We start from the raw sequence: 70305 nt of genomic DNA, 5'->3' as shown, positions 1-70305 counted from the left end.
CCCTGGAATGTCCTGAGATTGTAAGAGCAATGGGAACATCTTTTATTATGTTTGGTTTCTTAGTCTCAGTTCCTGAAATTGCTTCAGAGCCACAAAGCTGAAACAGGTGTCTTGTAATTCATACAAACCGCTTTCCCACCACAATTTATGTTAATGAAGGTCACTTCCAGAAAATACCTAAGGATGGGGGCTATTGACAGGGGAACAAATCATGTCTAGAGGGCTGGAACTCTCAGTTCTACCCCCTGATTTCTAGGGAGGTAGAATGGCTAGAGGCTGAATCAGTCACCAAGAGCCAATGAGTTACTCAATCAGATAACAAAGACTTCATAAAAACCCAAGAAGAGAATTCAGAGAGATTCCAGGTTGGGGAACCAGAATTCTCAGACCCTGCTGGTATCAGAATTGCTTGTTGGTATTGGAAGCCTACACACACACACACACACACAGGAATTGGGTCCAGGAACCCAAAGAGCAACATTTTACCAATAAGAAAAATACCAAAATAACTGGACAGTTCTAGTATGTAATAGGTAAGTGATAGACCATTGGGAATGACTTGGTGAAGATACTAATCCCAGGAGGAAACTGCTTATTTGCAATTTCCTAAAGGCAGTTTATTCTTTTTAATAGTCTCAAACAAAACAAAGCAGAACAAAACCACAAATTCTTGGTCTGAATCTGGCCTGGAATAGGCATCATCCAAAATTGTGGAACCTTGATAAGAGGATAAGGCTACTTGACTCAGTGACTGAATGAGTGAGCCTACTAGAGTAAGGTATGGGGGGGGGGATTTTGACAATGTAAAGCATAAAAGTTGTAATATTTTGGCTTAAAAGTCATCTAATAATATTTAGTTCAAAAGCAGAATTATGTAGTGTGTTGGAGTTCTCCAGAGAAACAGAATGAATATAGAAGTAAAGCCAAAATAAATAGATGAATAGAGATAGAGAGATTGATTTGTTATAAGAAATTGGCTCATGTGATTACAGAAGCTGAGACATCTCACAATTGCCGTATGCAAGCTGGAGACCCAGAAGAGCCGGTGGTGTGATTCCAGGCCTAGTCTGAAGGCCAAAGAGCCAGAGGCGCCAGTGATGTAAATTCTAGTATAAGGGCAGGGGAAGACTGATGTCACAGCCGAGCAGGCAGAAAGGAAGAAAAGAAATCCTTCCTTCCTCTGCTTTTTGCTCCTCAAGACCTCGAAGAATGGGACGCTGCCCGCCCACGTGGGGGGAAGGCCCCCTACTTCCCACGTCCACCTCATCTCATCCGGAAACATCCTCCCAGACACACCTAGAAATGGTGTTTACTCTGGGCTCCTCATGACCCAGTCAAATTAACACATAAAATTAACCATCACAAGTAGGACTTTACAGGTTTAAAGAGCACATTGTGTTCTTTCTCCTGAGAGATAAACAATCCTAAAACCCAAAGAGAACAATTCTGAAAATAGATATCACTGCCTTTTCGTATTACAGAAGAGAAAAACATTCAGAAAGTTTGTCTTCGTGCTCTTGTGTCTTAACTGTACCTTGCAATTACAACTTGTTCTAGCAGTGACCCCCCTCCAAACTGGAAGACTGGAAACAAAATACCTTTTTCAGAGGAACTGTATACTGCTCAATAAGATGCAAAACTTTCATGAAACATGCAATCTTAAGCTTTTCCTCTGAGTTTGCTCTGGAGGGAGGCTGTGAAGAGATCTGTGTAAACCTCGGGCTGTAATTTCACGTCCTAATCATTCCAGAACCACGAATCTCGGGCTCCCACATCTATACCAAGAAACCAGACGTACGTCAGGACTCTTCTGTAATGCTACATGGTTCTCCCTTAGCAGAGCTCCTAACCCTGAAACCAGAACAAGGTAGATGTACTTGTTTCCTAGGGCTTCCACAACAAATTGCTATGAGCTCTGTAACAAAACAGAAATGAGTTCTTCCACTGTTCTGGAGGCCAGAAGTCCAAGGTCAAGGTATTGCTCTCTATGAAGCCTCTAAACAGAAAACTTCTTGGTCTCTTCCAACTTCTGGTGGCTCCAGGCCCTCCTAGCTTGTGAGTGCGTAATGCCAGTCTCGACCTCTGTCTTTGGCCCTTCTCCTCATCTTCTGCCACGCCTCTCTTCTGTGTGTCTCTCATGAAGGTATTTGTCAATGGATTAAGAGGCTATTGAGGGAATGTAGGATGATCTCATCTTAAAATCCTTAACTTAATTACATCTGTAAAGCCTTTTTTCCAAACAACATCACATTCTCAGATTCTAGGGACTAGAATGTGGACATATCTTTTGGAGAGTGGCAGCGTGCAACCCATCACAGTTCACTTTTGGCCCCTAAAACTCACGTCTGTCTCACATATTCACTCTATCCCAATATCCTCATGCAAACTCACTTCCTTACAGCATCAGCTCTGAGTCCCAAACCTCATCTAATTATCATCAGCTCAAAAGTGCCAAATCTCATCACCTACATCAAGTATGGGCTAGATTCTGAGTGTGTTCTGCACTGAAACAAAAGAGTTCTTTCTGTGGACACATAAAACAAGAAAACAAATTATTTGAATTTTAAAATACAATGATGAGATAGGTATAACATTAGACATAAACAGGATAGACCTTCCCATTCCCAAAGAGAGTAACGGGAGGCAGTGGAAAGAATAAAGGGGTCACCAGTCCCAGGTAAGTTTGAAATACATACTGAAAAGTTCTCTTAGGTCTCAAGACCTGGGAGTAATACTGTGTGTCTTAATGCTCTGTCCCCGAGACTCCAGAGGCTTCTATACAACCTGCAGGGGCTCTACCCTTGGAATCATTATTACTTTTTCCTGAAGGGTAGCATATGTTTGCAGTTGTAATTTCCTGCTTGAGTAATTTTGGAAGCTCAACAGCTTTCTCTCATTATGTCCTGTTTCTGTCCCTTTCAGTCCAAGTTAGCAGTGTTCCTGCTGAAATAACATTCTCAAAAACCATGTGGGTCTCTCGTGTATGTCACGAGAGTCCACAGCCTTAGATATTTTCTGGAAAACCCCATCACTTCTGCCATCTCCTGAGATGACTGAGTACATCCTAATTGTTTGAGCAAAAGCTTATCCAGCCCTACACTTGGACTTCTCTCCAGAACACACTTCCTCAATCGTGAATTTCTTAATGTCCGCATCCTTTGAAATCTGGAGAAGCCAACAACTTCCGAAATCATCAAGTGTTGGCTCCTTTTTGCTTCACAGTTTCTTCCTTAATTTGTCTCTTTCCCTTTACGTTTTACTAAGCAGAAAGAAAATAGCAGGCTGCGTCTCCAGTACTTTGCTTGGAAATCTCTTCAGCAACATATTCAATGCCATCATTTACAGTTTGTTTTCTCCACAACTGCAGAACACAATGCAGCCAAGTTTTATGCCACTATATAACAATTCCTCCAGTTTTATATAAAATTCCTTCAGTTTCCCATAATCTGTTCCTCTTTTCCTTCTGAGTCCTTACCAGAATCGCCTTTACTATCCATATTTCCACCAACAGTCTCCTCAAGGCAATCTAGACGTTTTCTAGTATGTGCTCAAATTTCTTCGAGCCACAACCCGTTATCCAATTGTTACATACATGAGCCAGCGATGGCCTCCATATACTGTCTTCTATGTTGTTTACTTCTTAACAGCAGGCTGAGACTCATTAGTCCAAAATCCCACCCCTGTCAAACTCACATTTTTACACAACCAATTGTTTTTTGCTTTTAAAGATTTTACTTCTTTGAGAGAGCGAGCAGAGAGGGAGAAGCAGACTACCCCTGAGCAGGGAGCCCGACGTGGGGCTCAATCCCAGGACTGCGGGATCATGACCCAAGCTGAAGGCAGACGCTTATCCCACTGAGCCACCCAGGTGCCCACACCACCAAGGTGCCTTCTTTGTTACCCCATAATCTTGCTCACGTATTAGCCATAGATAAGATAATGACCCTAAACTGTGGCTGCTTTTCAGAACTCTCTGACCTAGAGAATCCTGTTGGGCTGCCGTGTGACATCACGTCTCCCAGCTCCTGACCCTTAGAAGTCCCCTTGCACTCCCCTCTTTTGAATGGTGGCCCCCCACTGTGGCCTCTGGACAGTCTCATGCTCAAACCCACCAAAATGTTGCCCAAAATAAAGGCCGTTAGTTAAGTCCGAGTTATTTTTTTTCTTTTATCAATCATCTTTTGACATTATGGTTAAGAACTCTCTGCTTAATGCCAGCTCATGAGGATGTGCTTGTTTTCTTCTCAGTTTTCTAGATTTTGGCCTTACATTTAGAGCTGATCCATTTTGCATTAATATTCGTTGGTATATAAAATGTGAAATTTAGTTGCTTTCTTTTGGAGTTCCTTTTGGATATGAATATCCAATTTTTCCAACACTATATGTTGAAGAAACTACTCTTTCTCTATTTAAGAATTTTTGTACTATTGCCAAAAATCAAATGGTTGCATTTGTGCGGATATATTTCTGTATCTCTGTCCTGTTCCATGGACCTACTTGCCTATTCTTTTGCCAATACCACACTGTCTTGATTACTGTAGTTTCACAGTAAGTCTAAAATTCAGGTACCATAAATTCTCTAAATGTATTCTTCTTTTTCAAAGTTGCTTTAGCTACTCTATTTCCTTTGTCTTTCCATAAATGCTTTACAAAATATCCCTCTGTAACTTTGATAATTGTCTTAGATCTATACATTAATTTAAAAAAATTGATAATTTTCCTATAGTGAGTATTCTAATTCATAAATAAGACCTATTATTTAAATTGTGTTTCATTTCTTTTGTCAACATTTTTATTTTCAGCATGCAGATAATGCACAGTTCAGTTAGAATTATTCATAGGTATTTTCCTTTTTTGTCAGAAACTTCTTTAATTTTTAAAAAATTTTGATACCTAATTGCTCATTGCTAGTATGCCATAGTTGTTTTGTGTGCTGACCTTTCAAAGATGTATCTAGTGACCTTGATTAGCTCATATATTTGCCCTAAAATTTTACTCTTTTTTAAAAAAAAAATTATTTATTTATTTGAGAGAATGAGACAGATCACAGAGGGAGAGGGAAAAGCAGGCTTGCCGCTGAGTGGAGAGCCCAATGCAGGGCTCCATCCCAGGACTCTGAGATCATGACTGAGCCAAAGGCAGACAGTTAACCAACTGAGCCACTCAGACGTCCCTTTCCTAAAATTTTAAAAACAAATTCCTGGAAATTACTTGTGTTGGAAAAAATGTTATCTATGAACAGGGATAGTTTATTTCTTCCTTTCCACCCCATACATCTTTAATTTCTTTTCCTTGCCCTACTGAAATGGCTAGGACTGTCAGAATGGTATTCAATAGTAATGAGGAAAGTGAACTTCCTTCCTTTTTCCAATCACCTAAATATTTGAGTGCAGCTCTTTCTGCCCATGGGTCCTATCCCCATACTTTAATAAAACTATCTTTTTTGCACCAAAAACATCTCAAGAATTCTTTCTTGACGGTTCACTCCAGGACCCCACCCCACATCAAATCATATAATTTTGGTGCCCAGCCCGCTGGCTGAGTCTTCTCGTCTGGACTCCGAGATTCTGCAAATTCGGAAGCCAGTATGCCCTCTAACATGGCTTCTTTGTCCCGTGAACCTGTGGAAGACCTCCAACTTCTCTTCAAATGACAACGAAGGACTGGAGGATGTCATTTGGCACGTGGAAGCTCTTAATAATACACAATCAAAGCCCTAAATGACACTCAAAATAGCATTTCCCTATTAAACACTGAAGTAACGCAAATAGGTAAAGCAGTTTTACAAAATAAAATGGCATTAGACGTTTTCATTGCTGCACAAGGTGGAACTTGTGCTATCATAAAAGCAGGACATTGTGTATATATTCCAGATCATCACAGAAATGTAGCAAGATTGCTAAAAGATAAATACTTGAACTGGTGCATTACATGATCTCTCTCTCTCTCCCTATCCTTTAGTGATTGGTTAAACTCCTGGGCTGGAAGAAAATTTTGATCAACTATCAAAGGCTTTTTTAATTGGGCTTCTTTTCTCATATAAACCTTATTTTGTTGTTTTTTCCAGTGTCTGGCACTCGTCTCGTGCCAAGACTCCTTTACTGCATTTGGTAGCTCCTATATATACATATCTATATTCACAAATCCTATATATAGAAAAAAATATATATATATGAATTTATATGCATATCTACAAGTTCTGCAACTGATCAATGTTGACCCATAAGAAGGGACATCTTTATGCCCCTATTCAGCAGGAAGAAGTTACAGAAGATAAGACCTTCCACCTTCAACAACCTTAAAGATTGTTCAAGTGCGAATTATGTAGAGAACAAAGACAAAAGGAAATGTAGATAGAATTAAGTTTCCATACAACTTGTCGCCCATTGACAAATACTTGAGACAGGCAGAAGATGACATTCCTCCAGGAGCTCCCAACTGTCTTAAGGTTAATGCTTTGTTAAAGGCGGAAAAACAACCTTAACTTGACAATAATCAGGCCTCCAGGATTCCATAAATCTTCATTAGCATATGAAAATCCTTTTGGACACTTCCTTTATTTCTATCCTTCCCAACTTAAAAATATGTAACCAATTACTCTTCACAATTCCAGTGCAGCAGTTTCTGCCCACAGATCCTGTCCCTGTGCTTTAATAAAACCATCTTCTTTTATTTGCACTGAAAAAAAAAATCATAGGAAACATGCATTTTATCACCAGCAAGTGCAATGTCACTGCAGATTATTTGTAGTTGTTCTTTATGAAAAGTTCTCCCCTACTCCCAGTTTGCAGAGCATTTTTAACAAGAATGTATGTTGAATTTTATCAGATACTCTTTCAGGATCGATTGATAAAATCATGTGGGTTTTCCTTTGTGAGATTGTTAATATGGTAGATTAAACTGATTAGTTTTCAAATACTGAAACAGCCTTGCATTCTTTGGATAAACTCCATTTTTCTTTAGTGTCATTTTCATTTTATATATTGCTGGATTCAATTTATTGATATTTTACTGGGGACTTTATGTCTATGTTCATGAGGGATATTGATCTGTGAGATTTTTTCTGTATTGCCTTTGTCTTGGTTTCGTATTTTGGTCTCATAAAATGAACTGTGATATATTTCCCTCTTGTCCATTTTCTGGAAGAAATTGCATAGAATTTCTCTTATGTCTTCTTTAAACATTTGGTATATTCACCAGTTAAGCCATATAAGCATAGAAATTTTTCCAAATGACTTTTTGTTCTACACTTGATCTTAGCCAAAAGGCCAAGAAGCAATGACTTTTTTGTTCTTATTGTTGATTGCTATGAATTCAGCTTCTTTAGTAGTTATAGGACCTCTGGGCATCTGTTCCATCTTGGGTGAGCTTTGGTAGTTTATGGTTGTCATTGAATTGGCATTTCATCTAATCTCATGGATTTGTCAATTTTTTTACAGTATTAGCTTAGTAACCTTTTATCGTCTAGAGTCTGTAGTTATATCTCTTCTTCCATTCATGATATTAGCAATTTGTGTCTTCTCTTATCTTCGTCAGTCTTGCTAGATCCTTCTCAATTTTATCAACCTTTTCAAAGAACCAGCTTGTGTTTCATTGATTATATTTTATATTTTTAACTTCTTTTATTTCTATTCTTATCTTCATTACTTTCTTCTGCTTCTTTTGGGTTTATTTTTCCTTTTCTAGTTCAAAATGGAAGCTTAGATTATTGATTTGAGATCTCTCTTCTTTTTTAATATAAGCATCTAAAGTTATAAATTTCAACCTAAGTACTACCTTAGCTACATTCCACAAATTCTATTTTTATTTTCTTTCATTTCAAGTATTTTCTATTTCTCCTAAAATTCCCTATTTGAATGTATAGGCTGTTTAGACATGCATTTAAATTCTAAGTGTCTGGAAATTTTCCTGTTAACTTTCTAATGTTTGTTTCTGGCTTACTATCTTTCTGATATCTGGTTTTTGCTTGGTATGGTCAGAGAACATACTTAAGATAATTCTGATTATCTTAAATTTGTCAACTGTATGTTCCAGGATATGATGTATTTTAGTGAGTGTTCATGTGCATGTGGGAAGAAATATTTCTACTCTTGTTTGGTTAAATGTTCCATAAGTTAAAATTAAATCTAGCTGTTTGATGATGATGTTCTATTACTCTACAACTATGTTGATTTTCTTTCTACTCATTCTACTATTAGTATTAGAGGAGGTTTTAGGTCTCCAATGAAACTATAGTAACTATCTATTTGTCCTTTCAATTCTGTCAGTTTTATGTAATGTAAAGCAACATTATTAGGTGCATACAGACTTAAGATTATTATGAATTATTGGTAATGTGTCCTTTTGATCGTTATGATAAATAATCATTTTTTTATCCCTGGCTCTGTTTTTAGCTATGAAATCTATGTGAGCTACTCATGTAGCCATTAAGCTTTCTATTGATTAATGCTTGCAGACATTATTTTTTATCTTTTTAATCTATATATATCATTATATTTGCAATGATTGTTTTGTAGACAGCAAAAATTTGGTTCATGGTTTCTTCTTTTTTCCTTAATCCATTCTGGCCATCTCTGTATTTTCTACTGATATGTTTAGACCATTTACATTTAATGTACTGAATAATATGTTTGCATTTAGGTCTACCATTTTATTATTTCTTTTTTGTTCATTTATCTGGCTTGTGTTCCTCTGTTTTACCTTTCCTGGCTTATTTTGGGTTGTGTTAACATTTTTGGGTATTCATTTCAATTTATCTGCTATGTTTTTCGCTATGTTTCTCTTTGCATAGCTTTTTAGCAACTGCTCTAAGGATTGTAACATAATCAGTCATCTTTTCACAGAATGAGTATTTCACTAGCTGAAGCTGAATGTAGGTATATTACCATCACAAGTGTCTCTTCACTCTCTTCCACAATGGAAACCCCATCTGAAAAATTTCCTCACTTTCAGTGTGTTGAGTTGTGGTAAAATATACATAACATAAAATTTGCCATTTCAACAGTTTTTAAGTGTACCATTCTGTGGAATTAAGTTCCTTCACATTGTTGTGCAATCTTTATCAACAGAAATTTTCATCATCCCTACATGGAACTCTGTACCCATTAAACTGTAACTTCCCTACCTCCCCCACCCCTACTTTCTTCAAGAATTTGACTGCTCTAATTACTTAGATAGAGTCACAGAATATTTGTTCTTTTAGGTCTGGCTTATTTCCCTGGCGTAAGTTTTCAAGATTTACCCGTGTGGTGGCTTGTATCAGTACATCATTACTTTTTAAGGCTAAATGTCATTCTACTCTGTGAATATAAAATAATCTGTCTATCCACTCATTAGTTCATGAACATTTGGGTTGTTCCCACTTTTTAGCTGCGATGAATAATTCTGCTTTGAATATGTGTACACAAGTTTATGTGTGGATATATGTTTTCAACACTCTTGAACGTATATCTAAGAATAGAATTGCTGGATGACCTTTGTAACTCTATTTAACTTTCTGAAACACTGTCACATATTTGCCAACACTTGTTATTGTCTGCCTTTTTTACTATAGTCACACTAGTGTGTATGATGTGTGTTTCGTTACAGCTTTCATTCGCATTTCCCTAATGCGTAATAATGCTGAGCATCTTCTCATGTGTCTGTTGACAACTTTTCTTTTTTAGAAAAATATCTATTCAGATCAATTGGCCAATCTTTTATTGGGTAATTTAACTTTTTGCTACTATGCAGTAAGAGTTCTTTCTATATTTGAGATACAGGACCATTCCTTACCAGATAGACGGTTAACAAATTCTCAATTAATTTTTTTTCTTTAATTGTGTTTTGTTTTTTGTTTTTTTTTTTTAAAAAGTCACTGTTCAAATTTTATTTGGCATTTTAATTGGTATGACAGTTGGTTGCATGGTCTTTTTACATTATATGGCAATGTACACAATGTACATATTCTGACATATATGGTACACAAAATAAGATCCTTCGGAACAGTTATGAACAATACATGCAATAATGAATTTACACATTGAATCCAAGGATGTGACTGACTGGAAAAGATGGACTAGGCACGCTGGGTGTTGAGTGAAGGAACCAGAAGTCATAGAACACACAGGAAATACGCATCTGGTTTGCAGAGCAACTGCAGCATATGCAACATTGGCAGTGGTGCCTCTGAGATGAACCCATTTAGGATTACAAATACAGGTATCATCCAGCATTAGGATATAGCTTCAGGGTTTGATGAACATTCCTATTTAGAACTTCAGGAAACTGATGTTTTTTCTTAGGCTACTTAATATTCCTTGAGTAACAGATCAGATAATAAAGACAATGTACACAACCTCCAACGAAAATCCTGTTGTAGGACAGACAGTGAAGGGGTACAGCAGAAAACTTTAAAACTGCAGCTCCTTTTGGATCCCCTGGAGTGTATCTTCTTCAAATGGGCCTCTTCCTCAGGAGTTAGAGTCACCTTCACAACATCTGAAATTCCATTCTGTCCCAAGATGTAAGGAACACTAAGGAAAAATCATCTTTTATTCCAAAGAGACCCTTAATCATGGTGGAAATTGGATGCACCCGCCTAAGATTCTTCATTATGCTTTCTGCCAAAACTGCCACAGTCCAATGGTCCAGGAAATGTAGCCTCTCAGTTTGATCACCTCATAGGCACTGTTGACCACCTGTTTGTGACCTCCTTTCCACTGTTCCTTATGTGCATCAGTGCCAAAGTCAGGGGGCAGATTCTTCAGAGAGACACCAGCCTTCTGGTGGTAAACCAACGTTTACTCTATTCCATACAGGCACACTGGAGTCTCCGTACTCCCCAAGGATCCACCCATGACAGCTTAATGGGTGAATTCCCAGCCTTCCCCCATTAGGTAACAGAACTGGGCTGAATCCAGATTGCAACCACTTCCAATAATATGGTTTTTGGGAAAGCCACTTATCTTCCAAGCCTCATAGGTCAAGATATCCACTGGATTGGAAACAACAAGCAAATTGAAGTTTGGGCTGTATTTTACGATATTAGGAATGACGACTTAAAGAGGTTCATGTTATGCTGGACCAAATTAAGATGGCTTTCACCCTCTTGCTGACATGACCCAGCTGTGATAATAACCAACTTGGAATTTGCAGTCACATTATAGTCTTTGCCAGAGACAATTTTTGGTGTTCTAAGGAAAAGGCTGCCATGCTGGAGATCCATCATCTTCCCTTTTGTCTCCCATGACATCAACAAGAGCAACTTCATCTGCCAGGTCCTTCATTAAGATACTGATGGCACAAGCCATGCCAACAACAGCAACCCCAACAACTATAACCTTATTTTGGGGAGTATGTTCTTCCTTAAGATTTTGAATCAGCTGATCTTTGAGAGTTGCCATTTTGGACTTAGAACTAAAAGAAATCGGGAGTGCACGTTGGGCGGGCCAGGGTCAGTGGTGCATGAGACTAGACCCCAACTTGGCAGCAGCAGCTCTGACTTGGTTGTTTGTGATTCTGGACTCATGTCATAGAATCCTTTGCCAAATTGAAGGTCATAAAGATTTTTTTTTTTTTTTTTTTGGTCATAAAGATTTTAACCCTCTATTTTCTTCTAAAAGCTTTCCAGGTTTTGCTCTTACATTTACGTCTCTGATCCATTTTTAGTTAAATTTAGCATATGGTGTTATATTGTAAGGAATAATTATGTAACTTAAAATGTTTTGAGATTTGGAGGAGTTTTTGTTTTTGTTTTAGAGAGGGAATAAGAGTGAGAGAGAGGCAGAGGGTGAGAGAGAATCTCAAGTAGGCTCCAGGCCCGATACAGAGTCCAACATGGGACTCGATCCCACAACCCCAAGATCATAACCTGAGCCAAAATCAGTTGGATGCTCAACTGACTGAGCCACCTGGGTGTCCCAAGATATGTATATCTGATGATCAATCAGGTACAGACAGAAAATAACACCATGGAGAGGTGTATAAACTTGAAAAAGATTTCTTACACTCATAAAACCTAGAAGAAGACAGGGCACACCACTCAGGCGGCTATATAGAATTAGCTCGCACGGAACTGGCTTACCCAAGCAGGTTTTTATTTTTCTTCAAACACAAGGAATGTGGTATCCCATAGCCTTCTGGCCTCCACTTTTTCTGCTGAGAAATCAGCTGTTATTCTTATTGGAGTTCTCTGATAAGTGAGTGACGAGTCATTTTTCTCTTTCTGCCTTTAAGATTTTCTGCTTTCCTTTGACTTTTAACATATTTACTAGGATGTATCTACTTACTGGTCTCTTTTCATCTATTCTACTCTTCTCATTTATTCATTGAGCTTCCTGGATGTGTAGGTTATTAATTCTCAATAAATTGGGGGATTTTTCAGCTATTATTTCTATTTTTTCTTCCCCTTTCTCCTTCCTTCTGGTACTACTACTACTACACACACGTTAGTACACTTCATGCTGTCCAATACTTCTCTGAGGCTCTGTTGATTTCTCTTCTTTCTTTTTTCTCACTGTTCATCAGCTTGTATAGACCATAAATTCATATTCAAGTCCACTAATCATTTCTTCTGCCAGCTCAAATCTATAGCTAAGCCTCTCCAAAGGATTTTTTACCTTAGTTATTTCACTTCACTTTTGAACTCCAAAGTTTCCAACTTTTTTCTATCTCTAATAAATCTCTCTCTCTCTTTCTCTTTATATTCTCTATTTCGTGTAACATTGGCATTATACTTTACCTCAGTCATAGTTTCCTTCAGTTCTGTGAACTAGTTATAATGGTTATTTTAAATATTTTTCTGCTAAATCTGACATCTGGTCATTTTCACAGGTATTTTCAGGTGCCTGTCTTCTTTCCAGTATGTAGGTCATACTTTCCTGTTCCTTTTCAGGCCCCATAGTTTTTTACTGGGAACTAAACAGTTTACGTACTATACTGTAGCAATTCTCAGAATTAGTCTCCTGCCTCAGGTTTGTTATCATTATCCCACCCACATACACATACACACTATTAAGTCTCTGGTGCTCTGTGATCAGGGAGGCACAGCCTATAGTCACTCTAGGATGACAATGGTACTAGTAAAATTATCTTCCACCCTTTTCTGACAACAGCTGTTGAACTCTAATAATTCCCAGTATATTGTCCTAATGTTTTCAATAGTGCCCTCATATTTTCCATAAAAACTGAAAAAACAATCCTAAAATTTGTATGGAACTACAAAAGACCTTGAATAGCCAAAGCACTTTGAGAAAGAGAACAAAGCTGGAGACATCACACTTCCTCATTTCAAACTATGTTACAAAGATACAATAATCAAAACAGTATGGCAACGGCATAGAAACAGACATATAAACCAAGAGACCTGGAATGAAGAGCCCAGATGTAACCAATTAATCTCTGATGAAGCTGCCAAGAACACACAGTGAAGAGAGGACAGTCTCGCCAATAAATGGTGTTGGCAAAACTAGATAAATAAGAGAGTGAAATGGACCACTAACTTACACCACTCACAAATATTAACTCAAAATGTATTAAAAATTATATGTAAGGGGAACCTGGGTGGCTCAGTGGGTTGGGCCTCTGCCTTCGGCTCAGGTCACGATCTCAGGGTCCTGGGATCAAGCCCTGCATCAGGCTCTCTGCTCAGCGCGGACCCTGCTTCCCCCTCTCTCTGTCTGCCTACTTGTGATCTTTCTCTCTCTCTTTCTCTCTGTAAAATAAATAAATAAAATCTTTTAAAAAATTATATGTAAGATCTGAAACCCTAGACTGTCTAGAAGAAAACATAATGAAAAATCTTCCTGATGTTAGTCTTGGCAACAATTTTTTGGACATGACATCAAGAGCAGAGGCAAGAAAAGCAAAAAATAAATAAGGGGGAACTACCTCAAACTAAAATCTCTGCACAGCAAAGAAAATAAACAAAAACATAAAAAGGCATCTTATGTAATCAGAGAAAATATTTGCAAACCATCTATCTGATATGTGATCAACATCCAAAAAGATAAGGAACTTCTAAAATCGAATAGCAAAAGAATAAACAACCTGATTTAAAAATGAAGAAAAGACCTGAGTAGACAGGTACACAAAAAGATGCTGAAAGACAAACATGAAAAGATGCTCAACATCACTAATCATCAGAGAAATGCAAATCAAAACCACAATGAGATACCACCTCACACTTGTTAGGATGGCCATTATCCAAAGAGAAGAGATAACAAGTATTGGCAAGGATCTGAAGAAAAGGCAACCCTTGTACGTTGTTGGTGGAAATGTAAATTGTATAGCCATTGTGGGAAACAGTATGGAGGATCCTCAAAAAATTAAAAATAGAACTACCGTAACATCCAGCAATCCCACTTCCAGATATATATCCGGAGAAAACAGAATCAGTATCTTGGAAGATAATATGCACTCCCATGTTCACTGCAGTATTACTCACAATAGCTAACATATGGAAACAGCTAGAGTCTCCATCAATGAGTAAACTGATCAAGAAAATGTGGTACACAGACACGCACTCAGACACACACACACACACGCAACCAGAATATTATTCAGCCATAAAAAGAAGGAAACACTGCCATTTTTGAAACGATGAACCTAGAGGATATTATGCTAAGTGAAATAAACCAGAAGGGAAAGACAAATACTACATAATTTTACATAGATCATTTAAAAATGTAATCAGAGAAAATATTTGCGAACCATCTATCTGATCTCAATTATCAGGGCACTCTACATTGGGTGTAGAAATTACTTAAAAATAAAATCTTTAAAAAAATATAAAGAAGGGGTTCCTGGGTAACTCAGTCAGTTATGTGTCTGAACTTTGGCTCAGGTCATGATCTAAGGGTCCTGGGATGGGGCCCCACGTTGGGCTCCCTGCTCACCGGGCACTTTGCTTGTCCCTCACCCTCTGCCTCTTCCCATCCCCACTCATGCTCACTCTGTAATAAATAAAATCTTTTTTTAAAAATTAAATAAATAAATAAAAATTAAATAAATTAAAAAGGTCAAACTAATGGAGACAGAATGGAATGGGGGTCGCCAGGGGCTAGGGTGGGGAGGCAGGGAGGTGGGAATAGGGAGATGTTGGTCCAAGAATACAAACGCAACAGTTATAAGATGAATACTTTGAGAATCTCCTGCACAGCCTGGTGAGTATAGTTAATAATACTGTATGGTATACCTGAAATTTGCAAAGAGAGTAGATCTTAAGTGTTCTCACCGGTATAAGAGATAATAAATGTATTAATTAACTTGATTGTGGTAATCATTTCACAATGTACATGTTTATCATGTCATCATATGATATAAATATATACAATTTCATGTGTCAATTATAACTCAATAAAGCTGGAAAAAAGGAAAACAAAAGAGTTCCCAGGAGCAGAATTCCTCCATAAACTTATCCAATCATATTGTGGCTCCTTGGAAAGAACTGTTTCTGAGATCAGTATTTGATATTTGCACTAATCCGGGAAGGACTCCTCCCAAAGCTTTCACTGGGCAGCTCATTCACACGAACTAGCTGGCTTACAGTCTCAGCTATACTAAACATCCTTCCAGTCGCCTCTCATCACAACTCACACAACAGACACTTTGTCTGTCTGTTTGCTTGTTTGCAATGATCTCTGTACCTACCATGTGGCTGGAGCTCACAGCCCCGAAATCAAGGGTCCCACACTCCACCAACTGAGCCAGCCAGGTGTACCCATAGCTATACTGCTCTCAAAAGCAGCCCTTAGGTTTAAACTTCCACCACTTCATGACCTGCTTCTCCCCCCTCCACCCGCAGGCAGAATTTCTGAGCCAGGGCTCTGGGGGTAGGAACAATGACAAGCATCTGAATGACACTGGTACTAGGAGATGAGTGCTTGGTGGGGGTTGGAGGGCAGCACTCCTCTCAGCTTCCTCTCCTGGTATGGAATCTCTGCCTCGAAGACTGAGGGAAGGGCTCTCCCGGCCCCAGGATTCCCAATACACCACACCCAAACCAAAGTAATCGTCTCTTCCCCAAGAAAGGGTTAGGCGTAAGAAGGAAGCTCTGACCTCCCACCACCCTCATCTGAGCTAGCCTCAGCAACCGACAGCGAGGGGCGGGATAAGAAAAGCAGCCATCTTGCTCCTGTTGCAAAGAAAATCCTCCTGTTGGGGGCTGCAAGATAAAGCACGCCCAGCTCTAGGCTGCAGCAGTCTGAGTTGAATCTAGGCCCCAGTGAGCCGGGAAGAGGCAGCAGGGAAGCGGTCTTGGTTCACATGTCACGTTTCATCCATCTTATCAAATTTTTATGGAGTTTCTTGCATAGACCTTTCTTAATTTGCTGTTTGCCTTTAGGACGATTCTAGAGGCTTTAAAAGACCTTTTTTTTTTCTTTTTAAATATTTTATTTATTTGTCAGAGAGCACACAAGTCAGGGAAGGAGCAGGCAGAGAGAGAGAAGCAGGCTCCCCACTGAGCAAGGAGCCTGATGCGGGGCTCGATCCCAGAACCCTGAGATCACGACCTGAGCCAAAGGCAGACCTTTAAGTGACTGAGCCACCCAGGTATCCCTAAATGACCCCTTTTTTTTGTATACATATAATTTTCACTAGTTTCACTGGGGGCTGGTTCAGCAGAGCTCCCCAAGCTATCATGCCGGAAGTTGGCCTGTTTTGGTTAACTGTACTGTTCGGTTATATACAGTAATATACAAGTTATATACAATCATTCACCCTTGCTTCTCACTAACTTTTCTAGAGTTAGCTTGTTTCTCTCCATTAAAACAGTGACTGCCAATTTTATATCAGTACTCTCAACTTCCCAAAGTCCTCATTTCTAGAAATTCAGAAATGAGGCTTTTGTTTATGTTAATATCTGGACTGAACACTCAAGATTCGGATACTAGTTATGATAATTATCTAAAATGAGGAAAGAACACGTTTCTCCACCACGGTCCTTGTTCGTCATTTTATCTATGGGATTATTAAGGTTTAGGAGGAAAGGACTGGGACGGCAAAGTTGAAAGGAGGAAGTTACTTCAATTTGAAGCCCACATAGATGTTGAACTCTAGGGAAGGCATTAGAATGACTTCCTGTTGCTGTGGGATTAATTTGTTGGGAGGCAGTCACCTTTTGCTGAAGTCTGGCTGGCTTCCTTGAAAATAACAGTCAGCAAGTGACTAACCAGGCCTAGCAAGACTGATCCTGACACAGGAAGCCACAACATGATGAAAGACCTGGGGATGCCCAGAGGAAGTTAATAGGGCGTACTCTCAAATTCTTCCCGGTCTTGGTTTACAAAGCCTGCCAAGACCTCTGGAAATCTCTCATGAGTGCTGGTCAGCACCTTTCAGCCAAAGAGCTCTGAGAGATGATTCTTCAAAACTTGGATGCTTAGGTTTACAAAGCCTGCTAGGTGTTTTTTTGTTTTGTTTTAAGATTTTGTTTATTTATTTGAGAGATAGACAGAGCATGAGCATATGGAGGAGGCAGAGGGAGAGGGAGACTCCCTCTGTGAGCAGGGAGCCTGAAGCAGGGCTCCATCCCAGTACCCTGGGATCATGAATTGAGCTGAAGGCAAACGCATAACTGACTGAGCCACCCACACGCCCCTAAAGCCTGAAAGTAAGTTTTTACTTTCAGCTGGAATTGTGAATTGAAGAGCTGTTTGCAGAGAGGGTTCTTGAAGAGTCTAATTTATGAGTAATAATAGTTGTATGCTAGTTATACTCCATCGTCTCCCTGAGATCCATTCTCCATCCTTCCAGGCCTAGTTCTAAGTCCTCAGAAGCTGACCCAGGCAGGTTCAGCACCATTCCAACACCTGATCGCCTAGTTTCCAGATGGGTTTAGCCGATGTTAGATAGCAACAGGAAACTGGGAAGCTGGAGAAGAGAGAGGTCAGCATTCTTCCCTGCCTCGGCCTTGTCCTGCAGCTGCCTCTCCCGCATCAGCTGGATTTCTGTGGCTCTCACCGAGCCCCTCCTTCCAGGTCCCAGGTCCTACTGAGCTCCAGAAACACTAACCGCTTTCCCAAGAGCTTCTTGCTAAACTGCTTCTGTGTGCTTCATGTCTCATTTATTCCCACTACCATGCCCATGTCTTTGTAAAGAGTCCCTTCATTTGGACTGAATTCTGTTTCCTTCTGAGTCCCCATTAATTACTACATTTAAAAATCTACGTGTGGTCTTATTTCTAAGCCTCACCACAACCCTGCCAGACTTTACTAACATTATTACACATTTACAGGTAAGGACACTTGATTCAGACAAGTAAAATGCCAAAGTCACACATCTAGTAAACCAGAGTTCGGATTAAAATGCTAGTCCTAATAAAAGCTACTTTCCTTATTTCATTTAAATTGGTAAACAGGGGCACCGGGCTGGCCCAGTCAGTTAAAGCCTCCGACTCTTGGCTTCCACTGGTCTGATGGCAGCATCATGAGATGGAAACCTCGCTGGGCTCCGTGCTCAGTGCAGCCGGTTTGAGTTTCTCTGTTCCTCTCCCTCAGCCCTTCCCCTCCTCTGCCACCCGCTTGCACTCTCTATCTCTCTCTCAAGGAAGTAAATCTTTATCTTTTTAAAATATTCTATTTATTTGTCAGAGAGTACACAAGCAGGGGGAACAGCAGGCAGAGGGAGAAGCAGGCTCCCTGCTAAGCAAGGAGCCTGATGCGGGGCTTGACCCCAGCACTCTGGGATCATGAACCGAGCCAAAGTCAGATGCTTAACCGCTTAACTGACTGAGCCACCCAGGTGCCCTAAATAAATTTTTAAGTAAGTAAATAAATAAATAATTGTAAACAAATTCTACTTCCATTTTTCCAGAGTTTATTTAAATAAAAGTCAGATTTTATGTCACCTATTTCATGACTACGTTAAGCTTGAGCCCTTATTCTGAAATAGAATTTGATGAAATTCACAAAGAAACTGTTAAATTCAAGCACAGTATCCCTAACTGATAAGTTTCAATGACTATAGTGAGAAGAAAAGACTCTTACTTAAAACAATGATAAAACTTGAGAATCTGCTCTGGCCTGGTGCTAACATTAAGTCTTCTTCACCTTCAGTTTTTTGGCAGACACCCCAGGCTACAAGTCAATAACTATTCCTAATTCCCTTACCCTATCTTTTTGCACTTTGAGAACCAGTTCCCCCAGAGTGCTTTGTAGCTATCTGTGGCCAGGTGACTCAGGTCACCTGAAAAATGTTTCCAGGTCACCTGGAAAATGTTAAGTTTTTCTTTTACTAATAAAAGGAAAGAATTGTTTTTCTTTGTCCCTGTCCCCTACTTCATGCTTAGAACAACAGTGTGATGTCTGGAGTTACAGCAGTCATCTTGTGCCCATGAGCCAGTATTAAGAATGCCCCAAATATTTCATAGCATGTACTTATACCAGAAAGAGTATTATCATGTTATACATTATATATGAGTACACATTCAATAAAGAGCTGTTAAACTGAACTTAAAAACTTCATTCTGCAAACCCTCAAACCTGAGTTTTGTTATTGCTTTATTAAATATTGAATGGATAAAAAGAATATTTTTAAAATATATGCATGACATAAAGAAAAAAAATACACTGACCAGCTAGGTAATCATCACCCGGCCTAAGAAAAAGGACAACCTCAGAGGCAAGCTTTATCCTAGATTTTACGTTTATCCATCTTTTGCCATTTTAATAATTCCCTTTGCTTTTTGTTCATCTTTATCCCCTTTGAAAGGCTAGAAATTAAGACCTTTAGCTTTTTTTTTTTTCCGTGCATGTTGCTAATGTATAAAACACTGTGGTCCCAACACACTTTGTGTTTTCAAATCCAGGAGGCAGCCTCACGGCCTCTCTCTCTTCTCAAATGACAAGGCAAGGAGAGTGGTGCAGCGTTAGACCCGCAGGTTTAAAGGTCATCAAAAGACTTGAGGAGGGTCACGGTTCACCTTCTCTGAGCTAGTTAGAACAGGTACACACGGGATACCTGGGGGGGGGGTCTTACCGTTGGGGTGTGCGGGGGTGGTGGCCTCTGCATTCAGGGACAAACTTTGGGGTTTCCAGAGGGGTTCCCCGCCTCTCCCTCCGCTCAGTCCTAGGCAGGCGGACCCCGGCCCAAGCCTCCCTCCGGATCCCGCATACGCTTTCTTGCTAGACGACTCTCCGCGCCGCCATCTGCTCCCGGGGTGCACCTTCGGGGCGCCCCGCATCCCCAGCCCCGCTTCCAGCCCTTCCTGTCGCAGCACAGCGTCTCCCCCGGCCCCGCACCAGGGTGCAGGAGCCGTCCGCGGGCGCGCGCGGGGCGGGCAGCGGGCACCCGGCAGGGCTGCGCACGCGGCGGACCGGGCCCCGCGCCCACGAACGCCGTCCGCACCCGCCAGATGCGCCGCGGGGGACGCGCCAGGTCTCCCGCACGACGCCCGCTGCCGCACGCGCGCCGCGGGGGAGGGGAGCGGCTCTCCTGCGGGGGGTGCGGCGGGTCTGGCTACGTCTCGGATCTCCCGCCCCCGCCCGCACCCCCGTCGGCCCCACAGCCGGCCGGGACCGCGGCCCAGGTGCGTCACGCCGTCCCCTTCCCCCGCGCCTGCCCCTCCCCCTCCCCCGGCTCCGGACGCGGTTTTCCCCAATTCGAGAACTGACCGCACGGGCGGGGCCTGCGACGAGACGGGGAGGGGAACCGCACTCGCTACCCCCGTGTCTCGTCCCGGCGCTGCACGTGCCTGTCGCCTCCCCCTCCCCCCAGCACCCCTGCAAACGGCGCTGTTGCCCCCGGGGGGACCGTCAGCGCCCGCCCCGCCGGCCGAGCGCTGTCTTGGCGCCGGGAGCCCCCGCGGGAGGGGACGGCTCGCTCAAGGGGGACGGCCGAGGACGGGGACGGGGACGGAGAACCCGTGCGACCGCGGCCCGGCGGCCCCCACGGCCCTCCACGGCGCGTCCCGGGAGGCGGGGGGAGTCGCCCCGTCGGTGCCCGCGCTTCCCGCACTGCGCGCCGCCCCCGCGGCGAAATCCCGCGGCTTGACCCGGCCGACCTCCGCGGCCCCCGGGCCGGCCCCGCCCTCTCCGCACACACGCCCGCGTCCCCGCTCCCGCCCCCGCGCCACAGGCCCGTCCCCCGCCGCCCCCCCCCCGCCGCTGCCTGCAGCCGAGGCTCCAGATGGCCGCGCTCGAGGCCCCCGACGCCGCCCGCGACCGCCTCCCTCCCGGCTGCTGCGGCAGGGACCGGCCGGACCGCCGTGCGCCGAGGGCGGCTCGTCTACAGGCCCGGGCCAGGGCAGCAGCGCGGCCGCCGGGGGCCCTCAGGAGCGGGGCGCGGGGACGGAGACGCGGCCGCAGGCGAGCAGACCGGTCGGCGGCTGCCGGGAAGGCCGGACCCTCCGCCCGCTCACCCCGCTCGCTGTCCCCGCCCGAGCTCCCCGCACCCGCTCCCCGGGCCCCGAGCACCGCGCGGCCGCCAGCAGGGGGCGCCCCTCCGATCCGCGCCTCCCCTGGAGGCCGCGACGCCCCGCGCCGTCCGCAGCGGCCCCGGCTCGGGATGGGCGCCCCCTGCTGGCGTACAGCGGTAGTGCCCGGGCCGTGACCTCCCCCGTCCCGGACTCCCCTCTTCCTCCCGCCTTCCTCCCTTCATTTCCTATTTGTTTCTCCGTTTTCCTGGCGTGCGGGCTCCCGCCCTCCCCGCCTTCCCCTTCCTTCCGCCCTGGAACCGTCCTCTCCTCCCGGCCCCCTCCCTGGCTCGGGACGGGTCCGTCGCCCACGGGTGCCGCCCCGGCCCCGGTCCTCCCGCGGACGCCGCTCTTGGCGCCCGAGGACGCGACCCTGAGACCCGAGGCCGGCGGGCGGCGCTCCTTGTCTCCCGGTGCGGGACGGCGACTCTGCGGGCCGGTGAGTGCGGCGGTCGGGAGCGGCTTCCCCGCGCACGGAGTTCGGAATGAGTGCGTCTTGGAGGACGTGGGTGCGGGGCAGAGGCTGGAGCAGAACAGAGGCTGGAGCCGAGCCCCTTCTTCCACCCAGAGTCAGGCCACTCGATGGCCTCTTCCCCTCACACACCCTGAAAATCACGTCTGCCTCCCGGACAGTTCTCGCTGCTTTCTCCTCCGAGCCGTCTTGCTGGGTGCGGGGACGTGGGGGATGGGGTGCGGGGGGGTGCGGGGGAGGCCTGGCGTCGGCGCCCACCCGAGGTTCTCGCTAACCCCCGAGCCCCGCCCCCCACCCCCCCACCCCACCCCCCGCGCCGCGGCCCTGCGCACCAGACCCCGCGAGCGTCCCTAAGCTCCCGCACAAATCCCCTCGGAGACACTAATCAGAGCCGCCAGCGAGTGCAGCACGTGTGCCGCCGCGTCTGCTCTGTAATCCCGCGCGTAATTCTGGAAAGCAGCCTCAGAAGGGGGCGTCGTTAATCCCTTACACGGACCAATGCAATCTGGGACCTACTAGACTCCTTCTCCTGCAGTTTCTCGAGAGCCTCCCCAGAGGAATGTTCCGAGACAGACGCGCGGTGCGCCCGTGCCGTCCCGGGACGCGGCCAGCCACAAGGCTCTCCGCTGGGAGGGGAATCCCCGGCCGGGGGTCCCGATACTCCGCAGGGGCAGCGGCAGAATGGGAGGAGGGCAGTGAGAAGGGCAAGGGAGAGTGAGCTGGCGGCGGGCACCTATCAGGGTTGGGAGACTGCGAGGAAACCCAGTTCCCTCTCCTCTGCAAGCTTGGGACCCAAGGGACCTCATCTGGGGGGCTGCGTCCTTATGAAGGCCCTGGACGAGGCAGCGGGGCCCACCCACAGCACGCAGGGGTCAGGGTGTGACCGCCCCACCCCCAGGCCTGTTCCTCCCACTTGAGCCTTCTCTCTCATGTGCAATTAATCCTATTTCCTGTCTCCCATTTTGTTCAAAACCATCTTCTAGTCCTTCATAATCGTAATTTGCACCATTGCCTTTTATCTGTGATTAATTGAGAAATCGACAAAGATAATGGAGGGTCACGCCCATAAATTAGCTTTAGGGACAGACACACAGACAGACAGACGGAACCGTGTGGGTGGGCACTGCCAGTGGCCAGTGGAGCCTGGTGGGGGCCACCGCTGGCCTCGAAGGAAGCGGTTGACAAGAGGCGCCGCTGCGCGCCCCGTGGAGCATCTGCGCTGAAATGACCGCAGTGGGCGCAAGCAAGGACTTCTCGCCGTACTAACTGGAGAGTCTCCTGTGATTTTTAGCTTTTCCCGTCTGAATCTAGAAAAAAAAGAGAGGAAAGGATTTGGGTGGGGTGAGGATGGGACTCCTATTTCTGTCCAAGAGGCCTCCCTCCCGGCAGATGAACAGATTTGAAGTCGGGTGTTTTTAGGCTGGGGTCTATTTCTTCCCGGGTTGGAGAGTTAAATTTACTTTTGCATCCTTTCCTTCCCTCTCCACTTGCCTACCAGTCTGAGGAGAGCGAGAGGAAGAGAAGGAGGGAGGGAGGGGGAGAGAGGAAGAAAAAGATTGAGAGACTCTGTTGTTGCGATCACACCGTAATTCCCTGGCCTCAGAGAAGTACCCATCACACAGAGTCCCTCTCTGCTCTCCGCAGAGGCGCAGGCCCGGTCTGGATTCTTTTCTCCTCCATGAAACCGACCCCGCCTCCCAGACGGCTGGAGGAGGGCACTCTGCCACTCTCCACAGCTTCGCCCCAGCCCCTTTAGCTTTCAATTGAAAACCAATTAAAGGTTTCTATAAATCTGTTAGCTCCCCTTTTATCTGGGGGCCCCTGATGCGTGCGATGCTGCCCTTTCGATGCCTCTTCCGTGTTTTGTTTTACAATTGTTGTATCACTATAATGCGGCCTTTCTTCTCCTGTCTCTATAGATACAGATACACAAGGAAAACCAAAGCTATTCAGTCTCCTATTTGTCCGGCAGCCGAACAGTGGTGCCCTTTCTCTGCTGCTGCTTTGCCCGCTTCGGGAGCAGCAGTTATGGTAGAAGCAGATGGCTACTGATTGGGGGAGCTTTGTGGCTCTAATACTGAATACTTTATGGAAAAGGGCTTTATCATGCTTCGCTGGGCAGAGGAACAAGGGGGTGAGATTTATAGCCAGGAAAAATAAATCTTTTCCAAGTTGTGGCTCCTTCTCACCACTTGTCTCTTTTGCTGGTGGTGGGGGGGGGGACTCTGAGGAATTGGTTTTATTTTATTTTATTCTCTTATCTGCTAACAGCACTTTTTAGTCAGAGTCTGAGAGGAGAGCAGACTAAACCAGAAGTTTGTGGAGTACCTGAGGTGAGCACTGCAGCATCCGCCTTCTCTGACCTCAGGGAAAAAGCAGAAGGGTATGGTCTCCAAGACTGTCTGGGGCCATGTTTTCCCAGATGTCCTGTTAGTTCCTGGGTAAAACATCATCCTCTATTATCCTATTATCTATAGAGAACAAAAAGGGATGTAAGTGCTCCCATCCGAAAAGTCAGGGAAGGCCACCGGTATTGAAGGAGCAGGCCCTGGTGGGGCGCGTGGGATGGAGGTGGGCTCCCGCACTCTGAACGGGACTGATCCGCAAGAGTGATTCAGGGATGTCTGGGAGTGTCGGTTTGGGGACTCCTATTGAATTTTCAAGCTTTGGAGACTGTACAGACTCCAACACTCCACTGAGGGTCTAATGCACCCCAAGGTAATTGACCTTACTTATGTCTTTTCTCGCTTCTTCCCCTCATCTAAGCGTTACTTCTCTTGAGTCTCATACGCCCCGTGTCTGTTGCAGGAATGTGTCCCTTCTACAGAGGCAGAGGCCGCACCCCCTGCTCCTGCTACTCCCCAGACCTGTTCCCTAGAGCAGTGCCGCACCCTCTTCCATCTCTTCCCTGAGCTCTTCTCCTCGCAGGAGCGGTGACTAGATGCAGAAGTGCCCCCAGCATTGCGAGCCGGGCCCTGGCGGCCAGGCGCAGAGACGTGGAAGCCAGCTCCAGGCCTGGGCCTCCCATCCCACTTCAGACGGACTCCTTGTCTTTCATCTTAATGTTTGAAGTGACTTTTTTTTTTTTTTTTTTTTTTAGTAAAGAAACATTTGTTCAGAATCTTTCATGTTCTAAGCTGGGTTTCCCTACCTTTCTCACTTCCTGCCTCGTCCCTAGGGGAAAGGCTCGCTAGAGGGGCGGCTGGGTGGCAGGACAAGCGCGCAGCCGTCGAAGTGTCGTCTAACTTCCTGCTGCAGCCCGTGCTTCCCCGTCCTGCGGCACCGTCGGTCCACACGGCCGCGCGCACCGTCGCGCACGGCGTCTCTGAAGGGGAGGAGAAGGGGGGCAGGAAAAACAAGACTTAGAACTCGCATTTGCCTGAATTTGCAGGTGGCAGGACCTGAGAGGCCTTCAGTGACTAAGTCTGGGCTCGCCCTGCGCGCAGGGCGGGCGGAGGCTCGGCCAGGCTCGTGTCACTCAAACCGACCCTCCGAGCCCCGCGGGCCCCTCCGGTCCAGCGACGCCCCCTGTGTGGGGAAACGGACGCACGAGAAGCTCAGCCGCCGGGCGCGGCCCCGCTGAGACGCGACCCGGCTTGCCCCCGCCGCAGCTGCGCCGCGAAGCGGACGCCGGTTCCGCGGTTTCGCGCGCGGAGGCGGCGGTTCAGGGACGCGGGTGGTTCGCTCGGAGGCGCGGGGCCGACCGCAGGCCCGGGGCACGCGCGTCCGCAGTTCCGGGCGCTCTCGCACGGCCTGCCGGTCCCGCATGAGAGAGCGACGAGGAGGACGGCGGGGCCCCGCGTCCGACCCCGCGGAGCCCGAAGCTGGGCGGCGGCTGCGCGCCGGCGGGGGCGCTCCGGGCGGGAAGCGCGGCCCCGGGCCGGGCCCCCACAGGCCTGCGTCGGCCGCGCGGCCCACAATGCTCCGCGCGCAGCCGCGTGCGGCGTCGGGGGCGGGGCCGGAAGGCGGTCGCGGGGGAAGCTCGAGGCCGGGGCGGGTCCCGCCGCCGGCCGCGTCGCTCTCGGGCCGCTGGGGTGTCGGGGAGGGGGTCGCTCGGCCCGAGGCCTGCTGCGGGGGAGTGCGGGGAGGGGCGGCGCGCGGCCCGGAGGCTCCCGGCCGGGACTTCGGCCTTCCGGCTGCGGCGCTGAACCAGCCGGCGGGGCGTCCCCGGCTCCGCGTCCCGCGGGCGGTCGCGCTCCCGCGGCCCGCGCTGTCCTCACCAGCCTCGTTGCCAGGAGCGCGCGGTCGGCTCCGACGGGGGAGGAGGGGCGGACGCGGTGCGGGGCGCGGAGGGCTGCCGCTTCTGCGGCGTCGCGGGGGAAGGCGTGGGGCGCCCCTGCGCTCGGACACTCGGGCCTCGGCGAGCAGGCGCGGGGGTCCTGGAGCCTGAGCGGGTTCCCCCTCCGCCCGTTGTCACCCAGCACCTCCTGGTTTCCCCGGAAGCTTCGAGAAGCCCTTCGGCCTCCGGGGCTCCGAGCGGCTCCCAGGACAGCCCAGCCCGTCGGAAGGAGCGCGAGGGCCGGACTGACGCGGGTGTTCGCCCCGCACCGCGCCTTGTCGTCGGCACGTGCCGCCGGTCACCTCGCCCCACGCGACGGCGTCAGGAGGATTCCGTCCGCCCGCGCCGGTTGTCGCATGCAGGCCGGCGAGGTCACAGCGGCGGGCCCGGGACGCGCACCCGGGCAGTCGCAGGGCCGGGCCGGAGCCTGACTCGCGGGCCCCTCCGTCCTCCAGACCTCCGGAGGCACAGGAAGGCCCCGAAGGCAGGCGCTGACCCCTGTCTGAGCTGACCCGGCGCTCGGGCGCGCGCCCTCGCCGTCTGCCCGGGAACTGGCTTTGCAGACGAGCTCGCCTTCGTGCGCACCTGACCGGCGCGGGAGGCAGCTCCTTCCTGCCCTCGTGCTCGGGGAGGCAGCCGCGGCCGAAGAGGACTCTGGCAGCGCAGCCCGGGACAGGGAGGGCAGAGGAGCCCGCCCCTGGAGAGGCGCGCGGAGGCCCGCGGTGGGAGGACTCGTGTCGTGTGGGGAGGAGGGTGGCAGCTCCCGCTCGCCCCGCCGTCAGGACGCCGCTCTGGCCCGGGCGCCCGGCGGGAGACGGCAGCTGCACAGCCCCGGGGAGGGCAGGAGCCCGGAGAACGTGGGAAGCGTGGAGCCTCCTCCCGGCTTCGTGCGTCCAGGCTTTGCGTGGCCGCGTCTGAGACACCCCCAGTGAAGGTGGCAGGTCCCGTCCTGACCCGTCGCACCCGGCGTCGGGGGCTCCATCCTTTGTCTGACTCGTCCCCAACGGAGTGGAGCCCGCCCTTCGCCATACTGCGGGGTAGTGAACGCCCAGGCCTCTCCGGGACGCCTCGTGGACCCGCGTCGAAGCCCCTTGTCATTCGCTGTCCTCCGCGCTCCTAGCGTCGTGGCAGAGCATTTAACCGAGACATCAACAGCGGGGGGTGCCGACGTCGGAAACCACCTGCCTGGGCAGACGTAGAATGGAGCCACCACCTTGGTACTTGGACGTCCCCGACACGCTTTCACGCTTTCAGAGACTCCCCTTGTCTGGAAACGCGGGCTTCCTAGGCCTCGGGCGGACCGAGTCGGGAAAGTAGCCCACTCTGTGAGGCATCTGACCCACGTGCACCGTAGTGGGTGCTCAGGTGGTGGCAAACAGGCTCTTGAGAACTCGGTCCAGTTCCGCTCGTCCAGGAACAGTTGCTCCTCGGTAGGACTCCCACAGGCCATTTTCTCGAAACCATCCCACCTGAAAACATGCCACGAGGAGCCCTGACCCTGAAGTCAAGAAAAATGACAGTCCTGAAAGTTTCTTTAAAATTGCTATCCTCAACATACTCAGCCCCAACCTGCTTAAACGCACGCGCGTGTGCGCACACACACTGAAGGACCATACCTGATTAGGTATAAAAATTGTTCAGACCTTAACTGAATTTTAGGCCTTCAGGAAGTCTCACCATCCAGGTCGTATTCAAAATGTTTCTTTTTCTTGGGACATTGTGAGTCATTTGATACTTCCAGATATTATTTATTTATTACAATATTAATTTTCCTCAGAACTTTAGAGGACATTATGAATTATATCTTGGTCACCTTTATATTAAATTACCAGAAGACTATCAAATCAATCTGGGAACTGCTTTTTCAATCAGCAAGTTCAAGAGAAGAAGTGTAACTTTCAATTTCTTTATCTGTTATTTCTGATGTTTCATAATGCATATGCGGTAGTACACTCCATAGTAGTGGTGCCGTTCCTGTTCTTTGTGACAAGTTGATCTGTGAGTTCTCTGAGCAACCACATTTTCAAGTATTAGAATTTGAAGAAAGAATTACAGTGGTAGTTCTTAAGTGCTTATGAAAATCTACTAAAAGCTGTAGGCTTTCCATATGATGCTTGGGAGACATTCCCTCATTGATGCTAGATTAATATGCCTGGATTAAATCGTGAAGCACCTGCAGTCCATTTGAACTGAAATCATGAAAGATGGTTTCACTCAGAGTCCAATATGTCATATGACCAGGGGAGCAGTTTAGGTATGAGAGCATGGTTTGTGAAGAAATCAGACTGTATTTTCAAGGCTCTAACAAAGCAGTATGAATCACTGCTGTTGTGGTTACTGATTGGTGTCTATTCCCCAAATCCTTTTCTTTTCTTTTTTTTTTTTTTCCCTCCCCTTTCCTTAGAGAAAGTCAGATGTCTGTCTCTCTCTTCAGCCTTCAGGAAAGTATGTCATGGACACATTCCAAGCTAGAAAGTCCTGGGCATGTGTGCATTCTGCCTAGACTCCCTTCCCAGGAGAGGAATGCTTTATGCAGCTCATCCTTCAGCAACCCATTTTAAAATGAAAGTCCATACCGCAGAGAACTGGCTGGGATCTGATGCTAAGTAATCTTCCTATTACAAATCCCATGTATGCTGATCAGCACCTGGCTTTTTAACTCAGAAATTATACGCAGCCTAAAACAGAGAGAAAAGGTGGTGGAACTCAAGTACCATTGGGATAATGTCCCTTCTCTGTGGAAAGAGATTTCACCTAGAACTTCTCAACCTAGTGACATTCCCAAGGCCTAGACAGTCTTCTTAAAATCTGATGCTCTCTCTGAGGCTGCTGGATAGCCCTTGGTCCCCAGTTTGCCTGGAAAGCCTGGCCCAGGGGGTGAGGAAGCTCTGGGTGGCTGACCATGGTCCTGCTTACATGTCCTTCTGTTCACCTTACTCCTCCTGCTGAGACCTATTCAAGGGCTGTGGTGTCTGAGTCTGGAAAGGACATCATAACCCACACTTTTGACAAAACCGGATATTCCCTGCTAGCTCTCTAGATGCTGTATGGGGTGTGATATCAAAGCTGGGACAATCTAAGGGGTCAAGGTGCTGGATAGTGCATCTGGTTCACAAGTCACACTCACACAGTGAGCATGAGGCACTGATTTCAGATTTGTGGTAGTTGTCTTCAGTGTCACCTTAGTTTTCCAGCCCTGCTAGAAGTCATACTCAAAAGCCATTAGGCCCGTTAACAATTCAGATCCAGGAGAGGAAATAAATTACACAAAGTCCTCAAAGACTATCCAGCTCACAGCTGAACTCCCAAGAGAAGGGTGAGTGGAACTTGAGATCCCTCACGGACAAGCTTATAAACTTGAGAAAGGGAGGTTATAAGCGTAATAACAACAGTTGTAGAATAGCAGCAGCTGTTAAAAACAACAATACCATTTATTGAGAAACAGGAAAAGCTGAAGTCAGAACAATGTGAGTCAGGAGTATTGATCCCTGAACTTAGGAGACTGGAGTCCCTTCCCAAGCTACAGAATTATCCATCCTTTGAGAGTCTGGCCATCCCAGGACCAGCCTGGGACACATTCACTTCATTTATCACCTGCTGAACCAACTGAAATACTTAGGCAAGGAACAGACCTAAACTGAAATTACCATGTACACGTCTAAAAAACAAAGTGCCCCCATCCTGTGCACTTTTATCCAGCTCAGCAGTCTGCCTCTTCTTGTCTCTCGGTCATCCCTTAGAAAGTTTCTTATTCTCCAAGGTGAGATTGGGCAATGCAATACCCCTCTGTGAAGGTCCATTCTTACCTCCCCCAACCCTCACAGCCCTGTCCAGAGACCTCCCGAAGCGACATTAATAAGCTTAGGAGAAAGTCTCCACACACTGTCTCACTGGCCATCCTCTTGTCCTCAGTGCATTCTCCCTTTACCATGAATTGTTACTTTGTTAAAAAATTGGACTACTGAGGCTTTGCTGGCTTACTGCTCTGGAGGTGGGATTAGAGGAGGATGAACCAGGACCTGGAAAGGAAGAGAGAAGAAAAACAATGTGTTTTCATTCTTAAAGGGTAATAATTCTTCTAAGTGAGTTATTCTCAGAGGCTACACTAGCCTCCTATCACAGAAGCTGAAGCATTTTGGGCCCCACTTCTCTACCCTGGGAGGAAAAAGGGCATTTTCATTCTAATACTCACTAAATCAGATTTCCTTTCTTACCCTTTCTCCACCCTCTCACTTAGTTCATAAAAGGCACCACCTCGGGAATCATTCATCAACCTCTCTCCAGCCTTCTCTTCCAAAACAATACTGCAGTTGTCTACGTGTGTCTTTTTTACCATAACTGCAGGAAGCCTTGCTAAGGGGAGCAAGGTGAACAGACCTTCGCTCTTCACTGTTATCTCTCTAATCATTTAATTGGAAATAAAATCCCAGGGGAGAGTGCTTCAACTATAAACCCATTGTTCCATGTGAATAAGATAAAACTATTGACTGAGATGCGTTTTTATAGTACTGCTTGAAACTGAATAAATGCTTCAATCCTTCATTTAGTATCAGTGAATTCCAGTAAGTAATAACGCAGAGTGATTTCAAAGTAGTTTATACACCAATTTAGCCCATAAATTTCTAGGGAAATAAAAGTAATTTATTGATTTTTCTTTACAACCTATTAATAATTAAGACCATTTATATTACCAAGCAAAATGTGCATCACTTAAAATACTAGAGAACCCTCAAAGTAGGAATGTCAGGCTTAGTCTTACCCATATTTGTTTTTTGTTATAGCAGTCATTGAATCCATAAGACGAAGAGTCGGTAGGATTCATAGAATGTTAGAAATTCTTTTATTTGGGAATTTTTGCCTGAAATCAGTAGGGGAACTCTTAATTAGAGGGCAGAAAAGAGAAAGAGAGTAAATATCTGATGGTCAGATTCTCCATACATGTTTCCCCTCGTTGATGTTTGAATCTTAGCTATTTTCTGTCTTGTGTTTTGGAAGGTCAAACTCCCCCACCCCCAGCTTAAGTATCAGAAGCAATTTTTATTTTATATAAACTGGAATCTAGGTCTCAGAACCTCAAAGGAGATATAGTCTACATGTCCTGTATAATTAAGAAAAGAAAGGCCAAGGGAAAGAGAAAATGTGTTCCATTGAGCGTTGAAGGTTATCTAAATGCCCACACCCTGAAGTGGGTGCTTTTATATTTACAATATGTAGGAGGATTGTTTTAAGTGCAATGGACAGATGACTTATTCTGGGGAAGGCAAACTTTCTATTTTCTAAATAACACAGAGGAAGACTAAGGATTGCTGTGTTCAACAGTTTAATGGAATTAGGGTCATGGGCATGGCGCGCGCGCAGGCGCGTGTGCGCACGCACACACACACACACACACACACACACACACCCTAGCTTGATTAGGCTGCAGTTTCTGAAGGACCACAACTCTCTTATGGCTTAATTCTTTATCTTAACTTGCTGGTGTTTACACCTGTGCTGCTTCTGCCCTTTCTTTTTCCTTTTCTTCTCTTAATTCACTTGAGTAACCACTATTCTTCATCCCTGCTTGTTATTTTCCAGATGTTTGGGCACTTCTTTGGGGGACATTTCTAATTATCCCCCTTTTCTTTTAACAAGTGATGGGGGGATGCTTTCTCGTGTGTGAGAAAGTAGGGAGGTATGAATGAAACACCCAGTCATAAGACAATTCGTGGCTTAAACACTGGAAGACTCTTATACACAGACATGGGAGAGTTCTCAGCATTGAGCTCTGGTCGAGTTGCCCTTTGCCAAACTGCTTGAAAGTGTTCACACATGCATAAGAGAAATGATAGATAAAGATGAAAGAAAACTGCAGGGTAAGAAGCTTTGAAAAAGTTAGTAGCTAACCTGGAAAGGAAGAGGATATTCCAGCCTTCCTCGCTAATATACAGGGATTTTGCAACCCTTCTTTGCCGAGTCCCGGTTTAAACCGACGCAGCAGCTCCGTCTGATCGGAAAAAGTTGGAACTTAGGTGGGGAGGGGAGCTAACCAAGACCGGGTGAGAATGGAGGGAGGGAAGAAGGGAGAGAGAGGAGAGAAGGGAGGGAGACCCAGAAGAGAACTCGCGTAGTGGGAAATTACTCCCCCGCTTCATTTCTGCTCAGCAGAGCCCCTCCCTGGCCGCCCCGGACTGCGGGGTGCGGAGCAAGGGCGCTCGTCCCTGCCCCACTGGGTCCCGGAGGGAAGCTCCCGGTTGCGAGCGGGTCAAGCCCACACTCTCCGCACCCGTTCCTTTAAGCTGCTCTTCGCCAACCCCCAAACCACTTACCTCCTTTCAACACTGGATGGAAACGAGCCCGTCTCCGCCTTCGTGGCGGTTCTGCTCGGTCCAGTCCCGCCGGCCGCGCGCTCCGAGCCCTGCGGGAGCGGACAGACCGTCCTCCTCGGAGCGGCGGTGCGGCGCGTGGGGCGAGAGCGCAGCCGCCCGTGCGCTCGAAGGTCTTTCTTCCCGCAGGAGCTGAGAGTTGGAGGCGAAGAAGAACCCAGAGACCCCCCCCCGCGAAACTGTGCCGCGGCCCCCGCTGAAGTCAACTTTCAGGCTGTCGAGTCCTCGGGTCATTAGCGGCGGCCCTGGAGGGGCAAGTCGGCGCCCCTAAGTGGCTCAGCGCGCGAACGAGGCTCCCGAGGAGACCGCGACGGCCCCCTGCGCTCTTCCGCCACGGCTGGATGTGCATTGCTCTCCGGAGCCCATCTTGGTAATAATTTCTACTTTCACTACCCCTCCGAGGTCTCAGAATACGGGCCGCCCCCAACATGGGACCCCCGCGGGGAGGCGAAGAAGGCGCCAGGGGAGAGGGGAGGGGCGGGAACATCTTGGGTCTAGGAACCGGGGAGCTTCCCGGCAGGGCCCCCTCCCCCTTCCCTGGCGCAGGTACTCGAGTTCTCCGACCGGACGACCCCAGTAAACCCCCTGAGGTGGGCTGGCGGCGTCCTCGCTCCGTCCTCCTCACCCCTTCAGTGGGTCCCGGGGAAGACCGAATCGAGTTCTCACCCGAGCGCATCCTGCCTGCGTCTTGCTCGGAAGGGCGGGGTAGGGTGAGCGCTCCGAGAGGGAGCCGGCGCCGGGGCATCACCCTCGGGCAACTCGCTGCGCAAAGCAGCGGTGGCTCCGCGGCCGGGGAATCCCTGGGGGCTCGTCCGCACCCCCCCGCCCATCGCGGAACTCAGACTCGGGAAGTGCGCGCGGGCCCGGGGCGCGCAATGGGTGGCCAGCTCTCTGCCGGAGGCTCTTCGAGTGCCCGGAGAAACGGAGGAAGGGCCGCTCCCGTCCGTTCGGGGCTCTCCTTCCCGACCCCGACACTGATCGCTCCCTCCTCACAGTCCCGGAGGGCCGCAGCTTTAGCCGGACGCGGGCCCGGCCGCGCTCAGAGACGCTTTGCCACTTGGGGAAGGTGCTCAGGACCTGCGGGGCACCGGCAGGCCGGAGAGACCGCGGCGAGGCAGGCGGCGCCGGAGGGAGCGCCCAGCCCAGCAAAGAGTTAAAGGGAGGGGACGTGGGCTGTCACGCGTCATTGGGCAGATTATGTGCAGCAAACAAAAAGTGTGTGTCTGCGTGCCAGTCAGTCACTGCATCGGGTCCATCTGTACAACTCTCCGCGCGCTCGCGCCGTCTCGCTCTCCCTCTCGCTCGCTGTCTCCGCACCCTGTCTCCGTCTCTCCCGCGCGCGCCCTCTCCTCCCTTTAGGCGCAGCCTGCGGGGCAGCAACACCAGCACCTCTCGACATGGAAATGCACTGATTCCGCGGGCAAAGGAGACACTCGACTGCGTCCCCGGGTTCCAGGTGGCCTCTCGGGGCGGTTCGTTCCCGACCTTCTTCGCGGTGAGTCTCGGGGCTCCGTTGCGGGAGGGGGCGGGGAGGAAGGCGGGTTGGGTGGGGAGAGCGGAAAACCTCGTCCGGCTCGTCGCCCACCAGGAGACAGGGGGACGGCCGTGTGGAGGGGACCGCTACGGGCGACACGGTGATACAAAGGGAGGAGCGGGCGGGGATGCCTTCGCGGGAGAAGCCGGCGGCTGGGGCGCGCGCGGCCGCCAGACAATGCCTGCCCGCGGGGAGGGCAGCGGCCGGCGGCAGCGACGCGCTCTCGGCGAGCCCCGCGCGCTCTGGGGAGGATGCCCGGCCCCGGGAGCCGGGGCGCAGCGGCCGCGGAGCTCGGAGGGGCCGGGGGCGGCGGCGACCGCACGCCGGCGGGGAGCCCAGGCTGTCGCCCGGCGCGGATTGTGGCCGCTCGAGGCTCGTGGCGGCCGCGGCGGCGACGCGAACCCCGCGGAGCGCGGCGGAGCGAGGGGCTTTCGCCGTATTGTTCGGTAGAACTGCATGTTAATGACTGCGTCCCTGCTGTCGCCGAAGTGACGGGCGACCTCCCGCACAATGAAACGCCTGTGTGAAAGAGACTTTTAAAGGGGAGAAAAAATTGAGGCATAAAACCCTGAATTGAGGAAACTGAAAAGGAGAGAATAGGATTCCGCTGAAAAGGAGATGAGAGATTCTGAAGGGTTTTTTTTTAACGTATTTAAATGTGCAATTAGAGATCAGAAAGGCTACCTTGTGTGGGGTAAAAATACCCAGATATATAATAAAGTAAGTTTCTATTTTATGGATATTTTCTCTTATTTCTGTCTGGCAGAAACAGCCCAGTACTTGACATTTGGAGGATGTAGCAGAGTGAATGGAAAAAGAGGCTGACCAAAGTTTCATGCTCTGTTAACTGAAAAGGAAAAAAAAAACACAACTCTATCTTGTAATCACATTTACAAGATTAATTGGTTAATAGACATTATGATAAAAATGGACATTACTAATATTATTCCATAATGAACAGCTTCTTGGGAAAAGAATTAGGTCTACTCTTTCTTGCGACTTAAATTATACAAAGTATACATAAATTACCGCCTATCACGACGTTATTAGGGAAAAACCAACTTGAGGGAATCTTTTAATCAGTCAGGGTTAACAATGCAGTTAGTTCAAAGCCAGTTTAAATTTTAAACACCTGTTTTGTTTTGTTTTGTTTTAAGTCACAAGTTTTGTAAGGGTGTCCAGTGGCATAGGAAGGAAAATGTCTCTTTATGACAGCTTAATAGAGCCCTCCATCAGGGTATTAAACTTTGTAAATTGCTGTGGATTAAACAGACAGAGAGCCCACAGAGGTCTACCCAAGTGGGGCTGCCCCCTCTTGCCCAAACCAGGTCCTATCCGGGGGAGAGAGAATTCACCAGTCACTACACATGCAGTATTTCAATCAGGGGACGTTTCAGGCCTGCCGGGTACCTGCTCACTCCATGAGGCACATGCAACTCAATCCACCCCCTTGTATAACAAGGTAACTGGGATTCACTCTCATCCATAAATAAGCATGTTGAGAAAAAAATAATTACCTCTGCTTGCTGCTTTTAATTAAAGCCTCGGAGGGACAGTATTGGATTATGGTAATGAACAGACATACGTCCCCTCTTGTAGGCTGCAGAGGAAGGTTAGCTGACACAGACTCAGTGGCCCTGACACTCTCCTGGAAATCCATTCGCCATGCTCCGCTGTCTCTGCGTGCTCGCTAAGGCCACTCCCCTCTTTGGAAGAAAAAAATCAATTCCTGGGCACCCAGTTCAATACATTAGAAGGGAGGAGAGGAGCTTTCTCCCAAGGGTTGGAAGTTTCTTTCAGTCGGGGACAGTCTGTAGACTAGGAAAAACAAAACAAAACAAAAATCCTATTGTTCTCCCCACCCTTATCCCCCAAATCCTGGCCCATCCTCCCCCAAGATAATGCAAAAAGCTGATCTGTCTTTCCCAGACCTGTTTTCCTTCTCAAAAGCGGTCCCCCCTGAGATCCCATGATTCCAATTCTTTAAAGAAAGTGGCAGGGATGGGGGAGGGGGAGTACTCCTCAATTGCCATTTTCAAAATATGCCAGATTTAATCTGCCACTGGCTTTATTTTTGAAATCAAGGCTATGCAAAAAATCAGGTAAACTCAAGAAAAATATAATTATAGTTGAAATGTTCTGTCTGGATTCATAGAGGCAAAAGGAGTAAATAAGGAGTAATGTAAGTTGTTTCCTTGTCCTGTGTATCTGTCACCAGTGATGGAGGATTCAGGCATCCAGCGAGGCATCTGGGATGGAGATGCCAAGGCTGTCCAGCAATGTCTGACAGATATTTTTACCAGTGTTTACACCACCTGCGACATCCCTGAGAATGCTATATTTGGTCCCTGCATCCTGAGCCATACTTCCCTGTATGACAGCATAGCTTTCATAGCTCTCAAGTCCACGGACAAGAGAACAGTCCCCTATATCTTCCGGGTAAGTGCTGGCCAGTGCTGCATAGGGTATGAAGATAATCCCATGTTGAAAATGGACCAAGGATCATTCTAATGACAAGCTGAGATAGGTTATGAATGTAGAGAGTAAAGTAACGTGAGACATCCTATTTTACACACAAAAAAGAGGAAAAGAATATTAAACTCAAATCATTGTCAGCTGATTTCTGGAACAAATGGTAAAATATGATCTGGAACGCCAAGTATATCTAAATCACTACCTCAGTTCTAGGCTTTCCTGGCTGTGTGCACAACTTCCTTAACTCTGGAAGATTTCAACTAGGGTGGAAGCTATTTGCAAATTAAGTACTTTCTGTAAGTACTTTTATTGTAAGTACTGGGTGCATTTGTGTTCCAGCCCAGGAGGCCTTCTTTTCCTCTAAATGTTACTCTTTCTAGGAAGCTAGCCTAGTTCCAGAATTTGTATTTAATGAAAATGTTAATGGCTTGACAATAAAACATCATTAAATTCATATGTTTGGCTTTCAAGATATAAGTCCTCCCACTTTCTATTCTTTCTTTACAAAGAACTATTAATTGTTTAAGGCAAAATTAGGAAGATGAATGAATGCCACAGAATAATTTCTAAGATCTAAGCTTGCTTTTTAACTTCCAAAGCAAACAAAATTCCTCACACTTTTTGTAAGGTGGGATAATTTAGAACTGAATTCTCAAGAGGTTAATATTAATTTGAATTGTAAAGAGAAATGTCCTCATTTGATATGCAACCAATATATGAGAAACACAGCTTTATACGATCGGCACAGCGCTTCAGAGGACAGTTATCTGGCCTGCTGCTTGCAAACACAAAGATGGGTGCCTACTGGGGTCGTGGTTAAGCTCGATCTCAGACAATTCTTTGGAAAAGGGTAACAAAAAGGAAATGGCCCAGGCTCCTCTGGCTTCATTCTCTCAGGAGGGTCTCCCTTCCCCCGCCCCCTACCTTCTCGTGTTCTTTCTGTTTTCTGGACTGTAGGTAGACACCTCAGCGGCAAATGGTTCTTCAGAAGGTCTCATGTGGCTGCGACTTGTCCAATCAGCCCGAGATAAAGAAGAGCAGAACCTCGAGGCCTACATAAAAAACGGACAGCTGTTCTACCGTTCTCTCCGCAGGATTGCCAAAGACGAGGAGTTACTAGTTTGGTATGGCAAAGAACTGACTGAGTTACTCTTGCTCTGCCCCTCTAGACCCCACAGCAGAATGAATGGTAGGTTGGCTCGCGACCTGCGGCGGGGCCCTTCACGAGTGGGGGAGACGCAGGGAGAGGCGGGGGCCCGCTCGGCGGCGCCCTGGCGCCCGTCCTCCCTTAGGGCGTCTGCGGGGAAACCCGGAGGCCTGGCGCGGCACGAAGGTGGGACAGACAGACGAGAATAAACCTGGGACCCTTGGCTTGGTTACTGCATTGCCCCGGGTTTGGAGGGAAAGTTAGAGCAGCTCGGACAGGGCACTCTTCGCGGGGCGCTCAGGTCCGAGAGATGGAGGTGGATCTGTGCAGAGGGTGACGGCGAGCTGGTGCGGAGACGATGCTTAGTAACCCCGTGGTATGCATGTGCGCGCGTGTGTGTGCGCGTGTGTGCGCGCGTGTGTGTGCGTGTGCGCGCGTGTGCGGTGTTCTCTCGCTGAGCAGGGTCGTCCCCGTACACATGCCTGGAGTGCAGCCAGCGTTTCCAGTTCGAGTTCCCCTACGTGGCGCATCTGCGCTTCCGCTGCCCCAAGAGACTGCACGGCGCGGACGCCAGCCCGCAGGACGAGCACGGCGGCGGCGCGGGCGCCAAGGATCGCGGGGGCGGGGGCGGCGGCAAGGACCAGCCGCAGCCGCCGCAGGAGGCGCCCCTCGGCGCCGGCCCCAAGTTCGGCAAAGCCGGCCCCGTGCACCACTACCCGGCCCCCTCCCCCGAGGGCAGCGGCCAGCCCACGGCCGGCGGCGGCGCCAAGCCCTCCACGGACTTCCACAACCTGGCCCGGGAGCTCGAGAACTCAGGCGGCGGCCACACCTGCTCCCCGGGCCGGGGCCTCGGCAGCGGCCAGCAGGAGGCGGAGCTGAGCCCCGACGGCAGCGCCCCCGGCGGCGGCAAGGGCAAGCGGAAATTCCCGGACGAGGCGGCGGAGGGCGGCGGCGGCGGCGCGGGGCTGGCGGGGGCGCGGGGGCGCTTCGCCGAGCGGCCGCCGCCCGCCTCCAAGGAGGACCTGGTGTGCACGCCGCAGCAGTACCGCGCCGCGGGCAGCTACTTCGGCCTGGAGGACAGCGGCCGCCTGTTCGCGCCGCCCAGCCCCGAGACGGGCGAGGCGAAGCGCAGCGCCTTCGTGGAGGTGAAGAAGGCGGCGCGCGCGGCGGGTCTGCAGGAGGACGCGGCCGACGCGGGGGGCGCGGCCGCCGACGACCAGGACGCGGGGGGCGGCGGCGGCCCCTCCACGCCGGTGGCCGCCTCTCCGGCGGGCGCCGACAAGCTGCTGGCCCCGCGGCCCGGGGGCCCCCTGCCCAGCCGGCTGGAGGGCGGCAGCCCGGCGCGGGGCAGCGCCTTCACGTCGGTGCCGCAGCTGGGCGGCGCGGGCGGCCCCGGCGCGGGCGGCGGCGCGGGCGCGGGGGCGGGGGGCGGCGGCGGCGGCCAGGGGCCGGGGCCGGACGAGCGCAAGAGCGCCTTCTCGCAGCCCGCGCGCTCCTTCGCGCAGCTGTCGCCGCTCGTGCTGGGCCAGAAGCTGGGCGCGCTCGAGCCGTGCCACCCCGGCGACGGCGTGGGCCCCGCCAGGCTCTACCCCGCCGCCGACCCGCTGGCCGTGAAGCTCCAGGGCGCCGCGGACCTGAACGGCGGCTGCGGGCCGCTGGCGGGCGGCGGCGGCGGCGGCGGGGGCGGCCTGCCCAAGCAGAACCCCTTCCTCTACGCCACCGCCTTCTGGCCCAAGAGCTCGGCGGCCGCGGCGGCGGCGGCGGCGGCGGCCGCGGGGCCCCTGCAGCTGCAGCTGCCCTCGGCGCTCACGCTGCTGCCGCCGTCCTTCACGTCGCTGTGTCTGCCCGCGCAGAACTGGTGCGCCAAGTGCAACGCGTCCTTCCGCATGACCTCCGACCTGGTGTACCACATGCGCTCGCACCACAAGAAGGAGTACGCGATGGAGCCCCTGGTGAAGCGGCGGCGGGAGGAGAAGCTCAAGTGCCCCATCTGCAACGAGTCCTTCAGGGAGCGCCACCACCTCTCCAGGCACATGACCTCGCACAACTGACCCGAGAGGGCCCCGGCTCTCCACGCGCGCGCTCGCAGCCGAACCACCTGCGGGAAAAACACGCGAGGACACCCACCACCTCCTTGTGACCTGGAACGCTGCCCCAGAGACCGAGCACACACACTCAAGCGTACACGGGCCGCCCCAACCTTTCCATTACACGTTTACCTGCGACCTACATTCCACGCGCACGCGCACGCACACGCACACGACAGGATGGTGGATTTTTGATTGGGTGGGTTGTTCGAGGGGTTTTCTTTTGAATGCACGCATTTTCACTTTCCAAAAACAAAGGTACATTTTTAAAAATGTCATATATTGCAACATATTGATGCATTTGTCATACGTTTCTACTTAAATTATTAAGCACTTACGGTTTAGATGTAATAATTATATGTAAGGGCAAAATTTATTTTGGATATAAAGTAAAGGAGGAGGGTCAGATGCTTTCTGCATTTCTTGATGACAGTTTGTGTTCTTATAAAAATAAATAAAATGAAGAAAAAGGGGTCACCATTCAATTTCAGTTTCCAGGGGGAAGTGCATGGATCATGAAATGATTATGGACTTCAATGAAGAATGTCATCATTATGTAAATATGTATTTGCTTTTAATACAAAGTGTAATTTTGTGCCAGTGAAATGGAGTCTGAATAGTTATGTGTTTCTTTTATCCCTGGAAAGATTTATTAAACTTTATAGATTATCCAGGTATGTTGGATGCTTTGACAATAAATGACTATTTTCTTCAAAGCAATTATGTGCAAAGTTTTTAAGTACTCTTTTTTTTTTTTTTTTGTAGCTAAGGGCTACACTTTGAGTACCTACCATCTATTTTCACTGAGTCTCTGAAAAGAAGAGGAGAGAGAGCAGAAGAGAACCATGATAAACCCTGTCCCACTTGCATCTATGTACTCTGAGCCAATATGGAACCTAAAAGTGAGGAGTCAAAGTTTGATGTTGTTTGAAAAATCTTAATAGCTGGAAGGTATTGGGCTTCCTCCTCAAAGGGCAAATCCTTTAGACAAAGATGTCTGCCAGCAAGCTAACCTGTGGGGGGAGGGAGGGCTGTCAGCATTCTTTTCAGCGTCAGGATAATTAGCATCTTCACAAGTGGCCGGAGACCACTTTAGGCCTTGATCAGAGAGACTGGATGAAACGCCCATTTTCATTCTACAAGTGATGCCTACAAGGAGGAGTATCCTGTGCTCTAGAACCCTTCAGCATTCTGTCATGTCCCATTAAGAGACCTAGTGAGGAGTTTCTTTAGAAACCAAGGTGAAATGACCACGATAGTCTATGCATTGCTGGGCCCAGCCTTCTTTCCAAAGGCTCGAGCAGCTGCACAGCCTCTGGAAAAAGCCTGGTCCTAGAGCATGATGATACAGAGGGACCGGATAATTTTCCCTCCTCTCCCTGTTCTTCTTCTTATGAAAAGTCTTCTGTACTCTTCATCTGCTGACAATTCTCAGTTAAACTGTTTGGCACCATTAGGTGCAAATCCATAAAAATGATGGTCCTTTAGGTCTTAGGGTAGCCCGCATCTAGAGTCATTCTAGAAATGCTCTACGAACAGACATTACCCTGGTTTGTCTATCACTGGAGGTATTCTTTCCCATTTTGTCCTCCACTATGTCAGAAGGAGGACACCTGTGAGAAAGTCTGTAATGGGAAACTTCCACACTGTCTCACTGGAGATATTCAATGGCTTCCGCTCCAAAAGGATTTGAAAGCCTTCATTGTCTTGAGGTGACTACAGACAAGTTATGTTTCAGGCAGGGAGCAAGTAAAGACCAAGGGTAGGGTAAAGAGACGTATCCATAGTGTGACCGCCATTGGGTCAAAAAGCTGGTTGACTTCCTTACCATCTAAGGACTTTTCTGTGCTACGTGTCTCTGAGGCCTGCTCTCAGTTTTCCTAGGCCACAGGTGGATGATCTGAAACCCTAATCCTCAGCAAAGCAGAATGAGAACAGTCCAAAATTTCAGTTTTAACTGCTCTTTATCACTAATATGGCTGCATCATCACTGACGTCATTTGATTTTGCTGCATTCTGGTTTTCTCATCTACACAGGAAGTGAGACAGGTTCTGCTCTCTGTAAACTACTTCCTGCCCTGGGGAATTGTGTTTTGTAATGGGTTAATCAGGCCCCAGTGACATCTAAAAGGAGATTTGTAGAGAAAAGACCAAGATTGGTCAGGAAGCAAATTTGATGGCAAGAAGTAAGAAAGATATTTGGGGGCAAATGAAATATGGGCCCCAAGAGATCCTTAAATCACGAAGCTTGAGAGGCTAACTGAATTGTCCAGACCTGGGACACTAGTGGATTTCTGGAGCAAAAATATCTTTAAAACCAGCCAACCAACCAACAGCACAGGTCGCTTGGGGACCAAACTCTCCAAAACCGACAAAAATGCCCCAGACTTAAATGCTCCCACGTTCTGTCCCAGTTGTCCAGAATCTCCTCTTGACTACGGGGCTTTGTTCCCTGTTGGGATCCAGAGATGAACTTAGGTCTAGACAAAAGGTACGCAGATGCTCCTTTTTGTAAAGTCTGGAATCTCGCGGTTCGAAGGCTGCGTGGAGATTTCCCTCGTGTCTCCTTCGGTCTGGCCGTTAATGTAACCGCACAATCGGGAAGAACGCGGCGTCTCGGCAGAGCGACGGCCCGGAGATCAGGTGTGTGTGCCGCAGGCAGAGGCTTAGGGCTGGGCCCCGGTGCCGATCGGTCTGCGCACAGGACATTTTGGCAGGAACGAGTAGGGAAGGGCGCGCAGAGCTAGTTTCGCCTTCAGCCAAAGCAAACTGAGAAGTGTTTTATCTTAATGCTGCGTTTTCGAGCTTTCGGGTGTATCTTAACTCTCTGCGCGTCTGAACTTTCTCAGATGAGACTTTCTCGTCACCGCCCCGGTCCACAGGGCTGCGGTCGCTGGCCCAGGCCGCGGCGTAGACGCCCGCACAGCCGCGGGGGTAACGGGGTCACAGGCTGTGCAGGCGGCGGCTGCGTGGGCCAGGTGAGTCTAGGACAGGTGGCCTGAGCTCACAGCCCCGAAGCGGGTCCTCAAGACCGGGGCGCTGCTCTAGCCCTTGCTGCGTCCCAGTCCGGCGGGTTCCCGGGATTTGCCGCGCGCCCTGCGCCTTCCGTCTCCGCGCGCGCTCTCGGGGCAGGTGCCGAACCCCCTCCGCTCCCGGCTTCGGTCCGCGGGGGCAGGCTAAGGGTGGGGGCGGGGCGGGGGCGCTGCGCTTCCCGGTTTGGCTTCCGAGGGTGCGGAGCTTTCGCTCACAGGCTTCGCGCCTGGAGGGCCCCAGAGGACACATCTCCGCACCTGTTCGCGGGCGCCGGCGAGGGGAGGCCGAAACCTGAGCCGCCGGGCAAAGTCCCTAAGGTCCCTGGTCCTGTCCTCGGCTCTGTCCTCGGCGCCCGAGGTGCCGCGTTTCCCAGTGGCTGCCGCGGGCGGCCGGTTGCAGGCCGGGGTCAGCGGCCCTGCGCGCCGCAGGGGGCGGCGGCGGGAGCAGGTGTTCGAGGCCGGTGTCGCGTCTCCTTCCTCCGGGGATGCCCGAACGGCAGAGCGGCGCCCGCTTCCCGTCCCCCGTTCGGTTTCTCCTCCAGCCCCTTCCCCCGCAGGCGCCGGCCAGTGAGCGCGACCGCGAGCGGGACACCTCGGACACCCGGACCAGGCACACCCAACCCCGGCCGGGAAGCGCGCCCCAGTCGCTGCCGATCCCGGGGCCCGAGCCGCAGAGCCGTCCAGCCGGGGGCCCGGGGCTTCCCGTCTCCGGTCTCCACGCACACGGGCCGCGCGACTCCCCTCCGCCAGCCCAGAAGGTGCGGGGAGCCCGCGACGTGCCCCGGGGCCCAGCACCGCGCACCACGGAGCCCGGGCAGCGCGGCGGCGGGGAGGGTCCCTGGGGGGCGGCGTGGGGGGGTGAGTGGTTCGACGTGAGTTTCTTTCTTTTCCTCTCCTTGCCCAGCCCCGTGTTCTGGCGTCGCTGTTGGCTCCTTCCGTGGTCTTCCCGTCCCCTTCCCTCGGTGCGTCCGCACCAGCGCGGGTCTCTTGCTGATCCGAGTCTTTCCTGAGCTTCGCGAAGAAACCCGCCCCGGATTCCCGCCGCTCGGGGCGCCGGAGCCTGCGGGGGCCGCCGCCGCCCGGCAGGACACTGCCCTGTCGAGCTACCGCGCACGGAGGGCGACCCGCACCCGACCCAGGGGTTTAGAGATGGGCGGGCGCGGGTTCCGACCCAGACGGGCAGACAGGCAGACACACACACTCACACACACACTCACACACACACTCACAGCCAGCTCTAAACAGCCCCTCCTAGGAAAGGACGCCCTTGGCCAGGCTTCCGAACCGACGTTGCTCCTGGCCTTGCTGGGAAATGGCGTTGTCCCCCTCAGGTGCAGAATTGCCTCGCGGAGGTGTGAACACTGTGGCCTGCCGGAAGCCGGAAGCCGAGCTGGGGATGGGGTGAGAAGCCGCCGGCTCCTTTTTTCTCTTCCACGTGCGTTTCGGTTGACAAGCAGGCGGGCCTGAGGCCTAGAAGCCTGAGGCAGAGATGAGTCTTAGGCTAGTGGGCCTGAAGGCCTCCTGCCCTTGTCGTCTAGCTGGGCAGGGAGAGGGATGTTCTGCCTCACACACCCCATTCCCAAGGTAACTTTTGCTTTTCTTCCTTTGAATTGGAACTAAACACTTCTCAGAAGCATGTGTGTTCTCCAGCAGTAGTGGATGAAGAAACAGAAGAAAAAGTCCTATTAAAAAAAAAAATTCTGGGGCGTCTGGGTGGCTCAGTGGGTTGAGGCCTCTGCCTTCGGCTCAGGTTGTGATCCTGGGGTCCTGGGGTCGAGCCCCACATCGGGCTCTCTGCTCAGCAGGGAGCCTGCTCCATTCCCCACCCCGCCCCCTTGCTTCTCTGCCTACCTGTGATCTCTGTCTGTCAAGTAAATAAAATCTTAAGAAATAAATGAATAAATAAATAAATGTATCATTAAAAAATAAAAAAAAATTTTAATCCTTTTTAAATTTTTTTAACCTGTAGGGTCAGAGGTCTGGTAAAGCATGTAACTTAAATAGCTGACCCAGTTATACCAATTATTAGTTACTTATTCCTTTTCTTTTCTTTTTTAAAGATTTTATTTATTTGAGAGTGCACAGAGGAGAGAGAGAGAGAGAAGCAGCTCCCAGAGGAGCAGGGATCCTGATGCCGTGCTCATCCCAGGACCCCGGGACCATGACCTAAGCCGAAGGCAGAGGCTTAACCCACTGAGCCCCCCGGGCACCCCATATTTATGCCTTTTCAAGTTATGTGTGTGTGTGTGTGTGTGTGTGTACTGAGATACATACATATGCATGTTTGCACATATAGCACACATGTGCATATAGATATATGTGTACATAGCACCACAAACATGTATATTTATACATAGAAGTGTACATACCCATTGTAGTGCACACACACGCACACAACTTGACAGGCACTGTTCTCAGTGCTTTCTGTTGATTTGGCTTAATTCTCACAACCTGCCCAAGAAGAAGCCTACAAAGGGCCCTGCTCCTTTAAGTTTTGGGATTGCGAAGTTGGTATGTCTGTCATCTCAGAACAAAAAGACGGATATCATACAGGGTAATGTTAAGAATAGTGGCTTCTAAGTCAGAGGCCTGCTCCAAAATCTGTGGCCTTTTCCTGCACGCATGGGTCTCAGTGAGTAAAACCACCTCTGGTCTGACGCATCGCTGTGTCTTGAAAAGCAAACCAGACCTTTCACACAGAAGCTTATCACTTCCCGCATGTGATTGTCTTTCCTGTTGGAGATGACATGCTTTCAGCTTCAACCTACCTTCTTCGAGGGGTTGGGATGCTCTCTGAGCTCTGTAAGAAATCTTGTGCGATCTTAACTCTCTTAAGTGATCTTTGCTCATTTTGAAGCAAAGGTGGGAGTTCCTGCTGGGTTGATTTTGATTCTTCATCTGCTAGGGACTACCAACTCCAGCTCAAGTTTTTTTTAGTGTTCTTAAATGGACCTTAAGTTACAATGCATTATTTTATTATACATTTCCAGTCTTTTAAAGAGATCTGAAGAAGACATACAGTATCTTCTTCTTTTCCTCAATTTCTTGAGGGAATAAATTCTTCTGAGAAACATTAAACCTTTTTGTAAACCAAGAAAAGGAACAAAATTTGAAAGAAAAAAAATCATGGGACAAATGTAACTATCAGTTTTATATCCTTTCACTTCTCTTCAGATCTCTAGCTAGCTACAAATTCCAAGTACTTCTAGTCTTTTTTTTTTTCTTCTTCTTCTTCCCCATTTTCTCTGGAGAAAGTGTGTGGGAGTATGTGGGTTTCTCCAGGGAAGAAATCCAGAAAACAGTTCCACCCTAGACCAGGATCCCAGAGCACACACACCTGCTTTGGGGATTGAAATCTGGGAAAAATATAGCATGATTACACTCCTCCCTGGGGATTCATCTCTGGATGGGTGTGCCAGTGTTATACCATCACTCCTAGAACGCAAAGTAGTTTTTTCTGTGTTTAGTTACTTTTCTGTGAAGTGTGAAACTTTTTTAAAAAGCTTTTGATGGCTTCTTTTCTCACAGACAAACAAATGAATTAAGATCTGTTTTCCCCTCTGGCAAGATTTCACTGGGTCTTTGAGAAAGACAAACATAGCCAAACAGCGACACCCAGCCCAGAAATCAATGCAAATCATGCAGTTAAAAAATCGTGGTATCCATACATTTCTCTAGGCTCAGAGGTTAGGTGTTGGAGCCAAATGAGGTTGGAGGAAAGAAAACAAAGGGAATATTACTGCAGGGTCCCTCTTAGAAAGGGGGTAAATGAGACTTCCCCAGTTACAGTGCTCTTGGAGAAGAGTACAAGTGAAACTATTTGCTTTTGGTGGGCCGATAGAGGTAAATCGTGAATGCCGTAAAGCTTATCCTCATGGACATTTAATCTCTCTCTGATTTTCATCTCAGAACTTCCCATCTTCAGTTGTCTCTGCCTTTAGGCTTTCTTAGATCTCCCTTAGTCTTTTCCCCTCCAGCAAAGGGGTGGTATACAAAATTCCCACTGGTATGAATAAATAGCAAGGAAAAAACATTTGAATGTACATGAAGGTATTTTCCACACCATTTTTTTTTTTTTTTGAGCTTCTTTTCTCATTCTGGAACAGTCCAAAGAAGGATGAGGCAATGGTATGCAGAGGTACTTCTGTTCCTGGGCTGATAATGCTTAAAACTACTTCCAAATCAGAAGTCTTTGATTTTGAGGCTGCCCTTGAAAGCGTTTATTAAGCTTCCAAACATGCCTAAACATAAAACCAGGGAGATATTTAGAAAACTTACCTCTCAAAAATTGAATTCCATGCATACTAAAGATAATAGCATGGTAAGACAAGTTTCATCAAGTTCCATGACTGCTAGCAGCTCACATTTGAATTTCTTAAATCCCTTAAATATTTAAAATACATTTATTTTGGTATTAAGCCAATTTTTTTAGAGTCAGCTCCCAACATGGGGCCCAACCTCACAACTACAGGATCAAGGATCCTATACTCTACTGTCTGAACCAGCCAGGCACCCCAGTACCAAGTCAATTTGATGACAGCTCAGAAAGAGGGGTTTGGGATTTCAGATAGCACAAATTTCTCTCTTCCTTTGAACATTTCAAGAGAAGAAATTTAAAGCTTAATATGTCTAGTTTCTGAGTCTCTGTCGTATCAGCTCTTTACAACAGCCTGCTCAGGTCAAGTGGAAAAACAGAGATGAAAAGACAGGAGCTCTGATAATGACTTCCCAGTTGTGTGGACTCCAAGGAGACAACTCCCAAAGGAGATAACTTCCCCCAAACTCCCCTTGTCAGAAATTTTCATTAGAAATGATAGATTTTAAGAGCCCACAGAGCAATAATAATAGTAAAGTAATATTTCCCAGGAAAGCAATAATATCTATAGGGCATTATAAAGGTCCTTGAGGATGAGATCTCTCTAAACCACCTAGCTGACTGTTAAAAATACAAATTCCCAGGTGCACTTCCGGAAATTGGATAGATCTTCTTTCAGGCTCAGAATCTTGTGTTTTAATTAATCATCCCAGGAGATTCTAGAGAAGGTGACTCTTGATCCACATTTGAGAAGCACCGTGAGGTGTTCAGAACAGTAATTAGCCCCATGGAAACAAATTAAAGTATATGTGTACCTCAGTCTAGAAACGTGCTGTGGTTCAGAAATATGGAGTCTAATTTTGAATTACAGTGTTATGAATATACAGTAAAAGTTTTTAAAAAATATTTCATTTATTTATTTATTTGACACATAGCAAGAGAGATCACAGCAGGCAGAGAGGCAGGCAGAGAGAGGAGGAAGCAGGCTCCCCGCTGAGCAGAGAGCCTGACGTGGGTCCCACGACCCTGAGATCATGGCCTGAGCCGAAGGCAGAGGCTTAACCCACTGAGCCACCCAGGCACCCTTACAGTGAAAGTTTTTAAGTATCTTCAGGGATGCTGTGTTTCAGATCAGTTTTCTTTCTTTTCTTTCTTTCTTTCTTTTTTTTTTTTTAGATTTTATTTATTTGACAGACAGAGATCACAAGTAGGCAGAGAGAGAGGCAGAAGCAGGCTCCCTGCTGAGCAGAGAGCCCGATGCAGGGCTCAATCCCAGGAACCTGATATTATGACCTGAGCCGAAGGCAGAGGCTTTAACCCACTGAGCCACCCAGGCACCCCTCAGATCAGTTTTCAATTTCTGGTGATTCATAACATGTCAACATTTTGCCTTTCTGTCCCATTCAGGCCTGGGCCGTTAGTATAAACAACAATAAAATATATATAAATGCATAAGAAAGGCTCTAAGAGAATCTTTGAGCAGAATCGGTATGGAAGATTTTTAAATGTCCATGGATCATCAGCTCATGAGGGATTTGCTTTTCATTTTATTTATTTATTTATTTATTTTGCATTTGGATACTTTGGATTTTCTTAAATTGCGTCACAATGTCTTTGCATTTGTGTGTTCATGGCCTTCCCCAAACAGGTAGTGACACCAGCCTCCCAAGAATTCTCTTCACCTGCGGGTTTTCAGTGGATCATAGCACAGAACTGAAAATCTCTTAAGCTATGGGTTTGTTCCAGTCCCAGCTTCCCGAACCAGCCCTGCTGGGGGCCACACAGACACTGCCACTTTCTGAGGGACTGTGAGTGGAGGCCACCAACTCCGACCTCAGAAGCTACTGTGGCCTAGAAATGGACGGCTCTTCTGCTAGCTGGGTCCTGCCGGGCCTCCATCGGGGCCTCCATTGGGGCCTCCATCGGGGCCTCAGATGGAAATCCGAGGGGGTGGGACCCAAACAGCCTGGCGGCATCTGGTGGTGGCCAAGCACTCACAGGAACCCAGCAGTTCTGATGTTGCCCATGGTCCTTCGACAGGGTATGGGCTCTGGGATGCACTTGTACAAATGTAACCCTAACCACAACAGTCTTGTCCTGCTAGGCTTCTAGGTTTGTCTGGACATGCCTGACTTCGAGGGTAGGCACAGCCTGATACTGGGACCGGAGCTACAAGATCATTTAGGTCCACATAGTTCTTCATTAGCACAGAGGATCCTGCTTAAAAAAAAATAGATTAGATTTCAGGAGACCTAACATCTACTCTCCTTCTGGCTCCGCCATTCCCCAGCTGTGTGACCTTGGACGAACTAATTTCTTCTAGTTTCAGTGTTCTCACCTGTAAGACAAGAGGGGCTAGACTAGATCAGAGCTTCTCAGACTTTATAATAATTACTAGGCCATTTGATAAATGGGTTTGGCTCCATTTCTGGAGATTCCGAACGAAGGGGCAGTGGCCTGTGTATAAGAATTTGCATTTTAATAAACTCTCTGGGTGATTCATGATCCACCTTCTGGAAATATTTGTCTAAATCAGTGGTTCTTCACTCTACTCTTGCATTAGAAACATGAGCAAAGTTTTAAAAAATGCTCTTGACAGGATTCACTGTAAATGAGCACATCAGGTTATCTGGGTGTGGGACCAGGCGCTATAAGTTATTTTGTGCCGCAGGGGTTGAGAATCAGTGGCTTAGATAATCTTTCAGATCTTTCCTTAGGTCTAGAACTCTAACTTTTAATCTGGGATTCTTGGTTCTCTACCACAGTATACAGATTTACTGCTAGGGGCTGAGTCCCCTACCCCACAAATTCATATGTCACAGTCTTAACCCCGAGTACCCCAGAATGTGACTGTATTTGGAGATGGGGACTTTAAAGGAGTAATTAAGGTAAGATAAGGTCTTATGGGTGGACCATAATCCAATGTAATTGGTGTCTTTGTAAGAGGAGATTAGGACATATAGGACACAGAGATAAACTGAGGAGACAAGGAGAAGGCCCCAATCCGTGGTCCCAAAATGCAAGTCTCAAGAGAAACCGACCGCATCAGCATCTTATCTTGGACCTTCTGGCCTCTGATATTGTGAGAAAATAAATTTCTGCTGTCCTCAGTTTGTGGTGTTTTGTTAATGACAACCCTAGCAAACTACCACATTAGTTGAATGGTTTTCTGAAACCCGACTGACTTTAAAGAAAATGGCTTGTCTTGTTATTGTTCAGAACCAACTTATCTCTTGTATGGACACAAATGAACTAAAAGGAAAATGATTTAATGAGCATTTTTTCCAAAATCCTGATTAAAGATAAGCTATGGAAATAAGTAATGCAGTTTAAAATACTATGACTTAATTTTGAAGATGATGTTTTAAGTTGACAGGACTAAGAAAATTTCCAGGACTTTTTGCTACCACTCATAAATAGCAGGGCTGATTTTAATTAAACAATAAATTACCACCAAATTTTTAATATGGTCATGTAAATTTAATGTAAATTTTAATTATGAGCTTACATGAAATAGAATTTATTATTTTAATTTTAATTCTGGGTTTTATAAGACAACCCTGTCATCTATCCAATACATCCCTAATTTCTCATGCCTCTTTCTTAAGATTTCTTTAATCTTAATTTTCACTTGGATCTACTCAAAGAGAAACTGTTTGAGCATTTTCATCATACCCTGGAAAAACAGACTTAGACTATAAAGAAAAAGATATATTGCCACCTAGTGGAAAATAGGCAGAATCATTTGATTTCACTCAGTTTTAAACCACAAAATGGTTAGTACAAGAAATGCTTAAAAATGTTCTTCCATCATGAATAACTACACTTTAATTAAATGACGCCTTCCACATTTAGCTGCCATACCATTTTTGTCTTTTAAGTTACGTATTCTTTATTTTTACTCAGCAGCTCCTCATAGACATATGCTACTGCTATTGCTGGGGGATAAAGTTGAACCCAATCTTTCTGAAGGTCATCTAGCTAAAATGACAAAAAGTATTTACAGGCAAATAGAAAGACTATTTACTGTCCACAGAAGGCCAGCATAGGAGACAACTGATGTAAACATAGCTGGCCAGTTTGGGCAAGTCACAGCTTTGGTCCTGTTTCCTCATCTGAAAAAGTGGTGTTAAACTACATAATCGATTAGATATTTCCAATTCTAATATGATCAGACAGTATATCTGGAATACACACTTATAGTATCAAGTCCAGGGTCTTTGTAATAATTAGGTGAGTGCCCAGCTTAGTTTAGAGAGCAGTGCTGGTGAGCTAATAGGTGTATGTCTTTGGAGTGACATTTCAGCATAGAACTAAAAGAAGTTTATTATGGAAAGGAAGTTCCTATCTATTTACTTTGTTGCCAGGTTCCCGCGGATTCTCCCCCGCCTCCCCCCCTTAAGATGAAGGTGACCTGGCTAATTTTAACTTCAGCAATCACATTCTATCCAGCTAAGTTATCCTGGCTGCTTCTATGTGGTTGTAGCATCTTTATTGTTTCCTGTCCTAAACTCAGAGAAGGTTGCTGCTAGCTGGTGGACTTGTGGACCTTTAATAAGCATGAAGGATCATATTAACAACTCAGTAGTTCTGTGAGTCTTTCTTATCACAGGCCGGGGAAGGAAAGGAGAGTTTAAGGACACTTCCCTTTTCTTAGCCCTTGGTAAGTTCCAAGAATGTCACAAGCCTTAAGTAGTTAACCCCACTGTGTGAATGCCCTCTGGAAAGGTCCTGTTTCAAATGAGGTAATCTGGGGAGCTTAAGTCATCACATTGTTTGACTTAAATTCTTGGATACAATTTCTTTCTCTACAGCATTAAGACAGAAGTCTTTCCCTCTCAAATTGAATGGGCTTCACGTGAAATTGTCAGTATGTCTGGGCGTAAGGAAACAAGTGTGCTAAATTAGTAGGTGTCATGAAATACTACAGGTAGGGAGTCCGCTATACTCAATTACCTTTTAAATAATTAATAGTGAGAAACTCCATTCATGTAAGCACTAATAAAATACTTAGAGGACATAAGAAGATTGATATCAAACTTCTGTTCGAGACCTTATCCAGAGATAACATACTTAGGAAGGCTAATTATACTATTTCTAGTACATTTATTTCCTTCTCCCTTCTTCTATCCCATCCCCACAGAAGAAGAGGAAGAGGAAAGAAGAGAACGAGAAGAAGAAGGAGGAGGAGAAAAAGAAAGAAGGAAGAAAGAAAGAAAATGAGGAAGGATGGAAGGAAGGAAGGAAGGAGGAAAGAAAGAAAAAATAACAAAAGAGAGTAATGGTTAATTTTCCAGAGTATGTATTGTGATTAAGGTCTGGGAAAGTTGATTTTGACAACTGAGAGGAACAGAGCGGACTTCTAGGGTCTCATTTTTTTTTTTCCTGGAAACTCTCTGTATGTTCTGTTTGTAATATTTATTCTCAGGTGCATTTTGTGGTATTTGTTGTCTATTTTACCTACTTACCTTCTTTTTAAATCAGCAAAACAGCAGAAAAATAATGTTCTAAGTCTCAAATGCAAAGCTGGAAACTACCTGCCTTCTTAGAATAAGCAATTGTTTCCCCCCCTTTTTTAAATACAAATAGTTTAGTAACCAGATCTACTTAATTTCAGAGGTAAAAATTTACTTAATAATTTGAGACATTCTTTATTCTATCAGATTATATGGCTGCCTCATATCATTTTCACTATCAATTTTGCCAGCCTATTCCATATCTTCTAATTCCTCAGTTAGGTAGTTTTAGCAATAAAATATGGAAGAGGCTACTGCATGCTTGAAACGACAGTTGGATGTGACAAGGACAAATTAAAGGTCATGACACATGCCATTAGGGAAGTATTTCTGTAGGTCTGAAAAAAAAAGAAAGCCTCTAAGTTTGAGCTACAACTTAAGTTCCAGCATAGATTAATATATCTGTTTTTTGATCACCTACATCTGTCAACTGATTACTAATTTTTTTCAACTGATTACTATTATTATTCTCTTCAAGGTAGCATTTCCCCCATATTGTAGTGGAACAATACCAAATGGCATATGTAACAGTGAGATACGTTCTCTCTAGTAATATAAAATTAAAATATTCCATTTCAGTGCAAGAAGGCATCCTAAGTGCCACCCCATGAAATGATACTTTATAGGGTAACTTTGTTTTGACTGTGTCAGTTTTTTCTTTTTATTATCCGAACGCATATGCATCTGATATACATCCCAGGGAAGCCGAGTTAAGGAAGTGAAGGGTGTTTGTCCCAATAAATGAGAAGTGGTTTCTAAAGTCATACATGTTACATTCCACACATTTTCCATGGTCAATTGTAGAAAGAGGTTGCAGGATAATGAAATAGTTGGGAAATACGGCTAGTACTTAGAATTCAGAGTGTTAAGAGGGAAAAATGTCCCAGAAATATAGGCGAAACTGATAGTGATTCTTTCAGATAAAATATTGGTCTGTTTAGGTGTAAAATGTCTTATTAACCCTCACTGCTATTGTACACACTTATACATGTGTATGATAGTGAGCTTATTTCTATGCAAGCAAACATTCCTCTGGCGAGCAGCCTAGAATATTCTGTTCTAAGAGTCGAACAAATGCCGCAGACATTCAAAGTCTTCACTTCCTTTTCAATATCTCAAATCATGACAATTTTTTGTCCTTTTACTGCTATACTCTAAAAGGCGTATTTTGGGATGCCTGGGTGGCTCAGTTCATTAAGTGTCTGCCTTCACCTTGGGTTATGATCCCGGGGTCCTGGAATCGAGTCCTGCTTCATGCGCCTTGCTCAGCAGGGAGCCCGCTTCTCCCTCTGTCTGCCACTCCCCCTGCTTGTGCTCTCTCTCTCCCCCTCTCTCTTTCTCTGACAAGTAAATAAATAAATTTTTAAAATAAATAGTGCACTAATTGACAGGCTTTTCCGGGTGCCTGAAGGCTTTCCATATCTACCTTAGCGACAGAGCCTTAGTCTGGGGTTGGTATCTGGTATCTCTAAGTACACTCCGTGTACTTGAGTGGATGTACGTGGTTTTGCGGAAGCCAGAGAGAAGTCACAAGGTTGTTTTAGTTTGTTTTGTTGTTGGTTGGTTTTGTTTAGTTCATTGGTGAAGCAAAACTTCAGTCAGGGTTCAGAAGTTATTGGTAGCACCTAATAAGCATGATCACTGAGATACTGAGATTAGCAAGGACGCTTTTCTAGGCTATACTGGAAGGTGGAGCAAAAAGGAGTGCGGGGGTCAGAAAGGCCTTGGCATGACCACTCAGTAGTAGTACACTGTTGTGGTGTGCCCTGTTGGCAAGTCGCCTTATTCTTCTGAACCTGTTTTCTCCCCTGTAAACTGGAATGTTGAAAACCATATGAGGTTGTCACAAACATTGTGGGTGAAGATTTGGAGGCCCAAGTCACACAGTAGGCCCAAGATACATAAAAATGATCACTTCTGAGTTACCCATTATAGGCCTTTCTGAATTTCCCATTATCTTGTGCTTTCTCAACTTTAGGCCTATAAACTCTTTTCTCCCTTTTGTGAATAAAGGGAGGCATCCCCTCTCCTCTTTCTGTGAGCAGAGGATGTTGCTGGGAGACGAGAAAAGGAGATATCCTGGGATACAGATGGTTTTCCAAGAACTGCAGGTGAGACCTGAGACAAAGGAAGTCGGAGGCGGAACCATGGTCTCTTCCCACATCAGCATAGATCACCTGTTTCCCCTAAACACCTGGGGGGCGGTGACCCACTCCCCCAGACTACTTTGGAAGCTCACCACTTGAGAGAGCTCCCTTCCCTGGTGGTCTGGTGGAGCCCAGGAATGCTGGCCTGTAGGGCACAGCCCCAGACCTGTCTGCTCACTCACGCTTGGAGTGAGCAGCGTGGGAGGTCCTGATAAGCCGCTACCTGGACGGGAGCACGGGAGCCGCATTCTGAGGGCTTGCACGCACTGGTGAGACACATTGCCAAGGGGTCACTACAAACTCCGTACTCGAAAAAAGAATGAAAGCCTGAATTTTATTAACATGTTATCCTATCAGAGCCCTAAACAATGATTCTGTATAGGACATTTTCAAATATCTATGTTTGACTTTGGAAAAGAATTATCCTATATCTTTAAAATAGCCATTCAGATCACCTTGTTGGTAAGTTACCCAGGTGCTGGAAGAATTTGAGCCAGTATGGATGGAAACTCAAGGTTCTGTCATTTCTTTCCTACGAGGGATGAGTAAAGAGAGGAAACAAAACATGAATCAGAGGGTAAAATTCAATCCCATTTAATTCTGTTTCAGCCTGAATTCAGTTCGAAGTGCATATGAAAAGTAGACGACAGTAATACTAAACTGAAACACTTCATTTCATTTAGTATTTCTCTAAATGGGTGTAGGGTTGAACTAGCAGAGATTCTCAGCAGTTACTGAAATCTCGTTAGTCCTATAAAATTGTATTACATTGTTGAGGAAAACCTATAAAGTTTTGCTTCTAAAAATCTCTTAACCTCAAGATGATTATGATTTGACAGTTTTCTTGGGTTAGAAAGAGTGAAAGGATTATTCGGGGAATTTTCTATGCTCCTTACAACTTGCACAGAATTTCTATGTTTGCTTGGAAATCGGGTTTCTGAATACAACTTCCTTTTATTCAATGAATGTCATCTTAATTTTTTTCACTCTATAAAATGGTTCTTTCTTTTTTAATAAAACCATGGTGCTTTTCAAAGAGACATCACATCTTTACCTTGGTGAGAACTTATGCTTCTACTATTTCATTACACTCCTATACATCAATGTTCTGTTTCCGATATGTGCTTTTTAACAAATTTCCTACGAGATTTTGAAGTCAGAAAACAGCTGGTGCTGGCTTATGGCACTTATCAGTAGAGGCTCTGGGCTCCTGCAGAGGGTTAGCCTTATTTTAGAGTATCAGAAACCCGCAATGTGTTGCCAGGTGGGTAGGGTGGAAGGGCGCCATTGACCAGCGAGTGGGAGGTAAAAGAAATGAAGGGTCAGGCCCGAAGACGCATGTGCCCATGAGCTCTCACCCCTCATGTCTCCTGAGTCTAAACCGTCCGCCCGAGCCCAACTGGGAATGCTTTTTGGCCTGTTAATGCTATTCCATATGTGAAAAGTACATTCTAAATTTTGTGTTATTTTTAGATCTATGATAGCCTATCAGGGGAATTTGTGAACTTCTTTTACAGTGCTTTTAAAAATTTGAAAGCAATAAGAATAAATATATAATGTAATTGTGTTTTTAAATATACTGTCCAGATTCCATGTCCTCAGCAACTTACATTCATCATTCATAACAAAAACATTTTTTCCCCCAAAATGAAAAAAGCCAGCTTTATACATGAAGCTAAGTGTCCACTAGAGGTCACTTTCCATCTTACTTCCCTTAAAAATGGAGAAATTAAGCCTTGATGACCGACATTGAATCTTTTATCACGTCCTTGTTTCCACTGTTGGATATTTTGCTTCCTCCCAGAAGAATTTCTGCTATTCCTCAAATTTTTTTTTTCTGAAATCTTTCTGATACTGGGCTCATATATTCTTATATATCAAATATATTTTCTATTGTGACTTTCTAATGACTTTCTTGAATATCTAATTAGGTCTATATTATTTATTTTTAAACATCACTCTTTGAACACTAGCAAGATGTGTCTACTTCTGAAGTTTTAATAGACTTTATAATGCTGTATTCATGTGAAGGAAGCAGAAATGGACACCTTCTCAGGACTTGAAGCAGCCGTTCAACTTCTGCTCCTTGCCACACACGCTGATACGGATGAAAAATATTCAGCATCAATATTTGGTGATGAATCTCTGAATTTCATCCTTCTTGATTTAATTTCTCTTGTAATCCATTGGAGCTATATATTTTGAGCCACTTTTTGAAAAGCAATGACTCTAAAATGTGATTCCTGGTATACTTTAGTTTATCTGAGTGCCTAATATACTTCGGTTTATCTCTTTCTCCTTATGCTTGAATTGCATAAATGTTAACCTACTGTTACATAGTTAGTCTCACTACTCATGGACAAGAAGTAACATTACAAACATATAAATATCATATATATAAATATATATATTACAAACATATATATCATGTGTGTATTATATATATATATATGTGTGTGTGTGTGTGTGTGTATTTATAGTCTTGTGTATTTCCTATTAAACCTCCTGGCATAAGGTTACAATTTCCTGGCTTCCCATTGGAAAAATGCCCACTACATCTTTCCTCTATCTATAACTGTACTGATTTTAAAACGTTTTTGTAGCTATTTTTAAAATTTACTCAAATAAGCAGTTTTAAAATGACACTAGTGCCATATCTCATTCTCTGTGAAATGGAGATGTTTATAAAGAAATCACACAAAGATTTATTCCTGCCTTCCAAAAAAAATGTCTATCTCTTTATACATTCATGTACCACTAACTTGTCTAAATAGACTGTAACAGAGGTCACTTAAACATAATTTCTACCACTTATGAGAAGATTTTATCAAAGAAAATATTTAACATTTGAAAACATAATAAAAGAGTTAAAACTCTAGGTGTACTTTAAACCATACATATAATATGCAATTTTAATACATTATTTATATACCCAATTTGTTAGTTATTTTATGCACAAATATAATATGTGAATAGTTTCCCCATGGAAAATACTGAAATATTACAGATAACTGCAGGCTTCTGCTTACTAGCCCTGATCTCCAAACCCTCCCAAAGGTAACTCTTTTTGTGTGTTTTCCCAGATCTTGTGATATTTACATTCAAATATGTATACCCCTAAAATATATACATACTACTTAGTCTCATGTACACGTGTGTTTTTAAAATAAACATTATGTAACTTTGAACAATTTGTTCTGTCATTTATGCTTGACTTCTATTTAATAATAGAGTTGAAGTTATTTACATGTCTGTTTCTATAAACGTGTCTAATTCTTTTGAACTAGGGCACAATGTCGCTGAGAATGGACATGCCCGTAATTTAACTACCCATATTCCTAGGGAAGTACTGCTTCTTTCTGTCTTTTCCTACTTGGAAGCGATCTGTCTGGGTTCATCGTCTGCACGTGTCCAGTGTTCCACGGAGCGGGTCCTGTGAGGAGCACTGCTGAGTCGTAGAATGCAGGCGCTGGCCATTTAACAGACACCGCCAACTAGCTCTCCCGGTGTCTTCAAAACTGTCCTCACATCTAGCAGCCACGGCAGAAGACCAGGCTCCCTGCACCCTGGTCAGCATTCTGGATCCAACTTGACATTTTTGTCATTTTTATGGCATTTCATGTTTGAAGTTGTATTTGCCTAGTTATGAGCACTATTTAACTGTATCATCTTTCCATGCATTATTGGGTATTTGTATTTATTCTTCTGTGAATTTCTTATTTATAATTTTTGCCCATTTTTCAGTTGCATCATTTGCTTTTTCTTACCAGTCTCTAGGAGATTTTCTATATTTTGAGTATCAAGTGCTTGTTGGTTATATTCATGCAAATATTTTTCCAGTCCATCTCTTGTTTTTTTTTTAATTAAGATTTTATTTATTTATCTGACAGATTAAGTTAGGGAACACAGTATGAATTTTAAATTTGATTATAACAGAGTAAAATATTACCCTTGTTACAGAGAAAAATTACTTTCAAAGTGTTGTGCTATCGCAGGTTATTTTGCTGCCCAGTACTCCAAATAAATTACATACAATATGAATTAGTCTGTTAGACACCCAATGTGAGTGAAGCTGGGGTTAATTTCAGAAAAACATTCGGAGGCAGCCAAAACAGCTAACCTTTACGTCTTCTCTTAATTGAAACTCCGTTTTTCTAAGGCTGCTTGTCAGTGAAATCAGTTGCCAAAGATAGAAAGAATTTATGACTGGTGTTGATTAAAACCTCAAGTACAAAACGATTTTAAACTACATAATAAACACTTTGTCCAGTTCTTTCCTAAGAACACCGGTGCTTAAGATTTACCAACTAATACACAGTCCAGTATTGGTCTTGACATTGTTCGAATGTATACTTAAAACCAACGAGAGTACAGGAAGTCTGAAACGTAATCCACAAACATTTAAAGGATGCTGATTTTGTATCAAGCATAGAAAATGAATATTGAAATTTGGAGGAAAATCATGCCCCTGAAAAGTCTGAGGATTGATTCAATTGTCATTTCCATCTTCTAGAAATAGAAACAGACATCTGAACTTAACTATTTACCAGTGGAGTACAATGGCAGTTCTAAGTGTTCAGAGATCCCCAAGACACTTTTTCGGGAGTCTGCGATATCAACACTATCCCAGAGAGCGTCAGTCTCTCACAATGCACTGGAGTGTTTCAGAGGCTACAGGATGGGCACTATCTCAATAGATTGAATGCAGACATGAAACTCCAGCTCTCTTTTAATTCAGAGAGTAAGGAGATTTTTAAAAATGTAAAACAATACTTTTCGCCCTACTAAATTATTTTTGGTTGTGGAAAATGCTATTATTTTTCATAAAATGTTTGCAATTCCATTATAACAATTTTTCATGCAAAATACCCTGGTTTTACCTTTTTTTTTTTTAAGATTTTGTTTATTTATTTGACAGAGAGAGATCACAAGCAGGCAGAGAGGCAGGCAGAGAGAGAGGAGGAAGCAGGCTCCCTGCTGAGCAGAGAGCCCGATGCGGGGCTTGATCCCAGGACTCTGAGATCATGACCTGAGCTGAAGGCAGCGGCTTAACCCACTGAGCCACCCAGGCGCCCCCTGGTTTTACCTTTTTAAAGAAAAGATTTTATTTGTTTGTTTATTTGACAGAGAGAATGAGAGCACAGGCAGAGGGAGAAGCAGGCTCCTCGCTGAGCAGGGAGTCTGCCATGGGGCTCTATCCCAGAACCCTGAGATCATGACCTGAGCCAAAGACAGGTGCTTAACCAACCGAGCCACCCAGGCATCCCTGGAATTATCCTTGATTCCTCCCCTTTTCTCCTATTCCACATGCAATCTATCAACAAATCCTGTTGGCTCTACCTCAACGTGTGTCAAAATACAATGCACATCTCCTCATCTTTGCTACTCCCAACTTGCCTGGTCCAAGCCACAATGATTTTAAACTTGGATTATTCTAATAACCTTCCAAGCCTGCTTCTTGCTGAAACCTTTTCCGTCTTCAGTGACTTGATCTGACTTAAATTTCAAAATAATTCCTCTAGCACCTGGGCTGAGTATAGACTGTAAAGGGGGCAAAAGTGAGGTCAGCGTGATCAATTAGGAGACACTGCAATCATTCAGGTGAAAGGTGACAGCAGCTCCACCTGGGCTGGTGGTGGTAAAGGTAGTGGCAGTGAATGATTAAATTCTGGGTATTGTTTTTTTATTAGGGGACATTTCAAACACACACATTTGTAGGAAGCCCAGAAAAATGGGCCCATATGTAACTGTCTCTCAACTTCAGTAATGATCACCTCATGACCAATTCTTTCATCTACAACTTTTCACTCTCTCCTTTACTAGATTATTTTGAAGCAAGTTCCAGACGGAAAATCATTTCATTCGTAAATATTTCAGGATGTAATCCAAAAATATATGGGATATGTTTAAAACAAACAAACAAAAATATAATTACATTGTAAAAATTAGGAATAATTTCTTGACATCATCAAATACCAAAATCGGTTTTCAAGTCCCCTGTTTGTCTCATACTAATTTTTATAATCTGTTTGAATTAAGATCTAAACAGCACCTGATTTATATGTTTCTTAAACCTTTAAAAATAGAAAAATCATTTATTTTTTCTTGCAATTTTTTTTCGTGAAAAAATTGGGCCATTTATCATGTAAAATTGCATGCACTCTAGGTTTTTCTGGTTGCATTTTGTAGTGTCATTAAATTATGTTTTCTGTCATCTTTACCTCCTGTAAGATGGCAGTTGGATCTAGATACTTGACCAGAATTCTTCATAGGTGGCACTGTAGACTTGCTTCAGGAGTCACTTGTCAGGTTGTTTTATTTAGGAATGATAATGACTACCGACGGTCATTGCCTTATGTTATTTCATTAAATGTTGAAAAATGGTACCATTCTAATTCTAACCCTTCTTCCTCAATTATTAGCTAGAATTGTTCTGTCTTACTCTGGAGATAGTGGATTCCAAAAATGAGAGAAAGACAACAGAGATGCCAGCTTGAAGAGATAAAATAGCCAATTGAAGATTTAAAAATAAAATAATCTATTTCTTGCTTGGGAGATTTTTCGCTGTAAGACAGAGAGAAAGAACATTGAAGAGTAACAGTAACTGTTCAGTGACCACAGCAAGTAATGCGGTGAGATGTTCACCCAAGTTTATTTTTCTGAAAATGTCTGACAATACCAAATTTTTTCTTATTCCTATGAACCAATGAAATTCAGAAATTTTATCATTTCCAGCAGTCTCATATGCAACTATGAATCTTGTGATCTTATTTTCCAGAAGGTTACTTTGCATGTAAACGCGTCTTTTGGAGTTTGCAAAGCTCTTTAGCACATACCATCTCATTCAAACCTCGAAACAACATGGTGAGTTAGTCTAGTTAAGTAGTGTCGCTCTATACTACAAATGAGGGAACCAAAAATGTTTTTCTTTCACGGTCTTAAAGTTACTGCCCCTACGTAGAGCTGTTTGTCTTGAACATAAATAATGACTGCATTGCCAGTGTTCACAGTTGTGTTGCTGTGGACGACAAGGAATGAATGAGTCAAAGGTTATGTATGTGCAACATCACATCGTCTTTACTAACTTGGCTCACCTGAATACGCTATCAACTTGCCAGGACTGGGTCACAAGTTATATAGTGAGTTGGGGTGGGGATGAGCAAGTAGGAATAATTATTAGAGTGTAATATAAGAAGTATAAACTTGGAAGTGTGTTCCTGACTTGCGTTGAGAATTGAGGCAGGCAATGCCTTGTCTTCAGTTCCCCACTCGACCAAATGAAGAAATTAGGGGTGTTATTAAGATGAAAGTTTAAAAGAAAAAAAAACGAAATGAAAGTTTAACTTTTCCAGTTATATTTTGCATTGATTAATGCAATCCAACAGGCTAGGAAAAAAAAAAAACACATTAACCAATGTTCCAAAGAAATTAACTTAAAAACTAAGCAGAATTAATTCAGGCTGGTTTACAAAGAACCTATTTTAGAAACATTAATGAAAGAATTGTAGGATTACAAATTTCTTTCATATTAGAAAAAAGTATCAGGGGGTGCCTGGGTGGCTCAGTTGGTTAAGTGAATGCCTTTGGCTCAGATCATGATCCAGGAGTCCTGGGTTCAAGTTCCTCATCAGGCTCCCTGCTCAGTGGGGAGTCTGCTTTTCCCTCTGAGTCTCTCCCCTCTCACCCTCTCTCTCACTCTCTCCTTCAAATAAATAAATAAAATCTTAAAAAAAAAATAAGGAAAAGGGGCGGGGGGTGGGAGGTTGGGGGAACCAGGTGGTGGGTATTAGAGAGGGCACGGATTGCAGGGAGCACTGGGTGTGGTACAAAAACAATGAATACTGTTACGCTGAAAAGAAAAAAAAAATTGTATACTAAAAGAAAGAAAGAAAGAAAGAAAGAAAGAAAGAAAGAAAGAAAGAAAGAAAGAAAGAAAGAAAGGAGTATCAGGGTGCCTAGGTGGCTCAGATGGTTAAGCTTCTGCCTTCGGCTCAGGTCATGATCTCCAGATCCTGAGATTGAGTTCCGCATTGGGCTCCCTGCTCACTCAGGAAGTGTGCTTCTCCCTCTCCTTCTGCCTTTCCCCCTGTTTGTGTTCTGTTTCTGTCTCACTCTCTCTCAAAAAATTAATAAAATCTTAAAAAAAAAGAAAGTATCAACACATCATGATATTTTAACACCATTTTTTTAAATTTTTAAAATTTATTTTCAGCGTAACAGTATTCATTGTTTTTGCACCACACCCAGTGCTCCATGCAATCCGTGCCCTCTCCAATACCCACCACCAGGCTCCCCCAATCTCCCACCCCCCGCCCCTTCAAACCCCTCAGATTGTTTTTCAGAGTCCATAGTCTCTCATGGTTCACCTCTCCTTCCAATTTCCCTCAACTCCCTTCTCCTCTCTAACTCCCCTTGTCCTCCATGCTATTTGTTATGCTCCACAAATAAGTGAAACCATATGAAATTGACTCTCTCTGCTTGACTTCTTTCACTCAGCATAATCTCTTCCAGTCCCGTCCATGTTGCTACAAAAGTTGGGGATTCATCCTTTCTGATGGAGGCATCATACTCCATAGTGTATATGGACCACATCTTCCTTATCCATTCGTCCGTTGAAGGGCATCTTGGTTCTTTCCACAGTCTGGCGACCGTGGCCATTGCTTAACACCATTTTTTTAAAAAGATTTTATTTATTTGAGAGAGAGTGAGCGAGAGAGAGAAAACACAAGCAGAGAAGGGGCAGAGCGCGAGGGAGAAGCAGACTGCCCCTTGAGTGGGGAGCCCGACACGGGGCTCTACCCTGGGACTCCAGGATCATGACCTGAGCCGAAGGCAGATGTTAATCGACTGAGCCACCCAGGCGCCCCTTACCACAGTTCAATGAGTTCAAAATGATCACAGCCGTTACTCTAATTAACTCTAAATTTTAAGACAGCTTCTAAGGTAATATGTATACATAAAATGAGTACTGTAAGCATCCAAAAATATATACAGATTTTACATATTTCCATTTCAATTTTTACTTAAAACATGAAAATTACCTAAATTCTATGATCACAAATGTCCTTTGACTCATGATTGGCTAAAGTGCAATGAGCCTAGGAGTTTCCTTCCCCATGGTACTTGCACACTTAACTTTTGAGTATTCTATTTCTTATAATTTCAGTGTCTAACCAAAAACCTTTCCATCTGTCACAATGGAAAGAGTATGGTCTTCGTTGGCCCCCGAGGTTCAAAACCTTGTCCCTTTACTACCAAGGTGGGTTGAGATATTAGCGGAACCACAGGAAAAGTGCCTAACACGGTGCGTGCTTTCCACACAGCAGCGCTTCCCAACCTTTCCATGACTGTTGCATTCTCCGAGCTGGTCCTCCAGGGGATGCAGCAGCCCCCCTATCCCTTTCAGTCCTGCTTCCTTTCCCTTTCAGCTCTCGGGGTGTCTTTCTCCAGCGATGTCAAGATCAACAGAGTTCCGTAATTTAGCCATTTAAGCATGCATCTTGTGAATTTAATCACAGAGGCTTTTGAGCTTGAAGGGGCCTCCCAGAAAGATAATTTAGCCCATGTGGCAGTTGAGGAATTGGGGGGCCAAACATGTCACTTCCTCAAACACAGGGGGTGACAGTGCTGGGATGGATTTCCTCTTTTCCAGTTAAGTCCCCTCTGTCCTTGTGACACTGCTTTGCTCATTATAAGCCTCTTTGTCGTTGCAGAATGACACGTTTTGTGTTACTTTAGCAGAATTGAGGTCCCCAGGGAGTACGGGGAGTGTGCGGAGGGGACTTAGGGTGATGGTGCGAGGTGGTAGGACTGGCTACATGACATGAGGGCCCAGTGCAAAGGGAAAGTGGGGCCTCCTGTTCAAAAAGTGGGATAAGAATGTCATTAAACTTACCAAAATATAAATGTTTTCCCTTTTCTACTGCTTCTCTCATCTCCACTATGATGTTTTGTGGGGTTTTTGTTGTTGGCTAATGTTCTTTTTTTTTTTAAATGATTTTATTTATTTATTTGATGAAGAGAGAGACAACAAGAGAAGGAACACAAGCAGGGGGAGTGGGAGAGGGAGACGCAGACACCTCGCTGAGCAGGGAGGCCAACATGGGGCTCCGTCTTGGGATTCTGGGATCATGATCTGAGCTGAAGGCAGACGCTTAACAACCGAGCCTCCCAGGAGCCCCTATTTAATGTTTTAAGTAAAGAAACATTAAATGTTAAGTCACTGAAGAAGTATTACTATTTATCTTTGTGTTGTGCGATGCCAGTTTTAAATAAATGTCAACATAAGAAGGTTTAACTTGCACGCAGAAGCACCCAAATCACACAAGTGTATTTTGTTTTGTTTTGTTTTTTTTAATTTTTTTTTTATTTTTAAAGGCTTTTGTTTATTTGACAGGGACAGATAGCCTGAGAGAGCATGAGCAGGGGGGAGGGACAGAGGCAGAGGGAGAGGCAGACTCCTGGCTGAGCGGGAGCCGGATGCGGGACTCCATCCATGCCCTGAGCCGAAGGCCAATGCTTAATGACTGAGCCATCCAGGTGCCCCACGAGTATATTCTGTATCTCATGTATGTGTGTGTGTTCTTACCAAAAGAGTGGAAATCTGCACAAAATTAACCGTTTTTATTTCTCTTCCTGAGAGGCACACATTCTAATACTCTCCACACTTGGCTTACTGATAAGTATGGAAGACTGAAAGCCAGGGGAATTGTTAACAGCCCTCTCTTTTCTTTTTCTTCTATTTCATGGGGCGCCGGGTGGCTCAGTGGGTTAAGCCACTGCCTTTGGTTCAGTTCATGATCCCAGGGTCCTGGGATCAAGCCCCTCGAGCCCCGCATCGGGCTCTCTGCTCAGCAGGGAGCCTGCTTCCCCCTCTCTCTGCCTGCTGATCTGCCTGCTTGTGATCTCTCTCTCACTCTGGTCAAATAAATAAATAAAAATCTTTTTCTTCTATTTCATTATTTTCACAATGAATGGTCAGCTAATACAGGATGGTAACACACTAACACTGTCTTCTTTCTGCATTGAACCTATTTCAAATGTTCCTGAAACCAATCAGGCAGACATGTGGCTGGCATATGCAGTGGGACCAACCTGCTCTGCTTTGTGTCCCCTTGTCCCCTTTTCCCTCATTCCTTCGAGGAATGTTTTTTTCAGAAACTTCTTTCCCTGCTTACATTCATTTTCCACAGAGATTCCACTGCCAATTGACCTTTTATTTTATTTTTTACTGTTTTGTCTTAATTTAATTTATTTTTAGCATCATTATTTGCCAGTCATATAAATTATCTGAGGCACTGTGTCCGCTTGCCACCCTACCCCATCTTTATAAAACAATTTATTATTAACATTGCAAATTATAACAAAATTTTGTGTCAATTTTTCTTATTCTTTCTGAAATATGTCCTACAAATACAAGGAGTTTCTACACAAAAATTTCTCCGTAAAAATAATAAGCTTCCATGTGGGGATGTCATCATCTCCTTAAAAGAGTACTAGTAGTAAATATTTTGCCTGGTTAAACATTGGTCAACATTTGTTTTTTTCTTTTAAATATCTGTAGTGTCTTCCAAACTTCGTTTCTCTCTACACATGCAGGAACTGAATTATCTTTCTTCAGATGTATTTTATCATTTGATGTTTTCACTTAGTTTAACTATCAGTATTGCACATTTACAATGACTTATTTCAGGAGCACTATGAGTAATAAAGGTGTTAAAACTTCTGTAGAATTTATTTTTTAAATGTTTAAAAAGATTTTATTTATTTATTTGACAGACAGAGATCACAAGTAGGCAGAGAGGCAGGCAGAGAGAGAGGGGGAAGCAGGCTCCCCGCCCAGCAGAGAGCCCAAAGAGGGGTTCCGTCCCAGGACCCTGGGATCATGACCTGAGCTGAAGGCAGAGGCTTAACCCAATGAGCCCCCCAGGTGCTCCATTCTGTAGTATTTATATTTACCAAAGCATTTCACATACTTTTGATACAAATATCTTTTCATTTGATCTTCATAGCAACTCTAGGAACGATCTACAAATGTATTTTTTGGGGATGCCTGGGCGCCTCAGTCATTAAGCATCTGCCTTCAGCTCAGGTCATGATCTCAGGGTCCTGGGATCAAGACCGCATCGGGCTCCCTGCTCAGTGGGAATGCTGATTCTCCCTCTCCCACTCTCCCTGCTTGTGTTCTCTCTCTCTCTCTCTCTCAAATAAATAAATAAAATCTTTAAAAATTAAAAAAAATTATAATGTATTTTTCATCTTAAAGTTAATGAATAATACGTTAAGTTGCATATTAACATACAATTCCTTTATTCCTAGGTTTGAAGTTGGTTTTTTTTTTAAGATTTTATGTATTTATTTGACAGAGAGATCACAAGTAGGCCGAGAGGTAGAGAGAGAGGAGGAAGCAGGCTCCCCACTGAGCAGAGCACCCGATGTGGGGCTCGATCCCAGGACCCTGAGATCATGACCTGAGCCGAAGGCAGAGGCTTAACCCACTGAGCCACCCAGACGCCCCCCCCAGGTTTGAACTTCTATAAGAATTTCTTTGGAAATTATACACAGGCCTCTCCTCTCCCTGCTTCTGTTGAGTCTCTAACGGAGGGAAGACCAGGCCTTCACTGAAAACAAAGAGAATAGTCATTTGGGGTCATTAGAGTCAGCTGGGTTTGTAGTCTATTACAGTTAGTCTAAAATCACAGTAGAATATTCGTGGTTCTTTATTCGTTTTAATTCACCAGGTGCTGCTTTTCGAGGTCGGACGTAGAGTGTGGTGGAAGAGGGGCTGAGCGATCAGTCTGGCCCTTTCGTCGTCGTCTCCGTCGTGCCGCAGAGCTCAGCATTTTGTCCTTACAAAAGTGGGGTACAAACATATCATAGAACCAAACCCCGGCCCCAATTTCCTTGAAAATACTGAATCAATTTTCATCCTCAAAATTTAAATGACACATATTCATTCTTGAGACCCGAAGTGCTGCGAAACATTCTTTCTTGCCGGGGCGACAAACAAGAATTTGGAAAAGTGTTCAAGTTCAGCCGCGGCCAACGCATCGACATGCCCTGGCCACAGAGCAGCACGGCCAGCAGGATGGCAAACACACTCCGATTCTGGCTAGCACCTGTTTAACTCTCTTGGGAATTAGTGATAGAGACACTATGTGCTACTCATGATTATATGACATCTAATACCGCATAGATGATGCATCTCTAGCTTGTTAAGATTTTCATAGAGCCTCTAAGCTATCTATTCTTAGGTAAGTTTTACAAGGTCTCACTGCCTGCTGCCTTATTCAGATTTCATTCTGATGACCCATCTCTATTCTAAGTCACTTTCTTTTCCGTCTGGGCACTTTCCGGCCTTGAGCGGGGACACACCAATGCCCGGAACGCGTCTTCAGGTGCGCACTTCTCTCTCCGTGGTTTCACTGCTCGTCCTTTTCCTTCACAGGTGTTCGCTTTCCCTACTCACAGGTCCTTCCCACCCCTCCCCTCTCCACTCTCTCGGGGTAGCTTGACTGGGAGTTCTCAGTTCCCAACGCGGAGAAAGAGGAAGCCTATTCACATCCTATGTGTGCGGGCGACTTCCCGGCTGCTGCTTCTCCACTGGCACCTCTCCTGCCCCACTGTGAATATCAACCTCTCCCCTCCGTCTTTCATATCACCGAGCTTTTCCTCTTGCCTGATCATGCCCATCTTCATACACATATCATTAGTATCTCCCATCTTAAAAAGCTTCTTTCTCATTCCTGAATTCCCCTCCAGCCACTTCCCTATCTCTCTGGTCCCCTGAAGAACAAAATTCGTGAATGAGTGCACGTTTCCAGAATCCTCTTTTCTCATTCTTTCTTCACCCATTGCAATCAGGCTTGTCACTGAGGAGTATCATGTTGTCAAATTTAAAATTCTCACATCTCAACATTTAACATGACTGATCACTTCTTTCTTGAAATTATTTCTTTCCTGGGTTTCTCGCCCCTATCTCTGTGTTTCTTTGACCTCGCTGGCCAGAAGTTGGCTGTCTCTTCTGCTCTCTCTTCATTCATAGCTTCACTTTGATGTCTTTATACCTCTTTTCTCTCCACACTAGTTTCCTGGGTGATCTCATCTGGCTCCAGGGCTTTAAATGTCATCTATATGCACATGGCTTTTGAATTTATATCTCAAGAGCTGATTTCTCCCTAACTTTAGACTTTTATAATCAACACCTATTTAATATCTTCACATAGTTACCCAATAGGTAACCAAAAGAGAACTCCTGATTTTCTCCTCCAAATCTACTCTTCCAGCAGTCTTCCCTATCTCTCTGTTAATGACAAATCCATTCTGTTCAGTTGCGTAGTTTAAAAATCCTGGCATGCTTTCTGGCTTCTTCTGTTTCCCATAGAATTCAGACATTCTATCTATCAGTTGTTTCTGTTACTTTATCTTCAAAATGTCCCCAGCAGGGGCCCCTGGGTGGCTCAGTGGGTTAAAGCCTTTGCCTTTGGCTCAGGTCATGATCCCAGTGTCCATTGAGCCCCAAATTGGGCTCTTTGCTTGGCAGGGAGCCTGCTTCCCTTCGTCTCTCTCTGCTTGCTTGTGATCTCTGTCTGTCAAATAAATAAATAAATAAATAAATAAATAAATAATTCTATCTTTAAAAAAAAATGTACCCAGCAACCAAACCCTTCAATTCCCTCCACTGAAAATACATTAGTCCAAGACACATCATCAGACCCATGATCCCAGCACTGGATTATTCCAATAGCCTCCCATTAGAACTTCCAGTTTTGACCTTTGTGTCCTTTACAACCTAACCTCTATTAAACAACTGGAGTGATTCTTTGGAAGATTAATTCAGATCATATGGTTTTGCTCAGAATCCTTCGACAGTTTCCTTTATCACTCAAAATGAAATTCACAATCCTTACCATCAGCTTCAAGGTCACACAGGGTAAGCATCCTCCTCCCCTGGGACCTTTTCTCCTACCACTCTCCTTCTTTCTCTGTTTCCATCACATTACCTCTTTGTTCTTCCTGAATTGCTCTCAGCCCGTCTGTTCCAGAATATTTCTCCACTCCGTATCGGTACAGCGTGCTTCCTCACTTTTTAGGTCTCCATCCAATGGAAATTTGTCAAAAACTGCTGCTCTTGACCACTCTGTATAAAATAGCAACATTCTATCCTCTAACCTAATATCTCCATCCTGCCTACTATGTTTCATATTTTTAGTGGTTTACTTATTTATCATTTGCCTCCCCTCTGTGCAATGAAAGCTCAGTACAGGTCAGGGCTGTTCTGTTGTTTATTATGACATCTCTGGCAATCAGAATAGCACTGGCAGAAAATAAGCACTAGGGAAATTTTTCTGAATGAATAAACCAATTTTGTCATTACTTCAACGTGGCCATTTTAAAACCATTATCTTTGAAGTTATTAAGTGTATCAGAAAATACAATACACGGTAAGCTACTGAGACTAACCTTTGTTTTGCAACTCAGCTCTTCCCAGAGCAGGATTGACACTTTGGAAAACTATCTTCCTCCAGGAATATCTTCTTTTT

General features: G+C 45.9%; 1 protein-coding gene and 1 pseudogene across 1 annotated transcript; one reads left to right on the top strand and one right to left on the bottom strand.

Moving 5' to 3' along the window:
- Positions 1–10391: 10391 nt before the first annotated feature.
- LOC116869917 lies at positions 10392–11384 on the bottom strand (annotated as a pseudogene).
- A 22479-nt stretch (positions 11385–33863) lies between these two features.
- Positions 33864–40473, top strand: PRDM8 (PR/SET domain 8). The gene is made up of 4 exons (XM_032882290.1): positions 33864–34005; positions 36263–36483; positions 37477–37708; positions 38129–40473. Exons 2-4 carry the CDS (start codon positions 36265–36267, stop codon positions 39715–39717), a joined length of 2040 nt encoding a protein of 679 aa, XP_032738181.1. The 5' UTR covers positions 33864–34005; positions 36263–36264; the 3' UTR covers positions 39718–40473.
- Positions 40474–70305: the final 29832 nt, after the last annotated feature.

Source organism: Lontra canadensis, unplaced genomic scaffold (genome assembly GCF_010015895.1).
Source record: "Lontra canadensis isolate GAN:19392208 unplaced genomic scaffold, GSC_riverotter_1.0 scaffold1, whole genome shotgun sequence".
NCBI classification, from domain to species: Eukaryota; Metazoa; Chordata; class Mammalia; order Carnivora; family Mustelidae; genus Lontra; species Lontra canadensis.
Note: the sequence above shows the minus strand (reverse complement) of the source record. Positions and strands in the feature narration are given on the sequence as shown.

Coding starts and splice junctions, on each gene's coding strand:
- PRDM8 (XM_032882290.1), top strand. CDS start 36,265: ATGGAGGATTCAGGCATCCAGCGAGGCATCTGGGATGGAGATGCCAAG. Junction 36,484..37,476: donor CAGTCCCCTATATCTTCCGG/GTAAGTGCTGGC, acceptor TCTGGACTGTAG/GTAGACACCTCAGCGGCAAA. Junction 37,709..38,128: donor ACCCCACAGCAGAATGAATG/GTAGGTTGGCTC, acceptor CTCGCTGAGCAG/GGTCGTCCCCGTACACATGC.